A 72,089-nucleotide genomic window follows, 5' to 3' on the forward strand; every position below is an offset into this window, starting at 1 on the left:
CCAGATGTGCCTGACTTTAGAGTCTATCTTATTAACTATTATATTCCACTGCTCATAGAGAGCCCTGACCATCTGGAAGGCCCACTTGATGTCTAGCTAAAATTCTTCATGCTGCAATTCTAACAACTTCCCTCTTGCTCAGTTATAAGTTATCAGTGGAAGAGGATAGCTACTTCCAGGAAGCCCAGGAATAACCATTCTCTCCAAACCCAGCTCTCACTGGGAGATCCAGCTCCACCTCAGTATCCACTAGCCACCTCCATGTCGCCCCTTTTGAGGACATTTGAGGACAACTGAACAGTTCCTGCCCCCCATAATGGAGAGCCCTATTGGCTCTTCAGGCTTGTAGCTTAGGTTTAGTGGCTCTCTCTAAAGCCAGCTCCTTGGAAGGGGTCTCTTGGGCAAAGAACTGAATGGACCTTCTGTGGATGGGCAGCAGCAGTAGAGCCAGGGTGGAGAGGACATCCCAGTGAGGGTTTGCTTTTCTTTGGAAGGTTTCTGCTGTGAGGAAGGAGAAGAGGCTACAGGGAGCTGCTGCCACTGTACCCTTTGAAACCCTTCCAAGAACTGCTGGATTCAGCCTGTGGAAATAATTGCAGTGCTTTAGAAATTTTGAAGGATTTTCAAGGATAACCCAAGGAGCATGTAAAACCCTCTTTGGAGGGTCCTTAGGGGGAATCGCTTCTTAGACTTTATGGTTTTGGACTAATTGTGCTTAAAAAAAGAAACCATTTTTCTCTTGAGTGCCAGGGTGTGCACAGCCTAGGGAAGGGCAGGCCAGGATGCAGGATGCATTAACCCCTCCCTACTGTGGGGGCTGGAGGTAGGCGACAGCTCAGCAGAGCCTGCAGACAGCCTCAGCTCCAAGTCCCAGTGCCTGTCATGAACTCCTGGCTATCACTGAGAAAATCCCATAGCAACAGAGTTCCTCAGGAAGGAATATTTGAAGGGTGGGGGCTCCCCAAGGTCCAAAGAGCCTGCTCCTTCCTACTTAAAGGCAGGAGGAGGCAGCAACTCTCTTCCCTCCGTGTGCCAGGATATAGGCTGTCACTTGGGCGCATGACGGTGGGGAGAGCAGCTGCCCAGGCCTCCTCCTGGGCTTGACCAGGACTGGGGAGGAGGCGGCGAGGATGGCAAGCCTCAGCTAAGAGGCAGGGATGGGGCAGGTCTCTGTGTGGGGTATTTGCTCTAAGCTCCAGCAACATAATCTGTGCTTACCTGGGAATGTGCAGCTCTCATCAGGGAGCACCGAGGTTCCCCTTCTTCTCCATCTTGACTGCTGGCACAGTTTCCCAAGGAAGGTACTCCAGCCTCAGTGTTAGACAATCTGCTCCATAGGAGCCCAGCTTTGGGTTGAAGTGTCACCCGCAGCCCAGAATGACACCTTTCAACCACTCAAGCAACCAGAGATGAAGGGCTTGGCCTGGTTTCCCTGAAAGGGACAGCATATGATGGTGATGATGATCATGATGATGATGATGTTGGAGGGGGTGGAATCACATCTCTAAAAGGCTGCTCTGGGCAGTGGCTTTGAAAGAAGGAGGCCTGGACAGCTGCCAGAGCCTGGACCTTCAGAGACAGCTATAGTTCTCAGTCTTTGTGGGGTCAGTAGATGGGCAAGGAGGGGGCTTGTTCCCCTGGAAGGCTGCCTCTTGAGCGGAGGACCTTTCTGGCTTTCGAGGGCTCATGTGTTGCCCTCCCACAGGGAGCAAAGCAAGAGCAGCAACTCCTCTTCCCCATCCAGCTGTGCCTCCAGAGAGGTTCCTAGGAGTCTTCTCCTCAGGCTAGGGGCAACCTATATTTCACAATAGATCAGTGTTTCAGAGAGACACAGGCAGAAGGGGGTAGGCAGAGTGGATGTTTGCGTGAGGACAGCGGAGGCTAGCTAACCTGCCATGGCGACGGCGTCACTCTCATGATCCACCTGAGGTCAGTGGATTATGAGAGTAGACCCTGAGGGGCCTGCGGACTTCTGTCACTCAACCCAGCCTGAAGGACTTTTCAAATGAGATTTTCAATAGAATAAGTCAGAAATGCATAAAATGACAAATTCCAACCATACTAAAGGGCATGGAGTGAAAAGTCTCCCTCCCACTCCACACCCCCAATTCCCTTCCCCAGAGGCAATCGCTCTTACCAGGCTATAGGCATCCTTATAGAAACATCAGAGATTTCTCTTGGAAATATATATATTTTTGCTTCCCTCCCTACCTCCCTCCCTCCCACCATGTCTCTCTCTTTCTTTTTTTTTTTTCTTTTCAGAGCCTCCCTCTGTAGCCCAGGCTGAAATGCAGTGGCACGATCATGGCTCACTGCAACCTCAGCCTTCTGAGCTCAAGCCATCCACCCATTTCAGCTTCCCAAGTAGCTGGGGACACAGGCATGTGCCACCATGCTCAGCTCTAATTTTTAATTTTTTTTTTGTAGAGACAGGGTCTGACTATATTTCCCAGTCTGGTCTCAAACTCCTGGACTCAAGCAATCCACCAGCCTTGGCCTCCCAAAGTGCTGGGATTATAGGTGTGAGCCACTGTGCCCACCCTTTTTTTTCCTTCTGGATCAGCCTGAAGCATAATTCTGATGGCTTCTCTTTTCTGTTCAATTATGCACAAAGTAGAGAAAATAGTATTAATAAACCTCCATGTGCCCATCTCCTAATAATTAGCAGTATTTGACCAATGTTATTTCATCTAACCTTGTTACACTAAAATTTTCTGGACTGAGAAAACCCTGGGTATCATAACATTTTACCTATAAATATTTCTCTATTCATATCTAGTGGATAATGACCCTTTTAAAAACACAATCACCACGCTATTATCACACCTAAGAAATAGAACAAAAAGTCCTTAATATCCTCTAATCTTCACCGACTTTTGCTGACTAATTTGGAACCCCACTGATCCTACAAACTGCAGGAAGTTTGCCTCTGCCCTGGGTTTCAAACAGGGGCCTCCTACTTAACCTGAGAAGTGTAGAAGGTTGAAAACTTGGGCTACAGCAGCCCGAAGCCTGTCCATCCTCCCCCCAGCCCCCGGCTGTTGTTGCTCAGGGCAAAGGCTCTCTAGTCACACATTCTTTCACAGCAGAACAACCTCCCAAGCAACTTCCAAGCAATAAGAGTCTGGAGACAGGCATTCTCTAGAGATGGCTCTGGTCTTGGCTTGCTAGGTGCCATTGGGAAAGTTGTCTCAGTATCCCATCAGTCAAATTGAACAAATAACATTGGTTCCCCAGAAATAATACTAGTTTTATTTCTACTTTGCTCAGAAATCACATCAAACAAGCCTCCTCTCTGCAGGGGCAACCCTGCAAAAGTTGGCCAAGTTTTTATGGTGGTGGAGGTGGGTTCTGTGGACAGCTTGTTTCTTCACATTGCTAGTAGCTATGTGGTGCTCCTCAGGCATTCTTTAGCTGAGATTTTTCATGTGATTATTTTGGCTTCCAGGCTACTCTTTACTCCATCCCAAGCCACGGGCATCTCCCCCTCACAAATACACCCCATGGCCTGCCCCTATCCATCCTTGCACTGTTCCTTGAACCTTCAGGAAAGGCAGAAGATCACCCTCCACTCTCTACCCCTGTCTGCCAGCTCAAAGTATGTGACATCTCTGGCCCTCAGCCCTCGGTTCTCTTGGCCAGAAAGGCATAGTCTAGCCAATCGGCATGAAGTTGGGTGTGGAAAGTTCTAGCCACAAGTACATAGGACATAATATACTGCCTGCCTGCCAGCCAGCCAGTCTTCTATGCCAGGGCTAGGAAAGCTGTAAGACGCAGCCACTTGCCTTCCAAAATTTGGTCTGGGAAGACATTATCGTGGGAATGAGAAGCAAAGCCTCAGCTCTAGAAGCCCAAATAATAGCAGATGACCCCAGGCTGTCACTGGTACTGTGCCTTCTCTCTTCCCCTTTATGTTCTTCTCTGTGCTCAGGGAGAAGTGGGACACTAGATTGGGCACTTGATCCCTTATCTAGTTTTTCCTGGGAGAAATTCACCGGACTTCTCTGAGTTTCAGAGTTCAGTCTACACAATGGAGCAAGGAGCACCCACTTGATCTGTGGCCTTCAATAATCTGATACTATGGGATCATAGAGCAGAGAGTGGAGGTAATATCCAAGTGTTTTCGAGTTATTTGCAAGAAAGCTGCATAGTCAAACCAAGCTATGATCAAGGGGGCCCAGATTCTCTGAGGTACCATCAGAATTGCAAGAAGCAAACTGTTTACGAGTTTTATACAATCCTGCATTGTTCCCACAGGCACCCAGTACAGGCAGCAGGCTGCCACCAAGAAGGCTGGCAGTGCCCTCTTGAGGAATCCCCTGGCAGTGCCAGGAGCTCAGCTGGACTCTGAAGAATATTTTGCCAAGGGCACCCAGCAGAACCAATGGAAGCAGAATCACAAAAATAGGTGGGGGTATGTAGGTAAAACTGGGCTCTGGAGGACCTGGGAAGATACCCTGTGAGGTCTGTAGGGAGCCCTCAGGAAAGGTCTGCTGAGGAGGTACTGAGGCAGAGTGTCGGGGTGTACAGAGCAATGAGAACATACTAGATTCTAGGGAGTTGGGAACCTTAAGGCACTGGGATGAGTGAGACACGGTCACCTGGCTGGGTCCCTTTTCTGGCCCTGGGCATAAGAACAAGCATAAGAACAAGGCGAAGACAGGGGATGTGGAGAGAGAAAAAGAAGGAAACAGAGACAGACACACAGACAGAAACAGAGACAGAGACAGGTAACAGAGACAGAAAGAGATTGAGACTTGGGGAGAGGATAGAATGAATATTAAGGCAATAGAGATGGAGGAAAGCAGAAGAGAAACGTGTGTTAGGGGAATGTGGTTGATAAATTGGTATCTGTGGGTTTATTGGGAACACATATTTTCTTTCCAGTAGCATTGTTGTCCCCAGAGCTGCTGCTGAGAACTCAGGGGAAGCTTTGTGAGAGGGCTCAGTCTGAGTGATGTCCCCTGTGTGCAGAGCTGTCTCATCTATTCGAGCCATGAAGGATCATTTGTTTCATCCTCTAAATCTGAACTCCCAAAGTTTGGGCTCACTCCTGCCATCCGATGAGCTGAGGAGACACATTTGGTGATTTCTTGCTCTTGGTCCTCCCCCTTCTCCAGGGCAATTCCGACAGTGACCATCCAGAAGTTTATTGCTGGCAAAATCCTACAGTTGAGCTTCCAAAGCAGGCATAGTCTATGGCTGGCGAGCAGGGCTGGGGAGGGCAAGGGGCCCTAGGACCCTTTTCCATCAGTCACATGGCCTTAGTCTCGTCTGCCCTGGAAAGCTACTACTATACCGTTTTGCAAGGGGCAGCATTTCCAGAGATCCTTTTTTTCTTGGGGCTGATAGAAGAGCAAAGTATCTAGAGTTCTAGTACTCTAAGCAAGCCTCAAACGGTGCGGGATTTGGCCCCAGTGGGCCCACAGGGGCATCTGCCACAGACTCGTCCATTTCCTAACAGCAGAGCCCAAGCCAGTAACATGTCCAAGGTCACAGCCCAAAGAGAAAACTGTAAGACACAATCTTGCCTCTTTCCCACCCCAGGAAGGCATGAGTCTCTGCTCAGTATCTCCCTCCTCTTCTCTCCTCTCCCAAGGAAAAACCACAGGAAAAGTTCCAGGAGACCATACCTTCCTTCTCCGGAGTCTTCCAACAGGTGCCCCTCTTATTATATGCCAGCCAGTTGTTTTAAAGGCCATCCATGGGAGGACACCAGCCTCTAGGTCAAGGGAGCTGTGAAGGGAGACAGGACTGACAAGGAGCCCAGACAGACAGTGTTTAAGATTCACCTGTTCCAGAAAACCTTCCCAGGCTGATTCCATCTAGCAGTGGGCATTTAAATACCTTCACAGTCTTTAGAAATAACTTATTGCTAAGGCAGGTTTTATATAGTATTTCCCTGTTTTTGCTGCTCAGCCGTTTTTGTCTTACCGCTTCTTTCTCTGTGGCAAGGACTATATTTCGTTTCTTCTCTCCACCCTCACTGCCACCTGCTGCTTCACTCTAACCCACTCCCTGCCTCTCGTCTGCCTGGCTTAAGCTCTCTGATGAAGATATTACACTTGGAAATCACCCACATCTTCAACGCTGGCCTTTTCTTTAACCTAGTCTGTGAACTTGCATAGGTCTTGCCCACTTCTGGGTCTTTATTATCGTAGCCATAAAATTATTACAATTCTAGCCTCCCCCAGCCTAATCACAATCTGTTCATCGAATTGCAGCCTGCATTTTGTCTTCATGCAGTTGAAACTGAGAAGGATTTGGAGGAAATTATCTTAAAAGACAATTTTTTCTTCTCTATTGTGTTCGTAGAGCTGGGGGGTGGGGGAGGAATGCTTATTTTCCAAGGAGTCGGGAGGGGAAAGGTGTAGAGGGCCAAGGGCAGCTAGGAGTGATGTGGGGAGCTGGAGCAGATTTGGAAGGACTTTGGGAGCTAACATCTAGGTTTTTGACTCTGAGCCCCTGTCGGGGCTCTCACTTCATGGCTTCTCACGCTTGTGCTATATATCCCACACCGATTAGACCCAAGGATCAGTTGGAAGTTTCCAGGACATCTTCATTTTATTTCCACCCTCAATCCACATTTCCAGATGTCTCTGCAGCAAAGCGAAATTCCAGGCAAGCCTTAGGGAAAAAAGGAAAAACGAAGAAAATGAAACAATTGGCAGTGAAAGGCAGAAAGAGAAGATGGAGCCCTTAGAGAAGGGAGTATCCCTGAGGAGGTGGGGAAAAGGGGAGGAGAAGGGGAGGAGGAGAGGAGGAGGAAAGCAGGCCTGTCCCTTTAAGGGGGTTGGCTGTCAATCAGAAAGCCCTTTTCATTGCAGGAGAAGAGGACAAAGATACTCAGAGAGAAAAAGTAAAAGACCGAAGAAGGAGGCTGGAGAGACCAGGATCCTTCCAGCTGAACAAAGTCAGCCACAAAGCAGACTAGCCAGCCGGCTACAATTGGAGTCAGAGTCCCAAAGACATGGGTAAGTTTCAAAAACTTTAGCATTGAAGATTCAAGCGGACACAGGAATTCACAAGAGAATTTCCAACTTTGGGGTTCGGGGGTTCCATGGTTTAAATGAGTCGTGGTTTGGCACTTGTTTTCTTTTTAAATTCCTTAACATTCAGTTAGATTAACTCCTTCTCCGCTGTACTGAGCATGATGCTTTATTACCAAAGAATTCCAGCAGCACGTGGAGAGTCCCACAGATCTCTGGAGAGAGTGCCCAGCTGGATGGATGTGGTCATGTGTCCTCCTACCCCCTCACTTCCCTCTATCTTCTCTTTTCCCTTGGTTCCAAGGGCCTGGTAACGGTCGGGTCAGCTTGCCCTCCTGGTTCTGCTGGAGGCCACTGAGCACTGTCTAGCCCTCAGATGTACAAAATAACTGCTTGCTTGATGCAAACTTTGAACCATGTTTGGCATCAATAGGAAGCTGGGGATCGGGCAAGCTGGACTCAGGCTTGGCTACGGCTGAGGAGGCCATTCTCAGGTTCAGGAAATGAAAGTAAAGTCCTCAATGGCTTGACCATGGGAAACAGATACGGGTAGGAGTGTGTGTGTGTGTGTGTGTGTGTGTGTGTGTATGTGCATATGTGTGTGTGTGTGCACATATAGGGGTGATCATTTCTAGCAAATATCACAGACATAGCTTTCCTGAAGGCTCTCTGCTGTGACAAGGAGGCTGCTGGGACATTAGGGCTCTTGCTAAGTTGGCTGAGTATTGAGGGCTTTTCTAGGTTCCATGAACAAAGACAGAAGCTATGAGGTTCTGGTGATAGTTTCTACTCAGAGTAATGTGTGCAGAGCACAAGGGTCTTTGTCCCTATTGGACTCCACAGAGTCCTGTAGACATTGCTCACATTTGGCAAAACAAAGACAGCAGCTTAAACACATCCTAAATGAAATGAGACTCAGTTGCCCCATGTATTCCCTATCAAATGTAGCATCCAGTAGACAACATCCACAGAGATCAATTTGCAATTATACTGAGCTGGTTCAGCCTTTTGGTTGTTTCATCAAGAAACACGGAGAGAACACTTTGAAGCATGTGTTCAGGTAAAACAGGAGGGAGAGCATGGACAGGAAGACAGAAAAATCAGACAAATCCCAGATCTGCTACTTATGAACTATGTGACCTTGGGCAGGTCACTGAATCACCACTTCCTCATCTGGAAAATGGGGATAGCAATAACTACTTTGTCTACTTTCAGGGTTGTGAGAATCAAGTAACAATAATGTCGAAGTCCTTTGAAAATGGGCAAGATCTATAACAACTGTAAATCATGATAATACCTACTACAGACAATAATGTGTACACAGGCTGACTCTTCCTCTTTCCAGGGTGGTTAGGTTTCTTTGCGTGCTTGGGTCAGAATCATTTGACCAATTATGTGTGGCCAGATGAGAGGTGAATGTTGGAGGAACTCAATTCCTGCCCTGGGTAACATCAGGAATCCTATCTAATGTCAGCCCAGCTGATTGGATAGGTTGTGCATGGAAAACAGAGAGGGAGTAAAGAAGGATGTTGAATATTACTTCCTCAGGGGATGAAATCCCTGAGGAAAGGCAGGAACAAATAAAGTGACCACAGGGACAATTGCCTGTTACGGAGGCTCGGTGGTTTCCTCCAGAGGAAGATTGCCACAGATAAGGGCACCACTGAGGATGCACATTGGGTCCCAGGTCCTAAGGGTGGACGACACTTGGGCCAGGTACATATGATGGAGCAGCCATTGAGTTTTCATTTATTCAATAACAGAGTATCTAAAGTACTTTGAATTATAGATCATCTCTAACAAGGTACTGGACTGCCACTACTTCTGATGTGGAGTGCACTGCTGTTCAACAATTGCAGTAAACACATCATATCATGGAATCTGGGATTGGAAGGAACTTTAGAAGTTGTCTGAGCCAACCTTCAATGCGGGATTCATTTTTACAACAACCAATTAAACGTTCATACAGCCTCTGCTTAATCACCTCCAGGAACAGGGAACTTACTACTTCAACCATATAGAATCCCTTAGGATTGGAAGCAAGGAGGAACACTGATTCAGTAGTGTCTGCATAAAAGGTTTATGGGGAAAATGATAGCTCATTAATTTTTGCCTTGATTTGGAAGGGGAATGTTCCAAGTGAGTCTTTGGGATAATGATGGAACCAGAAAGGAGCCAAAGAGTGGTAGCTGATTATTCTGTGCTCTGAAACACAATGCCATTATTGAACAGCAAAACATTGTCTGCAAGCCTGTTGTCGTCTGAGAACAGTGGCTGTTACCCTGGTAACCAGACTGTGATGCCTCCATCCAAAAGTGGCTGTTTGCCAAGCAGTGTAGTTTTGGCTGGCTTGCAGTAAGTGGGTGTAGCCCAGGAAAAAAGTGTGGCGGCAAAGTGGGGGTCCAGTTTTATAAAATGCCTGAAGACTAACTGAATCCCATCAAAATGGCAAGAATGCCCCAAGAATACCAGGAGCCAAAAATAAACCAGATCCCAGCCAGCATGTTCACCTAGTCTTCCTGGAGACACTGACTAAAATAATCAAGTGCAGCCTTCCCTACCTCACTTCTCCCTTTGGCCATGCAGAGCCAGAAGAGTTCTTGGAAAGCCAGGCAGATTGAAAGGTCTGCCCTGCTTTAAGGGGCCTTAGGCTTGGCTCTGAGCTAGGAAAGCCAGAAGTTTTCTTAACAGGCTGACAACTCGAACTGCTCTCTCAGAGCGATCTGAGTAATAACAACCTCAACCCTGGGAGGTGGGTGGGAGGGGAAATATAGTCTCCAAACCCATTAAGGTAGAACTCCAGCCAGTAACATCACTTTCCCCCATTGCTTTTGTCTATCATCCTGAAGCCTTGAAAGCCATCCCCTGGATACAGGTCTTTGTCTTGAAAGAAAGCAACAGTAGAAATGCCTTCCCTGCCCACAGCACTTCAGGTCTAAAGAAGACCAAGTGAGGACAGTGACATGATCAGGAAGGGTCACAGCAGCCATAGTAGGTGAATGGAGCAGCTTTTCCTTCCTTTCCTGCTTTCGGAGCCTACTCCATGCCAAACTTACATCAAAAGCACAGCAAGTACTGGTATTGATTAATCCCTCTTGTCTACTGCAAAATGGCCCTGAGGGCTGTCTCTCAGCTCTGCACTGGCCTCTGAGCTGTCTGCCAAGCAGGACTCTAGAAAAGAGTCCCAAGAAAGAGAATAAGGTTCCCCAAATCAGCTTCACACTGCAACCAAGGAGAGAGGAGGAAATGGTGGGAGACTGACCTGAGGAACAAGGTATGGCTGCTATTGTCTTTAGTACCAGTTACTTCCCTTTCATCTTCCCATTCGTGGGCAAGGTGGAGACAATGTGCCAAGGATAAGTTTTAACAATCAAAGTCCTACCTCAGCTTCCCAATGCTTGCACATAAATTGGAATGTGTACATCATTCATTCTCTCTCTCTCTCTCTGTGTGTGTCTGAAGAGGAGTGGGGAGTATAGGCAACAAGACAGTCCAGATGCTGTTGCCGTGGTAATACTAAAACGTGTCCAAAGAGGAGGCTGAGATTCCTTTTTAGTTAACCTTGTCCACATGATTTGACTATCCAGCAGGCTTGGATTCCCAGGCCCCAGAGGCTTTGGGACTGTTTTCCAGCACTTGAATGTGGTATATAAGTGCTGATATCACAAGGGATATGTAGGAAAGACAAGATTATAGGCAGGGCATTGTCTGACCAGGACGAGGCCAGAAGCAAAAGTCTTTGTTTGTCTCTGGCACCTCTTGATAATTGTTGTTTTACTCCTAGAACCCACCCACTGATCCCCATCCATCCCTAGTACCAGTCACGGCTGCTCTAGCATTTCGGCCTTGTCAACTACTGTAGGCCCTGATCAAGGAGGCCTCTGTTCATGGGGTGAGGTTAAGGGGTGGGTTCTGGGAGGAGGGTAAGACTGTAGTGCAGATTCGAGACCTAGGGAGATGGGGCCAGTTTCTCACTCAATGAGCCTGCCTGTTGTTTAACTCTATTGTATAGGGTTCTTCTATCTCTCCCTTTGTCAGCTGGATTCAAGGGACAGGCTGGGAATTGTGCAGGGTACAATTGGTCTCTTTCTACCATTCCTTTCGATGAAAGCCCTTCCTCTCCTGCCTTTGATGAGTTCCCAGATTCACATTGAATTTCCATCATGGAGCTGGTCCTTGAGGCGGGCCCAGGGCATGGGAAAGGAGGGAGGGAGGGTTGGGAGCTCTTGGCGCCTGCTTAAAGAGACAGCATCAGGATCAACACAGTCCCTTGATGAACCTGGATCTGTGTAAGTCACATTGGTTCTGTTGATCTCTGTCAGACGGCTGTGAAGAGCACTGGTGAGAAGGGCTTAAAGTTGGAGTATCAACTATCACAGATTGATTAGACTTGTTTTGGGAGTTTGTATACAAATGTAGCCAACCATGACATGTCATCATGATCTTTTCCCTTTGCTTACATTTTGCCCACACGACTTTGTCATATCCATTTTAACACTTGGTTATAGGTAGCTTTAGATTTTGATTCACAGACATACGTTTGTTCGCCCCAACAGGATTTCAAGTTTTCTAAAGAAAGGGACTGGCCTTTTAATTCCCTTCTGTTTCTCCTAATGTCTATGTCACTGCTAGTGTGCTTAATTCTTGTACTGAATTCACAAAAACAGAAATGAAAGGAAAACACTGGAGGGGGTCATTATTTTTCTCTATGACCTTTCATCAAAGTCAGGCGGTTTAATCCGATTGAGTTGCATTGAGAAATGTTATTACTATATGGTTCTTTTATGCCAACTCTCTCATCTCGCAGTCTGTACTTAGACTGGAAATGTGAGAATGTCTCTTGAGAGAGCCAAGGAACTTCTCCTCTAGAATCCCTTCCAGCCTTCTTGAATCAAACTCACACCCTTTCAACCAGGAGGGGTTCTGAAATGGAGAGCTTTCGGCTTCAGGCTATTGTTCACACATACCCAAGGACATTTCTTGGACTGTGAAACATCAAAGGGAGCCCAATGGATCTTTTCTCAGAATGCTTTGATTGTCAACTACTTTGATGAAAAAATAATTTCTTGCAGGCTCTGAGTTTTTCTCAGTTAGAATCTAAAATCTGATTCTTGCTTGGACAGACTGACTGAGATTCTTCACTTCTGCTGAACTTAAATGCCCCCAAAGCAAACATTTAATCTAGGTTGTGAAGAGATGAACATCTGATGCTTATGCTGATATTACTGAATTGTTTATAGCTTAATAGTGATAGATTTATCTAAAGTCATTTATTTCAGACTTTACATTAGAAACTCATTAAAGCCTACTTCTTTCTTGTCCCTTGCTTTGAGCTGTAGTGGAGCAGAAAAGGGGATGCTAAGTTATTCAAGCTCTAAGAAAATAGAGGAAAAATGGATGTAAAAAGAAAGGCTATGATCTGGTGACTCAGAATTGCTCCTGAGGCTTAGCCATCTATCACCCAGTAAGAACACAATCCATGACACTCTCAGGTTATTTGGATGACGATTGAGGGATCAGATACACTCAAGAGGATGTTTCCCTCTCATGTTTGCAACCCTAGAGGTGGCATCAGCTAAAGCTTAAAGTGGAGTTCTCTTTTGGCTAGCAAGAGTTCAAGTTCCTCCATCCCTGACCATACCTGCACAAGCACTTAGCCCTTCCCAGATGAAAATGCTGGGGTGAGTGAGTAGGCCCAAGATGGTCACTTGCTAGGGTGGATGGCTCTTCTTACCCTCGGCTAAACAAACAGTCCTGCCATTGTTCCCTGAGTCTGACCCCCTCCCCACCCCCCGGCCTGCAGGCCCCTGTGGAATACCAATCAGGCTCCTGAGATCTCAGGAAAGAACAAGGCTTCTTTGTCCGGGGGAGCTATGGAGGGCTCTGTCCAAGCCCTGACCCTGTGCTGGGGAGAAAGGGAACAGTGGGGTCACTGACCTTCCTCTCCCCCCATCCCCAGGCTTCAGAGACTTTCTTTACTAGAAGAGTAAGAGTTTGGGGGTGGGGAGGAGTTGGATAGGCAGAGAAGGAAAATGGCAGTACTGTTTACTTCCAAGCTCCTTTTCTTGACTTATAGGCTGAATCTAGATCTTAACCTGTTGAGAAAGAGGAAGATCAATTTCTGGAATGTTTTCTGAGAACAACAATCGATTTCAGTTGTTGTGTTTTTCTCTGTGGTACACATGTGTGTATGTGCACCTTTGTACACATGCATGCACGTGCGTGTGCACACACACAGACACACCCATGGGCCAGCTCTGAAAAGACACTCTTCCCAAGCACGTTTGCAAAGTTCATGCTGAGTAAACTCAGCCTCCACTCACAGCAGCACAGCTACAGATTGCTTCTCATAGAGGCCAAGTTTCCTGGCAGCAATGCTTTAGTTCCTGGAAAAGGAAGTTCTGCTTCAAATGTTAGCTGCTTACTTTGTTTGGCTTGGGCTTCTGAGCCTCATCTTTGGTGTGACATTCTTTGAAGGCCAAGAAAGGGCTGTCATTTCAGGTGATGGTGGGTAATAGGACTCACTCCTTTTGTGTCTCTGAGAACAGAGGCAAATGCCTCTACCTCGATTTTCCCATGACAGAGATAGTTTGGTCTTTCCAAATCTGTTCACATTGATGCAGTTCAGTCATGCAAATCACCAGGTGTTCAGGCTCTCTGGGCTAAAAACAAACTGTAACTAATGTTAACAGAATCGGGCAAAGGAGTCCCCTTTCCCTGGTACCCTACAGAAAAGTGAGTGTGGCTTGGAGAAATGCTTGAATACAAAAATCCAAGCCTAAGAAATTAATACAATTTATTTTTATTGTACAAGCTGTCACAACCTGCTTATTCAAAAATAGCAGCTTCCCAGTACATTTGCTGAGTATTTGTGTGTGTGCATGTGTATACTGTGTTTATAGATGTATAAAATCAGTGGGTATATATATATATATATATATATACACACATATATTTATAGATATACATACATATGAATTAAGACATTTTTTCTGAAGAGCTTAACATTCTCATTTCTTCTACATTTTAGGGATCTGGCCTAGAGGCCAGAGGAAGCCATTCTTTTCCTCATCTAGTCAGTCATCTACTTGGCATTTGCTAAGGTTCACTCCATATGACTTCTTAGAGCATGGGACTAGTACTTGGAACACAGCTGCTTTCAGAGCCTGTGACTTCTTGTGTGCCTTTCCTGTTTCTCAGCAACACTGGTGTAGGGCCTGGGATACCAGGTCTGGGGATCTCAGGGACTCTTAGCACTTTAAGACACATGTGTTCCCAGTCCCTGGTGTGTTCTTCTAGTGTCAGAAAGATGTTTCATGCTTTGCTGACTTTGTATAAAGTCTGTAGCTGTTTTGACAGAATCTCAGTGTATAACTGAGGGTGGGGACATTAGCCAAGCTGCATTATAGGAGGACAGAACCACCATGCAAAGTGTCCAAAACTGTTAAGCCTGCATTTTTATTATTGCGAGTAATATCAATCCTGCTATTTCCATTTCTTGTCCTGTGCTAGCTCCATCCTGTTTAGACTGCTCCTCCCATGTGTAAACTAAGAATAATCAAGCATTCCTTGCAACAAATACACACGATGCTCAAAAATATCCAGGACCATGCAATTTCCAAAGTTTCCTCCACCTGGAATGCTCTTCATGCTAAAATCCTGTCTGACAATACCAGCATCTCTGGCCTGCACTCATCCCTTCCTGGAACTCCAAGTGCATTTACCCTCTGTTATCACTTACTTGGCTGCCTGAATTGTTAGTTGAAAATATTAGGTCTACTTAGCTAATTCTTCCTCAGGAAATTAAAGACTCCCATATGGCAGAGTCTGTGTCTTTTCTCTCCTCATATCCCATATAACACCCAGCATAATGCTGGGCATATAGTGAGTGTTCCATAAATAGTTGATGAATGACTAAAATAAGCAAGCAAACAAACAGACCAGAACAATAAGAAAGAAGGGACTGATTTCATAATCTCTCTGGCTTGCTATTTGAATTGCTGAATTATTATTATTTATTAAATATTTTTTAAATTCTGGCAAAAAAAGGTAAGGATTTATTTTCTTTCTTTCTTTCTTTTTTCTTTTTTTTTTTTTTCTTGAGACAGAGTCTTGCTCTTGTTGCCCAGGCTGGAGTGCAATGGCGCAATCTTGGCTCACGGCAACCTCCACCTCCTGGGTTTAACAGATTCTCCTGTCTCAGCCTCCTGAGTAGCTGGGATTACAGGCATGTGCCCATGCCCGGCTAATTTTTGTATTTTTAGTAGAGACGAGGTTTTGCCATGTTGGCCAGGCTGGTCTCGAACTCCTGACCTCATGTAATCCACCTGCCTCAGCCTCCCATGTAATCCATGCCTGGGATTACAGGCATGAGCCACCGTGCCCGGCCAAAGATTTATTTTCAAGAATGAAACAAAGTAAAGATTCTGGGTCAATCTCACATGCTGAAAGCCAAAACCTCTAGCCGCTCCTGCTTTTTGACTCCGGGGTGCCCACTATCTCCGAGCCTGTGAGCACAGGGCCTGGCTGGCCTGGCAGAGAGGTTTGAGTGGCATGAGCTACCTACTGGATGTGCCTGACTGTTTTCCCTTCTTCTTCCCCAGGCTTGTTAGAGTGCTGTGCAAGATGTCTGGTAGGGGCCCCCTTTGCTTCCCTGGTGGCCACTGGATTGTGTTTCTTTGGGGTGGCACTGTTCTGTGGCTGTGGACATGAAGCCCTCACTGGCACAGAAAAGCTAATTGAGACCTATTTCTCCAAAAACTACCAGGACTATGAGTATCTCATCAATGTGTAAGTACCTGCTATCCCACACAGACCCATCTTTTTTTTCCCTCTCTCCATCCTGGAGATAGAGAACTCTTCAGTACCTTAGTAACTAGCAGGGGACTGGGGTGGAGCCAGACCGGATTCCCGAGTCTTCCCTCTGTGCAGATCTCTCCTGCTCCACATTCGAAGCCCATTCAGAAAGGAGAGGTCTGCCTGCCTGCCTGTCAGCCCCTCCCACCCCCGCCCCCTTGTTTTCTTACACATGTTCTGACCTCTGCTAGGTGTGGTTCATATTGCCCAAGTTGGAGCCTCCAGCGTAGTAGGTATGGAGAAGCCAAGGGAGGCACTAAGCCTCTCCTGTTCCTAGAACAAGTTAGGCTCCTGTTCCTTCACCCACGTTTCTTCTTGTCTAGCTCCCCACTCCTGTGAGTTAGCATGTCTGAAGGGTCGGGCAGGGAGAGTAGGTCCCTGGTTCTCCAGGTCCCAGGGTAAGCAAGGTGTGGAGGGAGGGGCATATGTTTCTGGTCACACACACCCTGTCTTCACTTATTTCAACAAAGATAAGGTGAAAGCATGCAGGAGGAACCTGGTGATTCCTCTAGAGAATCCCTAGCCTTGTTAAAGTGCTCGCTCTGGTGTATACCTCACTTATGTCGGGAAAGAAGCCAGGTCTTCAATTAATGAGATTCCCTGGTCTCGTTTGTTTACCTGTTAATGCAGGATCCATGCCTTCCAGTATGTCATCTATGGAACTGCCTCTTTCTTCTTCCTTTATGGGGCCCTCCTGCTGGCTGAGGGCTTCTACACCACCGGCGCAGTCAGGCAGATCTTTGGCGACTACAAGACCACCATCTGCGGCAAGGGCCTGAGCGCAACGGTAACAGGGGGCCAGAAGGGGAGGGGTTCCAGAGGCCAACATCAAGCTCATTCTTTGGAGCGGGTGTGTCATTGTTTGGGAAAATGGCTAGGACATCCCGACAAGGTGATCATCCTCAGGATTTTGTGGCAATAACAAGGGGTGGGGGAAAATTGGGCGTGAGTCTGTGGCCTCGTCCCCACCCAAGGCTGGGTCCTCTCTAGGGGCCTGGCATTTGAGTGAGGAAGTGATGGCTGCAGCCGAACGAGAAGGTCAGGAAGAACGTGGTGCCCAGCCGGCTTAGCCTCACCTTTCAAAGGTTCCCTAAGCAAATTTCTTCTCAAAACAGAAAGCATGAGTTTTGTGGGATGCTTTGTACAATCAGACCATTTCTAAGCCATCTGTTGGGATCCCTTTGCTCCCTTCCTAGCAGGGACCACAAGAGTGGATCTAACTGGACAATAGCCTAAAAATGCCGCTCATGTGATTGAGACTTGGGCACCTGATCTGAGAGGGAGGATCGACAATAAAAATTAAATAATTGACTCCAAGATGAAATTTACAATATTCTGGGATCCTGCACTGTTGGAGGTCCCAGAGGGAACTGGAGTAGATCTGCATGTTGAATGTTTTATTGTCTGAGGGTTATCCATGCTTTGAGTGAGGTGCACATTTGTTTTCAGTCTCTGGAGTTAAAGATCCTTTGGCGGCTGAACATGTGTGGGTTCCAGCAATGTCTTTTTGTGGCCAGCAGTTAGCTTAGAAAGGTTTTGTATCTGAAATTTTAATCTCCTATTGGCTTTGTTCAATGACTAGGGAACAAAAATGTTCCTGTGGCAAGGAATATTTTCTAAGCTCAGCCTAAGGCACAAAATGGCACGACTTTCTTTCAAGATCTGTTTTGATTTCTTTACACCTTATCTGCCCAAAAACATCCTCTGAAGCCTTTCTAACCCAGGGATCCTCCTCACTCCTCCCCTACCCATTCCCCCCACCCTCCGTCATACTGGGGCCAGTTCTCTAGTAGATACTGCCAATTACCCTTGGCAGAGGTGCCCTGCTCACTAATTTCATTTGAGGGAGAGCCCTGGAACCTGGTTTTAATGTCTGGCACATGCCACTCCAGGATCTCCCAGTTTGTGTTTCTACATCTGCAGGCTGATGCTGATTTCTAACCACCCATGTCAATCATTTTAGTTTGTGGGCATCACCTATGCCCTGACCGTTGTGTGGCTCCTGGTGTTTGCCTGCTCTGCTGTGCCTGTGTACATTTACTTCAACACCTGGACCACCTGCCAGTCTATTGCCTTCCCCAGCAAGACCTCTGCCAGTATAGGCAGTCTCTGTGCTGATGCCAGAATGTATGGTGAGTTAGGGCATGGGTGCTTTGGCTCTCCTACCCACTATGGAAGCACTATATATTTGGTTATTTTCTTAGTGTAAGGAGGGTGGTGATTATGAGAAAAATATAAGATGACGAATGATTGGGTCTTAGTTTATTAATCCTTCCCTACTGAAACCAGAGAGGTTTCTTCCCCGGGAAGGGAACTTGGAAGTGGTGGGAGTTTTCTTGGCCGTTCACATTGGCCTACTCTAGTTGACTGCTGTTCACAACCCCAAAGCAGCACATTTCAATAACAAACACAAGGTTTCACCGCTGTTCAATACCACCTTCTCTTTTTTGTAAACCTGTAGAAAAAAGGATCCTGATTGTTGGTAGAATCCAACTTTACAGCCAGGATAATTAGAGATGGAAGAAGGGCTCTGGGGGAAAGTCTCCATGTGGCCCCGTAACTCCATAAAGCTTACCCTGCTTGACTTTTGTGTCTTACTTAGGTGTTCTCCCATGGAATGCTTTCCCTGGCAAGGTTTGTGGCTCCAACCTTCTGTCCATCTGCAAAACAGCTGAGGTGAGTGGGTTATTTGGGTTATTTTACAAGGGAGTAGCTAATACCATACAAATTACACCCATGACCTTCAATTTTAAGGACTGAAAGTTTCTCTTTGCTGGATTTTGAATTAGCCAATTGCCTTCTACAACATGTTGGCTAAGTATGCCTGAGCCAATGAGCATAGAAGGTAAAACACCTGTTTTCTCTAGAGTTGCATAGAAAGACTTCCTTTCCAACCCTTCCCCTCTTAAAAGAGAAGTTTGTAGCTTTAGGTAAAGATAGAGCCTAATGGCAAAATCCCCCACATGAAAATTTTCATTCCTTTGGTTAAAAACCATATCAAGAAAATGGGCTGTGCACAGAGGCATTTATAGGTTTTATAAAAACATTTTCAGTTTGGAACTTCTTTATCTCAAATGAGAGGTAAAATAAGTACATTTGAAAGGGAAAGCACTGTATTGAGAATAGATATTATATACAAATGAGGCGGGGGAATAAAAGTAAATCCTGGGGAGAAAGGCAGTAAATTATTTCTTTGACAGCAAAATGTTGACTTTAAATTTTGGGCCCCTGGGCACAACTATAGGGAACCAGTTAATTATTTTGGAGTACTGTACTATTTCATGACTATTCTGTGTTCTGCGTGTTATGGGCCAGGTGCTGTGGTGTACACTGAAGACTGGGAGGCCCACATTTAGGGAAGTGAAAACTTAGTTAGAGATGTGGAATTAGCACACAAGAAAGATATCAACACATTCAGAAAGCTGTATTCATGATTTACAGTGGAGCGTATTATTGCTGTTGCAAGAAACAGTTCTTCCTCTTTCATTTTCCTGCAGTTCCAAATGACCTTTCACCTGTTTATTGCTGCATTTGTGGGGGCTGCAGCTACACTGGTTTCCCTGGTGAGTTGACTTTGAATGATCTTGGCAAGTAAATAGGCCTGAGATAGTGTGGGTACAGCTATTCTGAAAGGCAAGAAGGTAGACTGCTTCCATCCTTGAAATGCTGGTGGGAAGCTTCTGGGAAGATAGCAAAGGTTAGAGGCTCCATACTTCTACTTGCATTTGCAAGGCAGAAAAACATCACAAATTAGATAGGAACAAGAAAAGTGGTATGAGGAAAGAGGTAAGAGATTCAGAGACACGAATGATAGTATTTAGTATTTATAGAACATGTAATGTTGCCAAGTACTTTGCAGTCATAAATTACAGTTAATTCTCAATACATTTTGATCAGATCAGTGACAAAACACTGAAACATCATGAAACATGACTTGCTATAGCCCGGAATTCTATATACTATCAATATGAATCCACCTTGGATACTCTCCAGTGGATTTAGTTACTCATATGGAAATACTGGGAGGACCTCCTAACATTATTAGAATTGTTATGATTATAATACAATGCTATGTCCCAGGTCTTGCTGATAGTGCTACAGTGCCCTGTGAATGTAGTGTGCTCGTTGTGCAGATTGAAAACCTAAGGCACTGAAGGGTGAAGTGATTTATCTGAAGTTATTTTATAAGCAGTGATCAGACAAGATGAGCTCACAGAACTCTTGGCCCCTTCTGCTGAGGTTTCCATACAGAGTCAAGTAATTTCTCACCTTGTAAAATGAATTGATTCATTAACCAGGGGAGGGCTCTACTGCATGATGTGGCTGTGTGTCTACAGCAAGCACCCTATGACTCTAAGTCACTCGGACATATGGATGTGGCAAAGCCCAAATATTGTTCACTTCTCTGAGGAAAACTCAGTGCTAGATCAAACAGAGGTGTGGAATAAATCTTTGTGATTTGATTCTCTGGGCCTAGGCCATGAGACTCATGATGCCTCAGAGACATCGGACTTCCAGTCAAGTGTATATGGAGAAAGCCAAACCTGGGATGTACTGCTTTCTGCAGAGCAGGGGTTTTTCGCTTATTTAGTTATGATTTTATTTCTACCCTTCCTCATTCCCAAAGGGATTTGAGGAGGGAGTGCTTTCTTTTCTACTCTCATTCACATTCTCTCTTCTGTTCCCTACAGCTCACCTTCATGATTGCTGCCACTTACAACTTTGCCGTCCTTAAACTCATGGGCCGAGGCACCAAGTTCTGATCCCCCGTAGAAATCCCCCTTTCTCTAATAGCGAGGCTCTAACCACACAGCCTACAATGCTGCGTCTCCCATCTTAACTCTTTGCCTTTGCCACCAACTGGCCCTCTTCTTACTTGACGAGTGTAACAAGAAAGGAGAGTCTTGCAGTGATTAAGGTCTCTCTTTGGACTCTCCCCTCTTATGTACCTCTTTTAGTCATTTTGCTTCACAGCTGGTTCCTGCTAGAAATGGGAAATGCCTAAGAAGATGACTCCCCAACTGCAAGTCACAAAGGAATGGAGGCTCTAATTGAATTTTCAAGCATCTCCTGAGGATCAGAAAGTAATTTCTTCTCAAAGGGTACTTCCACTGATGGAAACAAAGTGGAAGGAAAGATGCTCAGGTACAGAGAAGGAATGTCTTTGGTCCTCTTGCCATCTATAGGGGCCAAATATATTCTCTTTGGTGTACAAAACAGAATTCATTCTGGTCTCCCTATTACCACTGAAGATAGAAGAAAAAAGAATGTCAGAAAAACAATAAGAGTGTTTGCCCAAATCTGCCTATTGCAGCTGGGAGAAGGGGGTCAAAGCAAGGATCTTTCACCCACAGAAAGAGAGCACTGACCCCGATGGCGATGGACTACTGAAGCCCTAACTCAGCCAACCTTACTTACAGCATAAGGGAGCGTAGAATCTGTGTAGACGAAGGGGGCATCTGGCCTTACACCTCGTTAGGGAAGAGAAACAGGGTGTTGTCAGCATCTTCTCACTCCCTTCTCCTTGATAACAGCTACCATGACAACCCTGTGGTTTCCAAGGAGCTGAGAATAGAAGGAAACTAGCTTACATGAAAACAGACTGGCCTAAGGAGCAGCAGTTGCTGGTAGCTAATGGTGTAACCTGAGATGGCCCTCTGGTAGACACAGGATAGATAACTCTTTGGATAGCATGTCTTTTTTTCTGTTAATTAGTTGTGTACTCTGGCCTCTGTCATATCTTCACAATGGTGCTCATTTCATGGGGTATTATCCATTCAGTCATCGTAGGTGATTTGAAGGTCTTGATTTGTTTTAGAACGATGCACATTTTGTGTATTCCGGTTTATTACTTATTTGGGGTTGCATCAGAAATGTCTGGAGAATAATTCTTTGATTATGACTCTTTTTTAAACTAGGAAAATTGGACATTAAGCATCACAAATGATATTAAAAATTGGCTAGTTAGATGAATCTATTGGGATTTTCTATAAGTATTCTGCCTTTGCAGAAACAGATTTGGTGAATTTGAATCTCAATTTGAGTAATCTGATCGTTCTTTCTAGCTAATGGAAAATGATTTTACTTAGCAATGTTATCTTGGTGTGTTAAGAGTTAGGTTTAACATAAAGGCTATTTTCTCCTGATATAGATCACTTAACAGAATGCACCAGTCATCAGCTATTCAGTTGGTAAGCTTCCAGGAAAAAGGACAGGCAGAAAGAGTTTGAGACCTGAATAGCTCCCAGATTTCAGTCTTTTCCTGTTTTTGTTAACTTTGGGTTAAAAAAAAAGTCTGATTGGTTTTAATTGAAGGAAAGATTTCTACTACAGCTCTTTTGTTGTAAAGAGTTGTGTTGTTCTTTTCCCCCAAAGTGGTTTCAGCAATATTTAAGGAGATGTAAGGGCTTTACAAAAAGACACTTGATACTTGTTTTCAAACCAGTATACAAGATAAGCTTCCAGGCTGCATAGAGGGAGGAGAGGGAAAATGTTTTGTAAGAAACCAATCAAGATAAAGGACAGTGAAGTAATCCGTACCTTGTGTTTTGTTTTGATTTAATAACATAACAAATAACCAACCCTTCCCTGAAAACCTCACATGCATACATACACATATATACACACACAAAGAGAGTTAATCAACTGAAAGTGTTTCCTTCATTTCTGATATAGAATTGCAATTTTAACACACATAAAGGATAAACTTTTAGAAACTTATCTTACAAAGTGTATTTTATAAAATTAAAGAAAATAAAATTAAGAATGTTCTCAATCAAACATCGTGTCCTTTGAGTGAATTGTTCTATTTGACTTCACAATAGAAACTTAATAATCGTACCTTGTTCAAGGAGCTCATTCATTTTTCAGGTCATCCAAGTCATTCTCATAACATTTCTCTGAAATAAATAGTATATGAATAGATTACTCCTATTACTATAAGTGTCTTATAGTTGAAGACACTAAGAAATAGAAGCAAAGTAATTTGCCCAAAGAAATCCAATAAGTACGTGTCTGAGCTTGTGTTAAAACGCAGATATTGAAACCAATTTATTGCCTACTTAAAGGTTTCTTTTCTCTTCGAAGTTGGGTTTCAGAATGTTCAGAGTCAACTGTGGTTACTTTGTCAATACCATAGTGGTGCCCCAGTCCCCGGTGCGTTTAGATTTAAGTTATTGTTACCTTCTCTTTAAATTGTTTGGATATTCCAGTAATGATCCCTTAGTAATTCATACGTAACTAATATTTAGTTTTATTTGGATAGTACTGGATGGAAGGTTTAGTACTTAAAGGACAGAGCAGGTATGGAGAGGGCAAAGTAAATGTAAACAGGCTGTGGCAGGGCAGTACTAAAATAAATTAGTGACACCTACCACCCTGCGTGGCCAGCCTACTAGCCCACCGAGGACATAGCATTAAAGCCCTTTCACAACCCTAGGTTAGAATTTGGCACCCTTGGACAGCACTCTGATGACCAGCTTAAAGAAAGCTGTCTTAAAATCATTTCATTGCCCCATAGTTGCAGCTGGCAAATGATTGGAGAGAAAGGAATCTTTAGCTGGAGGGATGACAAGTCAGTCATCAGTTAAGGAGCTCCATTCAAAAGCAGTTTCAATTTAATTTCCTGATTTCTGCTTAACCACAATTAATATTCTGCAAGGGAGTCTGGTTGAATGACTTTAAGACATAAAGAATAAAAATATGACAGGGACTTATTTTAAGACACTGGCAAACAAGGACACAGCACCATATTTTGGAGAATTGATTCAGGGTTCTACAGAGTAATTGTATTTTTGCCTCAGAGGAACCGAAAGCCAGTTCCCAAGAAAGCTATGTTTTCCATCTGCCCTTATTTGGCTCTGCCCTCTGGGATGAATCTATAGATGGAGTTTCTAGGCTCTCAGAAGTTGAGAGCATCTCCAGTCTGTCAATTGAGCCCATTGTTCTTAGCTCTCCCACACACCATAAACCTCCTTTTTTCTAACTGAAAGAGCTCTCTTTGTGCTTAGATCAGCCAAAGATCAAGATGCAGCAGTATAAACAAGAAACATTTTCTTACAGCACCAGTTATATTGCTTTTCCCATCTTCAGGGTCAGTACTGAGTGCAGTTATGCAGGACGTGGAAGCTGCAGCTTTGTCCAGAGCAACATTCGTTCATTCCTTAATTTGTTCTGTGAACATTCATTGAGAAACTACTAAGTATTGTGTTAAACCCCAGGAAGTTCAAGTTTGGGGGCAGTGAGGGTAGAAAGGTGATCAAGACCAGATCTTACACTCAAGGATCTCTCTCAGATTCAGCCATAGCAGACAGGTCTTCCAGGGTAAACTGGAGTGGAGACAAGGAGTGTGCAAAAGGCAGTCTGACCGGCTGACTCCAGTGGGCATCTGAATTTTCCCCTCAGTATGTGGGAGGGGTGGGTGTTAAGGGCCTTGACTTCACGTGGCTCTGGATTTTTAGGGCACGGATACAAACAAAACTTCAATTTAGAGTCCTGACAACTTGTGACTTGCTCTTTCTATGTCACCCTGCTTCTTGCCTTACATGTGACAGCATTTATGCACACACTGGCACAATGCATGTACATGCTTCCACCCACTCAATCATTTGGCTGAGTCTGAGAAGCCAAGGAAGGGTAATGTAAGATATAACATATCAAAACTGCACTTGTATCCCCTAAATTTATACAACAACAACAAAAAAGATACCAAGTCTTTCTCTGTTTGGATTTCCTTAACTGTGAACACAGGGAGTGTGTCTATTTTGACATTAACAGTTCACTTCATGAATATTAAGTACCAAATAAAAGAAATACTCATTATTATATTTACAAGATCAATACTTGGCCATTCCTACATCAATAAGCAGGTAAGGACTTCAAGTCAATATTTATACATTGGGAAAGATTTTCCTTGTTCACTCACTTGTTTGAAAGAAGCAAACATACTCTTCATTATATTTGTTGTCCCACAAAGTTTGGTGCCTATGTGCTCCTGTTCTGAGACTCCTCGAATTGATTGACTTTATTCTAAAGGAAAATATCAGATAAGGTAATGAGTGTTTTACTGATTATGGATCAGTCCAAAGAAATCCAGTCTTAATGTTTTACTCAAACTCTCAAAAAATATTTATTTGATAAATTATCTGTGCCAAGTGTTATGCTAAGTGTTTGTGGTATAGCAGTTAATAAAAGAGATACAGTCTCAGCCCTCACGGAGCTCAACTAAAGACAGAAAGGGGCAGGCAGGGAGACAGGGAGCATGGTGAAGAATGAGGCTAACATCCTTCCACAGAACCAGTGGAAAAGATAGAATCAGGGAGAAACTTGCACAGTCCCATGAGAAACAGAGTCATGAAAAAAAAAAAGATATAGACACGCAGGTCTGTATTTAGATAAATGCAATGGTATTTAAGATTGAAAACCATTAAATAGGCTTGGACTGTTTTGCTCCCCAATGTGGAAAGTCACCCAGCTCTAGGTTCCAAAGGAACTAGCTTCACGGATCTTCTATATATTACGTGAAACCCTATCTTTCAGGCATCAAAGGGGCAAAATACAAAGCTGATTCTGAGGGTTACAGTATTAAAACCAAACAAGCCAACTGAAATTTGAAAGTGTATAGATGGTTTTAATTCTAGTTGATGATGAATTCACATGTAGACCAACTTTAAAAAACAACAGGGAAATGTGGCTCTTGCAATCAAAGCTTCCTTCCATGTCCCCAACATGTACCAGATAGAAATTTGGCGAAATCTCATTTGACTTAAAATATGAAATCAGCCCACATTATCCAAAAAAAAGTGAACAGAAACATAAAAATTATCCTATATGCAGATGATATTATCACAAGCTCAGAGTGGTCTTAGCAAACAAATGGATCAGCTAATTACTGCTAGGAAGAAAGTATACATATTAGCTTTCCTAAAAAATAAATTTGTCATTTTCAGTAGATGTTCCTACCTTCTTGTTGGTGAACAGTGTGAATAATTCCATAGAGCAGGTACCTCAAGATATATTCTGCAGCTGGCTTATCTGAAAGGACAAAAGTAAATTACATTTCTCAAAGCCAGGTAATATATGGGTGCTTATGGAATTTCTGCACATGTGTTGTTGTTTGTTTGTCTTTAATAGCTTAGCGGGTTACAACTACTTTAAAATATTTCCAGGTTAAAGAATTTTAAGTCATGCTTTATGCCCTATTTGTCTTGGTGTTAAAGAAGATTCAAAATAATTGTCTGGGCAGGGCGTGGTGGCTCATGTCTGTAATCCCAGCACTTTGGGAGGCCAAAGAGGGCATATCACTTGAGCTTGAGGTCAGGAGTTCAACACCAGTCTGGCCAACATCGCAGAACTAAAAATACAAAAATTAGCAGGGTGTGGTGGTTCAAGCCTATAATTCCAGCTACTCAGGAGACTGAGGAACAAGAATGCTTGAGCCTGGGAGGCAGAGGTTGCAGTGTGCCGAGATTGTGCCACTGCACTCCAGTCTGGGCAACAGAGGGAGACCCTGTCTCAATAATAATAATAATAGTAATAATAATAATTGCCTGAAGAGAATCTTGGCCCGGACTGTAGGCAGCCTTGCCTCCAACAATAATAGCTGCACTTTATCAAGCACTGTATCTGCAAAGTACTTTACACATCTTATCTCATTTCATCCTCACATCAGTCTTATGAGGCAGAAGCAACTATTATCCTTCAGTTCCATGCTGGAGCATGTGGCCTTGTTGGTCACATCAGTTTACACATGAGCATGTTAATCCTATCCTAGCTCAGCTGACTGGCAAAGCTGCAGAGATTAGCCGAATTCTGGTATTTGTCAGGGAGCAGAGCCACTATCATTGTAGCTCAGTATTGCGAACAAAAGTTCTCTGAAAAGGGGCCACAAAGCGAGACACCGCCTCTACAAAAAAAAAAAAAAAAGTACTCCAGCATGGTACCTAGTGCCTGTAGTCCCAACTACTCTGGAGGCTGAGGTGGGAGTATAGCTACAACCCCAGAGGCTGCGGGTGCAGTGAGCTGTGATCGCACCATTACACTCCGTCCTGGGCAACAGAGCGAGACCCTGTCTTGAATAAAAAATAAAACAAGCAAAATTATTAAAAATAAAAAGGAATTTGGAGGAAAGAGACCTTTTTTTTTGAAACAGGGTCTCACTCTGTTGCCCAGGCTATATTGCAGTGGCACCGTCTCGGTTCACTACAGCCTTGACCTCCTGGGCTCAAGTGATCCTCCCACCTCAGCCTCCAGAGTAGCTGGGACTACAGGTGACTGCCACCAAGCTCAGTGCTAATTTAAAAAAAAAATTTTGTAGAGACGTGCTTTTGCCATGTCTCCCAGGCTGGTCTCGAATTCCTGGCCCACCTCCGCCTCCCAAAGAGCTGGGATTACAGGCATGAGCCACTGCTCCCAGCCCCAAGGAAAGAGACTTTATTCCAGAGAACAGTTTGGACACCAGAGACACACAGCCTTAAGTGTAAAATGAAGGTGTGCTCTAGAGAGCAAAGCTAGGGTTATACTTTTATAGCAAAAGTTTATGCAAATGAAGTATTCAAACTCACCTGGTTCTGATTGGTTGATAGAACTGAGCCCTGATTGGTCAAGGCAACTGAGCCCTGATTGGTTGAGGCAGCTAAGCCATGATTGGTCAAGGCAGATGATCTCAGATTGGTTGGTTCAGGTGAGCTCTGAAAGTCCCAAAGTTGAACAGAGGTGTGGGTTTTGGAGGAACTTGAGACCTCTGACCTTTAGTTGGCAGATGGCCACTTGGCTCTATTTAAAATTTAGGCCCAGTTAGCCACTCAGGATCCATTTTGGAGCATTGCCTATTTCAGGTTCACATTTGTTCATAGTACCTGCCAAAAACTCCATTCAGAGAAGCAGTTGTTAAGGGGGGATAACCTGAAGGAAGTGTACTCCATTCATTCCCCAGTCATCTCCAAATATTTTTTATTGTGCAATACTATCAGTAAAACATGTTGGAGCCCCCACCCCCCCCGCCATGACCTTGCTGCTCTAAGTGTGGTCTTAGAACAAGGAGCATCAGGATCACCAAGGAGCTAGTTAGAAATGCAGAATCTCAGCTTGATCTGCACCCACTGAATCAGAAACTGCACTTTAACAAGATCCCAGGACGATTTGTATATATATTAAAATTTGAGGAGATTTGCTGTGTGTAATTATATAAAATGTATTAAAATATATATTAAACATATGCTTTAAGTATTGACATTATATTCATGTACTGCTGTTCTAATATACACATTATAAAGCATGGAAAACAACATTTAAAAGTATAAGATAAATATGAAGTAATATTTTAAAATATGTTTTATTTGATAATATATACATACACAATTTATATCTTATTTGAAACATATTATTAATATTTTAGTGAGAACAATGTGACTGAATATGCCTCATTAATTTTGAAATCATGGTTTAACATTTTAGAATACTGAGTTCAGTTTAAACTGACCCTTGGCTCGAATGGATGTTATAGCTGAAAATAATAACTTACAAAGATTCATAGATGTGAATGGATGTAGTATGACATTGGCAGTGTTCAATAAATTATGTTAAATTTTCAGCCTCACTTTGCAGTTATGCAAAGATTTTTGTTGAAATTTGACTGTCAAATTTTCACTCTCCCTGCCATCATTCAATGGCCCTTGCAAACTACATTTTTTTTTTTTTTTTTGAGATGGAGTCTCGCTCTGTCACCCAGGCTGGAGTGTAGGGGTGCGATCTCTGCTCACTGCAACCTCCGCCTCCCGGGTTCAAGCAATTCTCCTGCCTCAGTCACCTGAGTAGCTAGGATTACAGGCATGCACCACCACACCCGGCTAATTTTTGTATTTTTAGTAGAGACGGGGTTTCACCATGTTGGCCAGGCTAGTCTCAAACTCCCGATCTCGTGATTTGCCCGTCTCAGCCTCCCAAAGTGCTGGGATTACAAGCGTGAGCCACCGAGCCCGGCCCAAACTAAAATACTTTTACAAATGAGTTCAAGCTATTAGAGTAGGTTGTTTCAGGCAAGTTAAACATGTCCTGTTATTTTAAATATATATATATAAAATCTTATACTTTTAAATGTTTTGTTTTTCATGCCTTATATGTGTATATTAGAACAGCAGTACATGAATATAATGTCAATATTTAAAGCATGTTTAATATATATATTTTAATACATTTTATATAATTACACACAGCAAATCTGCTCAAATTTATATATATATAGGGAACAGAAGTGACACATAGTTTTCAGCAACAAAGTCACAGGCTGATGAAGGTATCTCCACATATCTGTTTTCAAATTCTCTCTGTATGGCATATTTCCTTTGAAAGGCACTTACTTTCTCAATGATTGTTAAAAAGGCATATTTCCTTGACAAATCAGCAGAGTAAGAACACCAGAGTCAATCTTTTAAATATTTATTGATATTAGATATTAACAAAACTTTTTTCTTATTTTAAGATTAAAAATTAATACAAATGTTAGTTCAAATGGATCATGTTGCAATCACCACAGAGTGCACACACATCTCACATTAGAGGTCATACTGTGTAGAAGTTTCTCCAAAACATTTTGAGGATGGAAATCTCTTTCTAAGGTGATAAGTTTTTCAGGCTTCTACCATAACAGGTGGAAGGAATTACCCATTGGTTGATAAAACATTTAAAATATACAACCAATTCAATAACACTGTTTTAAAACTTTTTCTTACAGAAAATTTCAAACATACACAAAAGTAAAGAGCGTCCTTAAATGCAAGGAGCCTCATGTAACCATTACTCAGCTTCAGTAATGATCAATATTGAGTAACATTTTAAAGTGAGTTTGTATTCTATTGATGTCCACACAGATGAAGACGTATCATTCGTTCATTTTACTGACAATCCTTGGTGTTCAGATGGATGCGGGGCGGGAGACTCCTTGCAGCAACACCTGCATTTTCTACTCTACCCCCAAGAGGACAGAGGACAAAGCTTGGGGATTGCTCTACTTTAGAGTCTAAAACATCTTCCTGATTTATGCCAGACCAATAGGTAGCAACACATTACTTGAATTGCTTCACAGTGGCCACCTTGGAATTATTTTTACTAAACTGCTCTGTTTTGTGATGTCATGACCTATATTAAGGACCATTTTTTAAAAGCCGTCCTATGCAACAGTGGCTATGTTTACTATGGTCATGTTTTTGTGGGTGTCATTCATTATACTATATTTATACAGAAGGCTACAGGGGACATATTTCTCTTCAGTCTAGTATCAAAACTAGTTGTGCTTTATTTGAGTGTTGAAGTAAGAGCAGACTGTTATTATGATTCCTGATGTTTTGTTTTGGATTTCTTTTGGTGGGTGGGCAGAACACATTCATTGCTTTAGTAATTTAATCTTGCTGAGTTTTTGAAACCAAGTAAAGTTTCCGAAACCAAGTAAAGTTTCCAAAACCACCTCTGACTTTGTTGGGTTCTTTTTCTTTCTCTTTCCCCTCTCATTTCTGTGGAAGTGTGAAAGGTGGTCAGAATTGAAAGAAGAAGAAAGAAAACAGTTCTAGGTCTCTTCTTCCCTCACCCTCATTTCAAACTCTAGCATTCAGAAAACTTTAACACACTGGACTTAGACGTGGTTTTGTCAGTAAGTTAATAGATGGAGTCAAGTATGGTGAATTAACATCTTCTCTCAATCAGATCTGTATACTCCAGCCCTAATAAGAACTCTAAGCTCTTTACTCATTTTAATATATCTGCGTGAGAGAGCTTGTCTGGCAAAAACTTGGAGAAATAGGTATAAATTTGACTTTAAATGGCTCCATGTTGAAAGCTTTTACCTTCACAGGTAAGAAAGGCTTTTGATATCGTTCACTATCTTTTTTCCCCACAGTAAAAGCCTAGGGTAGCTCATTTCCAGGGCTGTTTTCAACATGCTGGGACAACTCCAATTGTTTCAAAGAGTATTAGGAAAATGATACAAATAAGATTTTAATGCAGTTCAATTTTAAATACATATACCATACACCTTTAGGAAAAGAGAATGAGATAAACTAAAATAAAAGAAGTGATAGTTTTCAATTCTAAAGTATTTGGGGATTATTGCTTTAAAACAGGGTTACCAACAAGCATAGATCCATTGTAAGCTCTGCCTCATTCTCTCCCCTTCTGTCTTCCTGGGCTTACAGTGGCGTACGATGATGTCTCCAGGACTGGGTTTTCTGTTACTGTGGACACTCGTGACCCCTCCTCCACAGTGTTCCAGTGTTCCAGCACCCCATTCTCCTAGTCTGAGTAACTACCTTGTTTACCATTTATAGTAGGGTTGTCCCCACTTCAGATCACTTTACACTTATTGCTCCAGTCCCCTCCTAGGAGTGTGGCTGCTAGGCTCCTATCATTTGGTCCCACCACCTTCCCAGGTATACTGTTCCTGCCAAGTGGTGACAGGCCTCCTAAAGACCACTGCCTGATGTTCTCTAGGTTTGTTTGTCATTGGGCCTAGCATCTGCACTCTGTCCACCTTACTGAGTGTGAATAAATTATTGTTTCACCAGAAGATCCTGAGATCCTGGAACTGACAACCTGGGAATCTAACAATGGCAAACAAGATGACTTTGATTATGTACCAGCATTGTTGTTTGTACTTTGCAGATATTAACTCATAAAAGCCTCATAACAATCCAGAGTTGAGCACTATTATTATCATCATTCTAATGTTAAAGATGAAGCAACTGAGGCACAGATAGGTTAAGTGCGTTACCCAAAGTTACAGGCTGGTAAGTGGTAGAACTATGTTTTAAACTTAGGTAGTCACATTGCAGAGTCTCTTTACTTAACCACTGCTCTATGGTTCTCCCAGCACAGAGAAACATCCTATCACAGGGGAGGAAGTCTTTAAAATGAAAGAAAACGTTTTATATAACAAACTGTCCTGTTTGTTGTCCTGGGAGAGGGGCATGTCAAGGACAAAATGAGATTAATGAGAACAGAACACTGAGGGCCAGAACAGGCTAATCAGAACTTGGAACACCTAGTCTCTACCATGAGGAGAGTCAATGCCACTGTGCAAATTATGTAACCACTAAATACAGAACAAATTTTATCAAGAAATTAACAGTTAAAAAGTACATAATACATAAACACCAGTGGATAACTTACGAAGATACCAGCATGTTTAAGGACAATATTAAATAGATCAAAGTGGGTGCCTGAGGTGAGAGAATAAAATAGGGGTAGGGATGATAGAAGAAGAAAGAGAGACAGAGAGAGAGAGAGAGACAGACAGAGAGAGAGAGAGAGAGGTGGGAGTGAAGATAGAGAGAGAGGGACCTTGCCTGAAATGATAATGAAAATATACTAAGAAAACTTAGAAATATGATCAACTCAATTCTCAGCCACCTGAGGTCCAAATTAAACAAACGAATGATTGCCCTGGAATGGCATCCTTTGCTCTTGAGGGCACTGATAATTTTTCTATTTGGATACATACAGTTTCTGATACATCTTAAGGGTAAGCAGGACTACAGTTTAGGAAGTGGCTACATAGGAATGAACCTTGATGTAGCCTTTGCTTTACTGGGAAATGACTAGGTTATTCTTTGCCTCTGCTTTTCTTTGCAGTTACATGTGAAAATAAACTCATATCACCGGCTATCAGTGTATGATAGGTTACTTTTTTACAACTTTATGGTTATATAATTCATACACAATTGACCCATTTAAAGTGTGCAATCCAATGAGTTTTATTAATAGTATGCTCACAGAGTTGTGGGACTACGACCACAACCAACCTTAGAACATTTTCATCACCCCCAAATGAAGATCCATACCCACTAGCAATGATTCCCTATTCTTTCACCCCCACACCCCCAACACTAGGCAATCACCTTCTGTCTCTGTGGATTTGTCTGTTCTGGGCAGTTCATATAAACAGCATTCATATACTATGTGGTCTTTTGTGACTGGCTTCCTTCCCTTAACATAATATTTTTGAGGTTCATTCGTGTTGTAGCATGTATCAATACTTTGTTCTATTTTATTGTCAAATAATATATATTTCAATTGCTGAATAATATATATTCGATTGTATGGGTATGACACATTTTATCTATTCTTAATTAATGAGCATTTGGGGTTTACCTATTTCTTTGCTATTATAATAGTGCTGCAACAAACATTCCTGTACAAGTTTTTGTGTGAACATATGTTTTCAATTCTAAAGTATTTATGCCTAGGAGTAGAATTGCTGAGACATATGATAATTTTATGTTTAACTTTTTGAGGAACTGTCAGACTGTTTTCCACAGTGACTGCAACATTCTACATTTCCAGCAACAATGTATGAAGGTTGTAATTTCTCCACATCCTTGTCAACACTTGTTATTATCTGGCTTTTTAATTATAGCCATCCTACTGGATATGAAGTGAAATCTCATTATGGTTTTGTTTTGCATTTCCCTGATGACTAATGATGTTAAACATCTTTTCATGTACTTATGGTCCATTTGTATATCTTTAGAGAAATGTCTATGAGATATTTTGCCAATTTTAACATTGTCTATTATTGTGTTATGAGTACTTTACATATTTTTATTTACTTATTTATTTTTGAGACTGAGTCTCGCTCTGTCGCCCAGGCTGGAGTGCAGTGGCATGATCTCAGCTCACTGCAACTTCCGACTCCCTGGTTCAGGTAGTTCTCCTGCCTCAGCTTCCTGAGTAGGTGGGATTACAGGCACGTGCCACCATGCCCAGCTAATTTTTGTATTTTTAGTAGAGGTGGAGTTTTACCATGTTGGCCAGGATGGCCTTGATCTCCTCATGTCGTGATCCACCCGCCTCAGACTCCCAAAGTGCTGGTATTACAGGCGTGAGCCACCGCGTTTGGCCTACTTTACATATTTTAGCTACCAGTTCCTTGTCAGATACATGATTTTCAAATATTTTCTCCCATTCTGTGTGTTGTCTTAACTTTCTTGATGGTGGCTTTGAAGCAAAAAAGCATTTAACTTAGATGAAGTCAAATTTATCTATTTTTTCTTTTGTTGCTCTTGTTTTTGCTATCATATCTAAGAAATCATTGCCTAATCTAAGGTCACACAGATTTTCATCTATGTTTTCTTCTAAGACTTTTATAGTTTTAACACTTACCTTCACATCTATAATTCATTTTGAGTTAATTTTTGTTTATACTGTGAGGCAGGAGTCCAATTTCATTGTTTTCCATGTGGATATTTAGGCATCCCAGCACATTTGTTGAAAAGATTATTCTTTCCCCCATTAAATTATCCTGGCAGTCTTTTTGAAAATAGATTGATCATAAATTTAAGGGTTTATATATATATATATTTTTATTATACTTTAGGTTTTAGGGTACATGTGCACAATGTGCAGGTTTGTTACATATGTATCCATGTGCCGTGTTGGTTTGCTGCACCCATTAACTCGTCATTTAGCATTAGGTATATCTCCTAATGCTGTCCCTCCCCCCTCCCAAATTTAAGGGTTTATTTCTGGGTTCCCAATTCTATCCCATTGACCTATGTGTCTATTATTATGTCATTACTACACTGTCTTGATTACTGTAGTTTTGTAGTAAGTTTTGAAATCAACAAATGTGAGTCCTCCAACTTTATTCTTTTCCAAGTTTGTATTAGCTATTCTGAGCTCTTTGCACTTCCATATCAATTTCAACATCAATTTCAGCATCAGCTTGTCAGTTTTTGCAAACAAAACAAAACAAAACAGCTTGGATTTTGCCAGGGATTATATTGATTCTGTAGATCAATTTGGGGAATATTGCCACCTTAACAATATTGAGCCTTTCAATTCAAGAAAACAGGACACCTTTCTGTTTATTTAGGTCTTATTTAACTTATTTCAATGAAGTTTTGTCATTTTCTGTGCACAACTCTTGCACTTTTTTGTTAATTTTTTTATAAATATTTTTGATGCTATTATAAATGAAATTATATTTTTAATTTTCTTTTTGGATTGCTTATTGCTAATTTATAGAAATATGACTGATTTTTGTGTGTTGATCTTGTGTCCCCCTGAACTCATTTATTAGCTCTAATAGATTTTTGGGGCTTCTTTACAATTTTTTAATACATAAAATCATATCATCTGTGAATAGAGATTATCTTACATCTTCCTTTCCACTTTGGAGGCCTCTTGTTTATTGCCTCTGCCTAATTGACCTGGTTAGAACTTCCATTGCAATGTTAAATAAAAGTGGAGAGAGTGGACATCTTGTCTTTTTCTTGATCATAGAAGGAAAGCTTGCAGTCTTTCCCCATTAAGTAGAATGTTAACTGCAGATTTTTCATAAGTGCCCTTTATGAGGTTAAGGAAATTCCCTGTATTCCTAGTCTGTTGAGTGTTTTCTTTTATCAAGAAAGGGTGTTCAATTTTGTCATCTATTAAGATGATTATACATTTTTTCCCCTTATTCTAATAATATGGTGTATTCTATTGACTGACTTTCATATGTGAACCAGGTTTGCATTTCTGGGATAAGTCCTAGTTGGTCATGGTGTATGATCCTTTTTATATGTTGCCTGACTCAGTTTTCTACTACTTTATTGAGGATGTTTGCATCTATATTTGTAAAGGTTATTGGTCTGTATTTTTCTTTTCTCGTTTTCTTTTTTGCCTGGCTTTGGTATCAGGAGAGTAATGGTCTCATAGAATGAGTTGGGAAACGTTCTCTCTATTTTTGGAAGAATTTGTGAAGAACTGGTGTTAATCCTTTTTTTAAAAGCCTGGTGGAATTCACCAGTTAAGCTGTCTGGTCCTGGACTTTGTGGGAGGTTTTTCTCATTGTTAATTTAATCTCTAAAATTTTCTGTTTCTTCTTCAGTCAGGCTTGACAGTGTGTGCCTTTCTAGAAATGTGTTTATTTCATCTAAATTATTTAATTTGTTTACTAGGTTTTTTAAAAAATAGTTTTCTTTATAATTAAAAAAATTCTTTAAGGTGATACTTTATTTCTGATTTTTGTAAGTCAACTCTTGTCTCTTTTCTTGGTAGGTCTAGCTAAATTTTGTTGATCTTTTCAAAGAACCAACTTTTGATTTTGTTGATTTTCTCTATTGTTTTTCTATTCTCTATTTCATTTGTTTACCTCTAATCTTTTTGTTTGATTGCTTTTGAGAAACAGAGTCTCACTCTGTCACCCAGGCTAGAGTACAGTGGTGCAATCAGAGCTCACTGAAACCTTGAACTCCTGGACTCAAGTAATTTTCTCACCTTAGCCTCCCAAGTAGCTGGGATTACAAGTGTGACTCACCGCACCCAGCTCCAGTCTTTGTTATTTACTTCTTTCTGTTTGCTTTGGATTTAGTTTACTCTTCTTTTCCTAGTTTTAAGATGGAAAGTTGGTTATTGATTTGAGATCTTTCTTCCTTTTAAATATAGGTGTTTACAGATACAGTATAAATTTCCTCTAAGCACTGCTTTTCCTGTATCCGGTAAGTTTAGTCAAGTTATAATTTCATTTTTATTCATCTCAAGGTATTTTCTAATTTTTCATGTGATTTATCCTTTTATCTGTTGGTTATTTATGTGGGTGTTAATTTCCACATATTTGTGAATTTCCCAAATTTCCTTCAGTTGTTGATTTCTAATTTCGTTGTACCATGATCAGAGAATATTCTTTAGATAATGTAAGTCTTTTAAAGTTTATCGAGACTTTTGCTATGGCTTAACATATAATCTATCCTGGATAATGTTCATTCTGCACTGGAGAAGAATATGTATACTGCTGTTTGGGGGTGGAGTTTTCTGTAGATGCCTGTTAGGTCTGGTTGGTATATAGGTTATTCAAGTCTTTTCTTGGTTGTTCAGTTGCCTAGTTTTTCTACTCATTATTTCAAGTAAGATATTGAAGTCTTTAACTATTATTATTATTGAATTGTCTATTTCTCCCTTCCATTCTATCAGCTTTTTGCATTATGTATTTTGGGGCTCTATTGTTAGGTGCATATATGGGATAGATTTTTGAAGGTTGTTCAACTTGTTTATCCAAGGTGATAAAAGAATGTACTCAGACCTCAGGAAGAGATTTAACCAGATCTCTTCACATTGGTCTGAAGGCTAAGATGGAAAAACATTGACTATTTGATAATATAGCTATGTGGGCCTTAGCAAATAAGTTCTTGAGGAAGGAAAATTAAAAGATGGGGCAGGGAGGGGGCGGTCCTCGTGGCCCAAATCCTGCCTTATCTTCCACATGCCAGGACATAGGCTGTCACTAGATTCCATGCTGGTGGGAAGAGCAGCTCATGGTTGCATTTTACTGTTTGATGTTCCAAACACTCCTAAAATGACATATTTTAAGAGAGAAATGAACAAATGAGAGTTTGCTTAGAAGTGCTCAGAAACCAAAGAATCATTCTAGACTCTTCCTTCATGATACATACCTAGTTCTGTCAGTCCTACCTTTTTCCTGTTATTATAAGTGAAACCTGAATGATTGAAACAGCCTCATCTCTGCTCCTCCTGCCCCTCTTCTAGCCCCAAGTCTGATCTATCTCCTCACTGCGGTCAGACTACTCTTTAAAAAGGCAATTCTGATCTCCAATCACTTTTCTGTTCAAAACTTTTTACTGAAAGCAAGCACAGTGATTCCTGTGGGGCTTTCCTCCTCTTCACCTCTCTCTACTGCTGTCTCCCCAGCCCCCACTCCTCCCATAATAAGAAGCAGACCTTCCCTGCCTCTCCCACTGTCAAGGGACTCTTCTCTGAAAGAATAACATTCCCTGGGCTTCTTCACTGAATTATTCATCTTTGCTGCCTTGGTATGGCAAAACTTCTCATTAGAAGCCCTGGTTGGGAGTGACCTACTCAGCCCAGCCCTCACAACTAGACAGAGAGAAGCCAAGAGGAGGAAGAGATGCAGTGGCAGGGGTGGGAGGCTCCCCCAAAGGGGCTGTGACAGGGAGTCCCCAAAACCCAGGGACTTGGGAAGCTGAACGGCACCTCTAGAGACTCATGGCCCTGGGGTGACCATGGTGCTCATCTGGGCTGTCATCTTTCTCCACAGCTGTGGTCAAACCCAGAGTCCTGTTTCCACCATTGATTCCCAGTCCTGGAATCTTCTGAGCACGAGCAGTCATAGAAAATCCAGTCACGGGATGGAAGAGACCTCAGCTTTCTGTCTAGGCCATTGGGACTCTGCGTGGCTGTGTAAAATGGGACGAATTATCCCTATTGTACCTTAAGTGACTGAGGCCGTGTCAGGAAGAGAGCCAGAGTGGGGGAGAGAAGACCGCATTTCTAGTTCTAGCTCCAGTATTAACTAGCTGTGTGACCCCAGGGATATTGCTTGCCTTTTCTTTGAGTCTTTGTTTGCTGGTACACAGAAGGCAACACACATGCTGCTGCCATGAAGACCATGGGCTCTGCTGCCAGGCTGCCGGCCTCTGCTTCTTCCAAGATATGTAACCCTGAAAAACCATTTATCTTGACAAAGCCTTAGTCTCCTCATCTGTAAAATGGGGGCAACAACAGTACCTACTTCAAAAGATTGTTGAAAATGCACGTAAAACACTCAGCACATGGCCTTAATAAACACCCAATAAATGTCAGTTACTGGTCTCTCATCAGAGACCCTCGTTCTCCAGAGCTTGGTTTGTTGAGCTGTAAACTGTCAGGTCTGTCTTTCTGGAAGGAACGTGACATTCTGGCCATATCATCTCCCAGAAGAGGCTGTTTGCAGGTAGCCTGAGCCATCCCTTCAGAATATGTTTAGATCGATACACATCTCACGTGATGCCATGCAAAGGCACGTGACCCACCCCTCGTTTTCTCTGCACCCTTGAAAACACTGCCTTGGAGCCCAATGCTCATGAGCTTTAGAAGGCACCTTCTCATGATTCTGTACGCAGCAGCTGTAAGAGAAACTCTGAGGGCCCACTCTCAGGGAGACAGGAAGGCTAGGGAGCCAGAGGCCAGGTGAGCTGGGGCCAGGGCAAGAGTGTCAGTAAGAAATGGGGCCCCCTTCCCCCTGGGCTTCAGGGATCCAGCTAACTGTTGCTTTTGTTTATTCAGTAAGTCAGAGACTATTGTGGAGGCACAACTTCTCAGTAGTTCCTAGGGTTACTTCCTTCTGGGGGGAGCAACAAGGATATGACAGACTCTGGGAAAATTTCTTCCAGGCCGGAGCTGCTTGCTACTGTTTGCTTCTGCCCCTTCCACTGTCTGATGCCTAAACCCTGCTTTGCTTAAAACCAAACCTTTCCTCTTTTTTGCATCTCAGGTTTCATTACTTCCCCATCCTTAACTCTCTGCGTCCTCCAAACTACAGTGTTAAAACTGTGGCCCCAGATTGCCTTTAGCAATTTGCTTAGCTTCTCAGTTCCTCAGGTTTTTTTTAAATTTTTAAATTTTTTTAAATTTTTTTGAGACAGAATATTGCTCTGTCACCCAGGCTGAAGTGCAGTGGTGTGATACACCTCCCGGGTTCAAGTGTTTATCTTGCTTCAGCCTCCTGAGTAGCTGGGATTACAGGCATATGCCACCAAGCCTGGCTAATTTTTGTATTTTTAGTAGAGACGGGGTTTCACAGTGATGGCCAGGATGGTCTCGATCTCCTCATCTCGTGATCCAGCTGCCTTGGCCTCCCAAAGTGCTGGGATTACAGACTTGAGCCAGCACGTCCAGCGTCAGTTTTATTATCTATAAAAGAAGGGATTGGATCAAAGCACCTTAGAGTCTGTTCCAACATTTGACCTAAAATGGCACATATATCACCATATTTTCTGCACCTCACCCCTAAACTGGACTCAACCTTCCTTTTTTAGAATTTTTCTAAAAAAACTGTTTGTTTTAAGGAGACCTTTTTGCATCTATTAAATACTGCAATCTGTCGCCAATGATATCACAGGAACTGTTTTTTTGTTTTAGTTTTTGTTTGTTTGTTTTTGAGACAGAGTCTTGCTCTGTCACCAGGCTGGAGGGCAGTGGTGTGATCTTGGCGCACTGCAACCTCTGTCTTATTCATGCCTAATAATATTAACCTTAAATGTAAATGGGCAAAATGCCCCAATTAAAAGACAAAGACTGGCAAATTGGATAAAGAGTCAAGATCCATCAGTGTGCTGTATTCAGGAGACCCATCTCATATGCAAAGGCACACATAAGCTCAAAATAAAGGGATGGAGGAAGATCTACCATGCAAATGGAAAGCAAAAAAAAATCAGGGGCTGCAATCCTGGTCTCTGATAAAACAGACTTTAAACCAACAAGGATCAAAAGAGACAAAGAAGGCCATTACATATGGTAAAGGGATCAATTCAACAAGAAGAGCTAACTATCCTAAATACATATGCATCCAATACAGGAGCACCCACATTCATAAAGCAAGTTCTAAGAGACCTACAAAGAGACTTAGACTCCCACACAATAATAATGGGAGCCTTTAACACCCCATTGTCAATATTAGACAGATCAATGAGACAGAAAATTAACAAGGATATTCAGGACTTGAACTCAGCTCTGGACCAAGCAGACCTAATAGACATCTGCAGAACTCTCCACCCCAAATCAACAGAATATACATTCTTCTCAGCACCACATCACACTTATTCTAAAATTGACCACATAATTGGAAGTAAAAGACTCCTCAGCAAATGTAAAAGAACAGAAATTACAACAAACTGTCTCTCAGACCACAGTGCAATCAAATTAGAACTCAGGATTAAGAATCTCACTCAAAACCGCACAACTACATGGAAACTGAACAACCTGCTCCTGAATGACTACTGGGTAAATAATGAAATGAAAGCAGAGATAAAGATGTTCTTTGAAACCAATGAGCACAAAGGCACAACATACCAGAATCTCTGGGACACATTTAAAGCAGTGTTTAGAGGGAAATTTATAGCACTAAATGCCCACAAGAGAAAGCAGGAGAGATCTAAAATTGACAACCTAACATCACAATTAAAAGAACTAGAAAAGCAAGAGCAAACACATTCAAAAGCTAGCAGAAGGCAAGAAATAACTAAAATCACAGCAGAACTGAAGGAAATAGAGACACAAAAAACCCTTAAAAAAAATCAATGAATCCAGGAGGTGTTTTTTTATGAAAAGACCAACAAAATAGATAGACTGCTAGCAAGATTAATCAAGAAGAAAAGAGAGAAGAATTAAATAGATGCAATAAAAAATGATAAATGGGATACCACCACTGATCCCACAGAAATACAAACTACCATCAGAGAATACTATGACACCTCTATGCAAATTAACTAGAATATCTAGAAGAAATGGATAAATTCCTGGACACATACACCCTCCCAAGACAAACCACAAAGAAGTTGAATCTCTGAGTAGACCAATAACAGGTTCTGAAATTGAGACAATAATTAATAGCCTACCAACCAAAAAAAAGTCCAGGACCAGATGGATTCACAGCCGAATTCTACCAGAGGTACAAAGGGGAGCTGGCACCATTCCTTCTGAAACTATTACAAACAATAGAAAAAGAGGGAATCCTCCCTAACTCATTTTATGAGGCCAGCATCATCGTGATACCAAATCCTGGCAGAGACACAACAAAAAAAGAGAATTTTAGGCCAGTATCCCTGATAAACATTTGATGCGAAAATCCTCAATAAAATACTGGCAAACCGTATCCAGCAGCATATCAAAAAGCTTATCCTCCACAATCAAGTTGGCTTCATCCCTGGGATGCAAGGCTGGTTCAACATACGCAAATCAATAAATGTAATCCATCACATAAACAGAACCAACAATAAAAACCACATGATTATCTCCACAGATGCAGAAAGGGCCTTTGACAAAATTCAACAGCATTTCATGCTAAAAACTCTCAATATCAATGGAACGTATCCCAAAATAATAAGAGCTATTTATGACAAACCCACAGCCAATATCATACTGAATGGGCAAAAACAGGAAGCATTCCCTTGGAAAACCGGCACAAGACAAGGATGCCCTCTCTCACCACTCCTATTCAACACAGTATTAGACGTTCTGGCCAGGGCAATCAGGCAATAGAAAGCAATACAGGGTATTCAAATAGGAAGAGAGGAAGTCAAATTGTCTCTGTTTGCAGATGACATGATTGTATATTTAGAAAACCCCATTGTCTCAGCCAAAAATCTCCTCAAGCTGATAAGCAACTTCAGCAAAGTCTCAGGATACAAAATCAATGTGCAAAAATCACAAGCATTCCTATACACCGATAACAGACAAACAGAGAGCCAAATCATGAGTGAACTCCCATTCACTATTGCTACAAAGAGAATAAAATGCCTAGGAATACAACTGACACAGGATGTGAAGGACCCCTTCAAGGAGAACTACAAACCGCTGCTCAAGGAAATAAGAGAGGACACAAACCAATGGAAAAACATTCCACGCACACGGATAGGAAGAATCAATATCGTGAAAATGACCTTACTGCCCAAAGTAATTTATAGATTCGATGCTATCCCCATCAAGCTACCATTGACTTTCTTCACAGAGTTGGAAAAAACTACTTTATACTTCATATGGAACCAAAAAAGAGCTCGCATAGCCAAGACAATCCTGGGCAAGATGAACAAAGCTGGAGGCATCAAGCTACCTGACTTCAAAGTTTACTACAAGGCTACAGTAACTAAAACAGCATGGTACTGGTACCAAAACAGATATATAGACCAATGGAACAGAAGAGAGGCCTCAGAAATAACACCACACATCTACCACCATCTGATCTTTGACAAACCTGACAAAAACAAGAAATGGGGAAAGGATTCCCTATTTAATAAATGGTGCTGGGAAAACTGGCTAGCCATATGTGGAAAGCTGAAACTAGACCCCCTTCCTTAACACCTTATACAAAAATTAATTCAAGATGGATTAAAGTCTTAAACGTAAGACCTAGGACCATAAACATCCTAGAAAAAAACCTGGGCAATACCATTCAGGACATAGGCATGGGCAAAGACTTCAAGTCTAAAACACCAAAAGCAATGGCAACAAAAACCAAAATTGACAAATGGGACCTAATTAAACTGAAGAGCTTCTGCACAGCAAAATAAACTATCATCAGAGTGAACAGGCAACCTACAGAACGGGAGCAAATTTTTGCAATCTATCCATCTGACAAAGGGCTAATATCCAGAATCTATAAAGAACTTAAACAAATTTACAAGAAAAAAGCCAACAACCCCATCAAAAGATGGGCAAAGGATATGAACAGACACTTCTCAAAAGAAGACATTTATTCAGCCAACATACATATAAAAAATGCTCATCATCACTGGTCATTAGAGAAATGCAAATCAAAACCACAATGAGATACCTTCTCAAGGCAGTTAGAATGGCGATCATTAAAAAGTTAGGAAACAACAGATGCTGGAAAGGTTGTGGAAAAATAGAAACGCTTTTACACTGTTGGTGGGAGTGTAAATTAGTTTAACCGTTGTGGAAGACAGTGTGGCGATTCCTCAAGGATCTAGAACTAGAAATACCTTTTGGGCCAGCAATTCTATTACAGGAAATATACCCAAAGGATTATAAATCATGCTACTATAATGACACATGAACATGTATGTTTATTGTGGCACTATTTGCAATAGCAAAGACTTGGAACCAACACAAATGTCCATCAATGATAGACTGGATTAAGAAGATGTGGCACATATACACCATGGAATACTATGCAGCCATAAAAAAGGATGAGTTCGTGTCCTCTGGTGGGACATGGATGAAGCTGGAAACTATCATTCTCAGCAAACTATCACAAGATCAGAAAACCAAACACTGCATGTTCTCTCTCATAAGTGGGAGTTGAACAATAAGAACACATGGACACAGGGAGGGGAACATCACACGTCGGGGCCTGTCAAGGGTGGGGGGCTAGGGGAGGGATAACATTAGGAGAAATATCTAATGTAGGTGATGGGATGAAGGGTGCAGCAAACCACCATGGCACGTGTATACCTATGTTACAAATCTGAACGTTCTGCACATGTAACCCAGAAATTAAAGTATATATATATAATATATATATTCTCTCTCTATATATAGTGTATATATATACACTATATACACTATATATATATTCTCTCTCTATATATAGTGTATATATATACACTATATACACTATATATATATAAACACTATATATATATATAAACACTATATATATATATATATATATATATATATATATATATATATATATATATATATGTTTCGTCTATGGCGGAACACTAACCGGTCTTTATTGCCCCCTTGTGGTTGAAAGTGGAACTGTTTCTATCTCTGCATTTGTATTTAACACAAGGCTTCAGAATAATCTGATTATTACAGCAGTAGACGCAATTCAAACCAGTCATTTGACATCATGCAATTAAAGCATCTGGATGAATGAATATTTTTTATTTCTAACAATTCTCTTATCATGGTGACCAAAGCTTATATTCATAACCTTTCTAAACAAAAGTAGTCTCGAGTATAATCAGAAACAAAGGACAAATCAAATAAGCACCTCTCTTTCCCCAACCCACCACAGTTTTCTAATTTATCAGAACATAACCTTTTCTATAATATGGCAGTATATTTTTAAAATACCATAAACAAAATTAAAAGGCAAGAGCTATGGGAGGGGATTGCAGAAAACCAGCAATGTGGATAAGATCAAAGGTTAATACCCACAATATAAAAAAAGATTTCCTTGGAATCAATAAGAAACAAAAATGAATGTTCCCCAACCCCCATAAGGGTCCATTCACTCAAGGAAAAATAAAAATGGCCAATAAATATATAAACAATTACTCTCAAAAAATTAAATAAATGTTAATGACAACATGAGATCATTTTTTCACCCATCGGACTGCACATATGGGGTTAAAAAGGAAGATAATAGTCCATACGTTTGGGTGTTGGAAAGATAGTCCTCCTCTTATTCTACTGGTGTTGATGTCATTTGGGATAAGTTTCTAGAGGCCAATTTGCCAGTATATATTAAAATTAATAAAAAATTCATACTCTTTGACTTTGAAATTTTACTAGTAGGAAATAAACAGAGGTGAGAGTTAAGATTGATATTAAGGAACTTCACTGCTGCTTTATTTTATGAAAAGAAGGCAGCTGTAAAACAACCTAAATGTCTAGCAATAAGTGTTTTATTAAAATTTTAGCAATATGGGTAATTGTGGTAAACCCTTCAATACAATATTATGCAAACAGCAAATATAATCTTAGAAGAATATATGTCTTAGAGAAAACTTAAGTACTATATGTATATTAAGTAAAAAAGATTACAATCAGTGTGTGCAGTATCAAATCAATTTTAAAAATACATAAATATATTAAAATCTACACTAAAATGTTAAAATCTGCTTATCTCAGGGTAATAGGATTACAGATGACTTTAATTTTTTAAATCTTGCTTTTCTATTTCTTTCATTACTTCATTTTTCTACAGTGGATGTGTATGGCTTTTGTAATCAGAAAAAAAGAACATTTTAAAGCATTTATCGGTGACTGTAAGTTTTCTAGCAGGGAACAAATGGAAAAAGAGAGAACTCAGAGGCTACTGGCACTTGTTCATCTATTAACAGACTCTATGTTGAGCAATATATTACAGGACACACCCTTGGATATGTAGTTTCTAAGGCAGCCAGGAACAACGTAAGAGAAAAGAGATGATATGAGCCTGTTTCTCGCTTCCTCATGAATGCACCACAGGAAGGCGTGATTTGTATTTTTACTCTAATCAATATAGCTAATGTTGAATTAAGAGCTATTTCTTTCATTAAGGCAGCATTTCCCAATTCTTTTTATCAATCAATTAACTAGATGTGGCACAGCTTGGCAGGTCTGATTAAAATTCAGGAGTGCTATAGTGAGACCATTATACATTTACCCATAGTTCATAGAGCATGAAAGGAACTGACAGATTACTTAAAAATACACATGCTTGCACACACAAAACCCACTGTTTAAAAAGGCATTTATATATAACTGAATCATCATTCTCTGTGTTTCCTTGGAGAAGGCAAAGACATTTATGAAGACACAAAGATCACTGCAGCAGTTCCTATATGACTACAGGTGACGACGCCACATCTTGAGCTGTGAAGATGCTTATTTTCACTGGGAAAATATTAAGTAACTTCTTGCCCCCTTAAAAAAAAAAACCCTTTCACACATTATTACCACTGCCATCACTAGCAGAATAAGAGATCCTTGCTCACCAGTTTTGGCAAGCGTATCAGTAAGAAGGCATTTAATAATTTTTCCTTTATTCCATAAACATGCCTCCCTTTTGTCATTATCCCTTCCTTCTCTTAAAGAGAAAGTAGTAAAGAATGAGAGCTCTTTTGGTGATGGAAACTTGAGGAAATTAAAATGACCAGTTTGGAAAAAGAAAACATTAGTGAATATCCCAAATCATGCATATTAACATTTTATCAAAAGGTGTATGCTATGCTCTGAATCTTTGTGTCCTCCTCCAAAATTCATAGGTTGAAATCCTAAACCCCAAGGTTATGGCATTATAAGGAGATGGGGCATTTGGAAGGTGATTAGGTCACGGCCCTCATAAATGGGATTAGTACCCTTATAAAAGAAGCCCAAGAGAAACCCCTTCCCCCTTCCACACAGCTAGAAGGTGTCATCTATGAACCAGAAATCGGGGCCTCACCAGACCCTGAATCTGCAAATGCCTGGATTTTGGACTTCCTAGCCTCCAGAGCTGAGAAATGAAATTCTGTAGTTTATAGCCTACCAAGCTTATGGTAAAATGGGCTAAGAGAGTATACTACAGTTTATCTGCCTTAAAATCAAGTGTAAGAAAAACACTGCACTGTAGTAAATTTTACATTTCCACAGCAAGGAGAGAAAAAAAGTGAAATGATTACCTAGATCACTGAGGAAAAAAATTGCTGCAAGATCCACTTTGGGTAATTCAAATGAAAGTAGAGATGTCCATCCCACCTCCCAGCTTGAAATTACTCAAACTGATACCTCAATTTTCCAGTGTGTTTTAAAAATACAGTTACAAGATGGAAGACAAATTATGTATTCCACACCTTCCTGTTTCTGGAAGGACTATCGCCAAACCATTTCCAAAAAGTGAGACTGTACTGTTTCTTAAGACATCATGAGGAGATTTCCCATTGGGTTATGAATGAGGCAGAAAAACATTAAAGACAGGAAGTTGGCATTCTGTTTTTAAAATATCAGTTATGGGCCCTGGAGCATTGGCTCACACCTGTAATCCCAGCACTTTGGGAGGCCAGGTGGGTGGATCGCTTGAGGCCAGGAGTTCAAGACCAGCCTGGCCAACATGGTGAAGCCCTGTCTCTATAACAAATACAAAAATTAGCCAGGTGTGGTGGCGGGCACCTGTAATCCCAGCTATTAGGGAGGCTGAGGCATGAGAATCGCTTGAGTCCGGGAGGCCGAGGTTGCAGTGAGCCGAGATCAGGCCACTGCACTCCAGCCTGGGTGACAAAGCAAGACCCTGTCTCAAATACACACACACACACACACACACACAAAGTTAGCTGGGCATGCTGGTGCATGCCTGTAATCCCAGCTACTCAGGAGGCTGAGGTGGAAGGACTGCTTAAGTTCGGGAAGTAGAGGTTGCAGTGAGCGGCGATCAGGCCACTGCACTCTAGCCCGGGTGACAGAGCGAGACCCCGTCTCAAAAAAAAAAAAAAAATCAGTTACGAATGAGCAAATCCTTATTAAGTGGATTATAAATCTATGACTTTCTATATTCTAAAAGTTGCATCATTATAGACTAGTCAAAATGATTTGGGGTGCTGCATTTGAAGCATGGTCTGAAAATGTGTTAAATTATAATCATCAGAGACGGAAATGGTACATGTGGCAAAAAAAAATAATAATAATCTGTTTCCCAACAAATTCCCTACCCCCAATTTCAACTGCCCAAAGTTGCAACAGGCAAAAGTAGACAGAGAGAAGAGAGTGAAATCTGTGGCAGATGGAATCAATGTAATGAAACTATATATGCTGTGGAAAGATTTGTGTCCATAATTTAAAAACCGCCATTATGTATATTCAAGCCATTGGGTGCTAATGTATCTTTAAAATCCAATATGTGAGAGGCAAGAGAACAGAGTATTTAACAAAATTATTCTTTGCTTTTCTTATTTGTTTCACCTATATTTTCATGTTTTCCTAAGATCTGGACAATTCACCAGTCAGGAAAATAAAGGGAATATGTCTACTCTGTTTATATTTTGTGATGGTTTAACATTTATTTTTTATGCAACATTGTTTATTATAATATTTTTTCTTTTATTTGTATAAATTTAGGGGGCACAAGTGCAGTTTTGTTATATAGATATATTGCAGATTGAAATCTGGGCTTTTAGTGTACCCATCACCAGAATAATGTACATTGTATCCATTAAGTAATGGTTTTAAATTATAATAAAGAAATAAAGTGGAAAGTTAAGATTCAATTTCCAGTCCCAATACACGTCATGCATTAGAAAGTGGTTGAGCCCATGAGTTTGAGGCTGCTATGAGCCATGATTGCGCCACTGCACTCCAGCCTGAGCAATGGAGGGACCCTGTCTCTAATAACTAAATAAATAGAAAGTGTTATAAAATAAAAAGGACCTCCCTGCCCCAATCTTTAGAGTTTGCTTCACAATCAGTATAGCAGTATCTGATCACTACGTAGTGGCTGCTTGGAGTACGACATGAAACATGATCCAGAGGCCACATCCAGTGCAGCCTGAAAGAGTGACTTGATTAATAAGTACTGTCCATCACACCCACCAATTGCTCAAAAAGAGAAAGGGAGGGAAGAAACACAAACATTGTGTGCTGGTTATTCAAAATGCACTTTTTATTCACTTTAACACAGATGATTTTTTACAGTTGAAAGAAAATATTTGATACACAATGTTGAGATTTTTTTTAGCAGCACCTGCAACAAGAGGATTGTGGAATACCTCAGAATAAAGTAGAGATGGCTGGGGCAGGCACAAATTAACCTGATATTCATCAATCCACTGAAGACATATGGAATCTGAGGCCCCTGAAAGTTAGCCAATACATGACAATAAACTAAATAAATATTCTGTATGATGTTTTAACAGACCATTGAAAAACAATATAGTCCTAATTAGAAATATATTATTCCAAAAATCTAGTGTTCTTTAAAAAAACACCTATTGAAAATATTACACTGCACATTCTAGGGTACACAGTCAATTTCTAAACCTATATGCACAGTTCTTGGTACTCACAGATTTCAGCCTTTGGTGTTTTTTAATCTTACCCAAACTATATGTCAGCACCCCACTGAGTGTTGCTTACCCAAATGCCACTGTTTATGTCACTTAATGTTGAGTGCTTTTATTAAGATATTGAGTGGTAATTTGGTAGAAAACAATGGTATGGCTAAGAGGAAAGGGGCTCCAGTTGATGGGCCAATAATATTAACACTTGTCTTAGATGGACAGGATGCCTATGAATCCGATACCCATGTAATTTTTTTTTTTTTTACTCAAATGACCACATGCCACTCTAATAGAGACAAGTACTTTTGTGAGTTGATGGAGGTCTTTATGATGAAGGCCTGAGATCTACAAATAGAAACTAGTATAAGCAGAGTGCAAGTAGAAAGAGAAGGCCCCAGGTCTCATGCACTTAAAAATAATTAGCATTTAACAGTTCTGATGTACAGATTTTCACCCTAACATGATTGTAGCAAAATGATCATAGAACTTGGAAACCAGTGTGGCTGGCTATAGGCATAGGCAGGCTAGGGACCAGTACTTAAGAGCTGTGGGGTCCCAGTTCTGGCTTTGACTTCTGGCATCAAAGTTAATTGAACAATGGTGTCAGGATTATATCTTAATTGGAAATATTGAGTATAACTGAGTTGAAATACTGTCCTCTTCTTTTCTATTTGGCCAATATGTCCCAGAGCTCTTAAAGCACAAAGGTCCTACATGTAAGTAAGGCGGATTCCATACGTGGCTACAATGGAGAGTTCTAGGCTGTATTCCTATGAAAGCTCCCACCCCCTTCCTGGCCTAGGTCTCTTTTTGGGGTAGTTTCTGTCTGTCACTATTTTTATCATAGATGTTTTAAAATACAGATTAAAATCTATGCAGGATAAACAGATCAACCAACAAGAACCACACTGCATATTCATAATATAGTATATAACTGACAGTCATGGTAATCAAAAATTGTCAAACCATTTTTATATTTTAACATGGGAGCTTTAAGATGTTTTTTATGAGTCACATAAAGATTACTCAGAGCTCAAGAATTTTTCCTGCCACAGTGCAAAAGCAAAAGGAAGAGCTATGTAGTTGCTGTTAAAGATTGACCACAGAATGGTTTGAGAATTTTAAAAGTCCCTCTCCATAGTCTTAGCTGTTATCATCAGATAAATCTAACCACAGCATGGCACTGATGTAGTTTATAGATTCATAGAACTTAGAGCCAGAAAGGACTTTATATTGAACATGTAGCCAGTACAGAAAATCTTTTTATGGTATTCTAACAGATGGTCATCCAGTGAGTATTTTCAGAGGCAGGGAGCTCACTATTAAGGCAGTCCATTCCACTGTTGGACAACTCTGATTATGGGAAATTCATTCTAACACTGGGTTAAAATCTGCTCTTCTGTCACTTTCAATGTCGGACCACTCTGATTATGGGAAATTCATTCTAATACTGGGTTAAGATCTGCTCTTCTGTCACTTTCAGTGTCCTAATTAGGCTAGTTGAACATACAGTGCAACACACAAGAAACCAGTTCCTTCTTCTACAATAAATATTTGAGTTAAGGAGCCTTGTGAGAAAAGTTCATTATCCCCCAATCTTTTCTGAAGCCTTCTCCATGAGCCCAGCATGTTGGATCGAAGGACCATCTAAATTATGAGCAGAGAGCACTGCATCCAAATTCATATACTAAGCAGCATTGCTAAATTGGTAAGAGGTTGTCAGAGAAGCAACATCTCTATGCAGCAGAAGTAGACTTAGGAAGTAAAAGCAGACCAACCATTTATTTGCAAAGGTGGTTGGCATATTTAAGCATAATCCATTCACTAGTATCCTATGACTTCAAACACAAGAAGTATAATCAATTGCCAGTGTCATTAGAGTATCTCTTATTGAGATGGGATTTTTTGAAAAGCTCAGATGGGAGCAAACCATACATAAGAATTTAAACAAGCCAGTGTATATCATTATACTTTTGCACTCCTAATCATTACAATTTCTTTATAATTCAAGCCTAGGAATCCTTATTTGCATTATTATTTTTATTGTAATACAGCTCAAAGTCTGATTTTTTCCCCTTCGGCAGAAATGTCAGAAACTGCTCGGCAAGAGTCTCATAGTGACATTTGTTAGTTGATTAATGGAACACTTTAAGAAATAGTTGTAGCTCTTTAACTCCTTCATGCAGCTGGGTTCTAGGTTTAAACTGTGATTTAAAAAATATTTAACTGTCTCAGGACTAAAACTTTCTGATATGTCCTGAGACACACAAGAAGGGGAAATAGCAGAAATCACGCAAAATACACTTGGCTTGATAGAGCTTTATTTTTTTAATTTTTAATTTTTTTAATCGATCTACACTTCAATTTGAAAGGCTCTGTTTCACAGTCAGAACCTTGTCTCTTACCCTCTTTGTGTGTGCACTCTTAGAGGGGCACAGTTATTCTTACACTACTGACTGACCTATTTGGGGCACATTTTTAAAAGGCTCCCTATCTTTAACAGCACGAAGACCCTGCTTTGGAGCCACTGTTCAAGTCAATGGTGTGACCCAACATGCAATGCTCCAGCTGTTCCTCTACAGCCAACACCTGCCTGACAGCTTCTTCAAAGGCCACTGTCACATTAGTATCATCTTTGGCACTAGTTTCTAAATAAGGGTAATCCCCATTCTCCATGCACCAGGCTTGTGCCTCCTCAGTAGTCACTTGCCTATCCTCTTTGTCTACCTTGTTACCCAGAACTACAAAGGGGAAATGCTCAGGGTCCTTCACATCCGCATAGTAAATAAATTCTTTCTGCCAGTTACCAAGATTCTCGAAGCTCTGCCGATCATCCACGCTGAAGGTCAAGAGGCAGCAGTCTGCTCCCCTGTAGAAGGGTGTCCTAAGGCTCTTGAAACGTTCCTGCCCTGCAGTGTCCCAAATCTGGAGGGTTACAAAGCGTCCATCTACCTCCAGATCTCGATTTAAGAACTCTACCCCTATGGTGTGAAAAGCCTGGGAGTCAAATTTGTTGGTTACATAACGGTTCATAAGCGAACTTTTCCCAACTCCACCATCACCCAAGAGAATGACCTTTAAGAGCAGGGATTTCCCACTCATTTTTGCAGCACCAGAAGGGAAGGAGTTTGTAACCAAGAGAACCTGAAAATAAAAGGAAAAGTAGGAGGGAAAACAGTTAAACCTGAAACTGAAATCAACTTCATAGCAAATTTCTCTGAATTATGAGGCCTTCTCATTCAACTTCTCTGATTTATGCTCATTAATTGATGTAGTACAGTGGAAGAAATAGAACTAATTTTGCATAAGGGGAAAAATAGGTCTTGTTTTTCTGAGGTCTTTTGTTGTGCCAGGAAAATGGCTGAGTGCCACGGGTAAATGGACTAGCAGATGGTCCTGTAATTTGGTTCAGTTCTGACCCAATTCTAGGAGAGGAAGCCTAGAACAGGAATGCCACTCAAATGTGTGACAACTTTAGCTTCCGGTTTGGACAGTTCCAAACAATAGACAAATAGTATGAAATTGACTTGGGGTTTGAAGTCTGCTCTTGATGGATGCAAAAATTATTGAGAAGAGAAAGCTACATAAACTGGATTCTTGATTCTGTCGGTAGAGGTCTGGGCCAGAATTAGACTGCACCCCAGAATTTGAAAGAGAGAACAAGGTTACATTTCTTCAGGCATTTACCCCATTATACTTGCATTGATAGGAACACCCTCTCAAGTAAGGATCTTCTATATTTTTTTCTTCATGGAACAATGGCATTTATGTTGATGACAATTGACTGATATCAATATAACAGCTGTCATGAAGGAAGGAAATCTTGAATAGCTTATTAGTTTTTGGATTTAGGTTTCAATTCCATAATAGCAACATTTGAAAACATACTGTAAAATTTAAAGTGCTAATATTTATACAGTACCCTACTTGTTACCTCCACAACATGTCTACACATGGAATACCTAGAACGTGTCTTAAAATAAAAAGATCAAATGCTTACTGAACAAATACTACCTTTTCCTATATTCTGTTAGGTACTTTCCCACTAGGTCTATTGTGGGGACTCAACAGTGATGAGGTTAATTGGATGATATTTATACAATAGACCCAAAGAGATGAAAACGAATCACTAATTGAAGGAGTGCATGCAAAACAGTTTCTGGAAGCACACACATTTGAATATAATTTTACAAAATTTAGTAGCCCTTAAAATGATTTTGGAATGCCTGTGTACTAGCTATATATTTTTCTAAATATTCATTTTTAAGAGATCAAATATTAAAATATCCCAAATCCACAGTGTGCCCCCTTGAAATACCTACCCAGTGGGTTTTTGTCACAATTTAAATATTTTCCTTTTTTCCTGTTGTTGTTTTATTCTTTCTTTTTAGGGTGCTATAAAACAGAATAGAAAACATTATTTTAAAAAATCTATAATAAAATAACGTTAAGGCTCTCTATAAAAATATATTCAAGTCAGAAAAAAAAAGAACCCACAGCAACCTCAGGTAACCTACAGAGGGTGCTTTTCAAAAATAAAAGTTCAAAATGCTACCTATGCCTAACATAAGCAAAATAATTTTATTCCAAGAACTTTCACTTATCCTAATTTGTAATTTATATAATTTTTACATTTTATATTGTCTCTCAATTGAATTCACCATTCAAAGTAAAAGCAAATTAAAGAAAGTAGATGATATTCACAATAGATGACATTCAGGAAAAGGAAAGTACAGAGCAATCTAAGATATGTTGAAATCCTAAGTCAGAGATGAAACTTCTTCCTTTTATACCTACCAACGTTCCCATCTCCAAGAAAATTGTTAGTGCACTCACCAGTCTGTCTCAAGGTTGTCTCTGCAATTGATTCCACATAATTAGCAGAAAAAAATTGTGTTTGTGGGCTTCCTGTTTACAATAAAGTATATTATCTTGGCTAATTATTTTATTAATTAGTTTAGGTCATTTCTCTTTTCTTTATTTATTTTTTAAATTTGAGACAGGGTCTCATTCTGTCACCCAGGCTGGAGTGCAGTGGTGCAATCATGGCTCACTGCAGCCTCGACCTCCTGGGCTCAAGTAATCTTCCCACCTCAGCCTTCCGAGTAGCTGGGACTACGGGCACGCACCACCATGCCCGGCTAAGTTTTGTAGTTTTTGTAGAGATGGGGTTTCACCATGTTGCCCAGGTTGGTCTCAAACTCCAGGGCTCAAAAGATCTGCCCACCTCATGTTCCCAAAGTGCTTGATTCACTGGCGTGAGCCGCTGCACCTGGCAGGTCATCAGTCTTAAACACCAGTTTTAATATTTAGCTGGTGCTATTAAATTTAAATATACATTCATCTAATATTATAATTAATTATGGCAAGAATCTTATTTAAGCAGCATCAAGAGTACTGGTCCAAGAAGAAAAACAGTGCCTAGATCTGTGTAGTGTTCTTACTGAGGAAGAACGAAGCTTTAAAAAAAAATCTGCTGCTTAATAATCTCATGTTATTTTCTAAATATAGATAAAACTTACAATAAGGATTCATTAGATATCTAAACCACTAATTATGAATTTAAATAATATCTCCTAAATGGATAGGCTTTATCCTCCTTCTTGGTTTATATACACTCTACAGAATTCTCAAGTTTCCTACAATTCCTGATTTGTGTCCTCTTATTCCTGCTCCCAAATTTCTGTCTTTGGAATTAGCTCAAATAACAAACATTTCTTTAAATGGAGATGAAACAAGTGTTAGCACACTTTTTTATTTTTTTATACCGGTCTGTAGGATAATTTTACAGAGCAGAACTCTTGAACTCTCATTTTAAAAAGTACCAGAAGTACAAACTTGGGCATGATTCTGATGGCTAGTATTAAGCGTCCATGCCACACAAGCTTCCTTGAGTTCCTAGCAACAGGTGTTCACATCATTAAAAGACTCACTGACCCTATTCTCCCAGTTGCAGATAAACTCAATAGACAGGTCAAGGACTGAGTGAATATGGAAACCAAATGCTCAGCTCCAGGAATAATGATGATGTATTAATAACTGTCTGAGATAATGCTGCAGTTGCTTGTGCATTCCCTATTTGGTTATGTGCACACATAACTTCTGGGCCTATAGGCTCTATGCCAAGGGAAAAAGAGGAAAAGCAATGTGGTTCAGTGTCAAGAGCACTGAGCTAGCTGGCAGTAATCAGGACATCAGGGTCTTCATCACTGTTACACCATTCATTTATTTTATGAACTTGGGCAGGTCATTTAATCTTTCTGTTTCAGTATCTTCTTACATAAAAATAGAGCAGATAATACCTGCCCTACTTAACAGGATTTTGGGGGAGAATGAAAAGCTTATGAAGTTTGCAAAGATTTGTAAGCATTTTTTGAAAAATTTGGTTTGAGGTTTTTATTCCTCTGGCTCCTCCACCTCCTTTCATGCACTGGTGAGGGCCTTGCGGCTCAGTATTAACCCTTCTCAGAAAGGGCCTGCTAGTGAAAGGATAAGAATTCTTTTCTCTTTCTTCCATATTTGAGAATGCCTTGTTCCTCAACAAGCTTGAACATCTGCATATGGCACAGAATCTCAGCGTTGAAGGGACCTTCAGGGTCTTCTGGTCCAATCTTGCTACTGATATTTGAGAAAACACTACAGTGCCTATTGTGTGTTGTGTCCTTACTAAGGAAACCCTCCACTCTCCTCTGCTGTCTCCAACTCCCATTTATTTTCTAGAAGTAAAAATGAATACAGTTCAGATTTGTCTCCTTGCCTTCATTCAATCCTGCTGATTTTCTCTTGAAGTATCATTTTCTAGTCCTGTGCTACCATCCTCATTTTGGCCCACACTTTCTCACATCTAAACTTTTGTGAAAGTTCTTCTCTCCCTGTTTCTGGTTTCTCCCCATCCAATGTACTTTGCAAAGCTTCATCACTCAAACATCCACTGGGTGTAGATACTGTTGGGAATTAATAAATGTTTAAGGCAAGGTCTTGCCCTCAGGGAGTTTACAAATTAACATGCAAGCTCAAGATCTCATTGTTTACAGTTGAAATAATGTCATTATACTGCCTTATTTTGTTAACAAACTTTTCCTGTCTTTCTTACATGATCGATTTTAAATTCCTAGATAGTAAGCTCACTGTTTGTGTACATTTTCGAAGCCCCTTCAGTGTGCAGCACCAGGATCCTCCATGGAGATAATAAATACTGGTTTACAAATTAACCGATTAGGTAGGTGCCCAGAATTAATGCCTCTGAATTGATGCCAAGGTACAATAGTTCCATAGTTCTGTAAGATGTCAAAATACTATTATTTATAAGGTAACTGAAGAGCAGAAGTTATGAACTTGACTCGATCATTTTCTGGATGGGGCGTAATGGGAATTCTACCTGTTGAAAGTCAGGGGAAATGCTCGAGTTTTCCTCCCCCTACTCTCACATTTTAAAAATAAGTATATACATTGCCCCATTCCTACCAAAAACAAGAGCAGAATAATGACATCCAGTTGATGTTGTCGGTGGGTGCTGGCCTCTCCACAATCATTCACCATTGTTTGAAAATGAATGTGATGTCCTTTAGTACATACTTAAAAAGAACTAGCACAGTATAAAAGCAAATGAAATCATTTTTTCCTCCCCCAGAATATGCTGGATTTAATCCAAGCCTTTAAACAAGGTAACATTAAGCAGGCAAATGAATTCTTTGATAACACTAAATACATAAATAGGAAAGTCAAATGCCGTATGCATCCCTTATGGGTCCTCTATCGGGCGAGCATTTGGACCAAAACGCTTATTCTGATTTTGATCCCATTCGGAGAAAGATCTGACTCTAACTGAGTCAAATATTCGAGAGACGCAATTCCCCTTTCCTACCCTCACAAACTCATTAATGAGCATGCTCTAAGGATAGTTTACTAACTTTTTTTTTTCCCCATCAGGGTCTCAGTCTTGGACAATCAGGTGAATTAGGAATTTCCATAACCAATACTCCCCAGCTCTTTGTTCTTTAACACACTTGAAACCTTCTGAATCTGCCTGCGCCCACAAAGCCTTATTCAAATTATTGTATTTAGTTGGGAATGCTTAGAGGTGGGGGTGGAGGTGGGGGAGGAGGCAGCACAATGAAGAAAAAGAAGTTGAACCTTTGAAAATAGTACATTTTAGTATGATGATGGAGAGAAGAGAGGCAGAAAAGCAAATTGGCATCAGTTCAGTTGCCATGGAGTGGAATGATGCTCAAAATCAGTAGTGCAGATTGCTCGGAGGCAAGTCTTGAAAGGGATGTGTACTGCAAGGCTCGATAAGGGAAGAGCAACTGGGGAGGGCTAGGCACTGGATGAGAGTGGCACTGTTGGAAGTCTGTACAGGGGAAGAGACATGGTTGGACCTGTGGGGAAAGCCCATCTTGTGGCGACACACTGGTAAGGGCTACTCAACTCACTGTTGAATGCTGGCACAATAATTGGAAATACTGCACTGAAGAATTGGGCGCGGCTATCTTTATGTAAAATTCAACACGGATGAGAAATGATTGAATGTTTGAGTGTGTTTCCAATACAACCCAATACTTGGCGTTGGTGGTGGTGGTGGGTGCATCGTAGCGGGGAAGCCCTCTGACGCACTGGATTTATTTTGCAGAGCTAACAAGTTATCAGCTACATTCATGCCGACTCCAAATGCCACAGCTGTCATGCCACTGAAACGCTATTCCTACATTCATGCCCACATTTATATCCTATATGCAACTCATATAGGATTGAGGGTCCAATGTGGAGTCTCACATCTAACCTTTCACTCCTCACAACGACAGCTCTAGGGCTATAAGCTCAAAGGCACACTAGATAGCAATTTGGCATCGTCCCCAGGCCACTTCTTCCCCAGTAGACTGCCCAGGGACAAATAGGTAGGTAAGGTTTGGATGACATCAAGCGAGCTGAACACAAGGAAAAGAAGCTTTCTTAGGAGACTAGAATGCTGGCATCTCTACGACAGGGGCACTGTTAGCATTACGGACCTAGAAAGTGAGATGTCACACACAGTTCCAACTACCTCCGACCCAGGTCCTCTCACCTCACCCCCAGCTCTTAGAGCGAGTCGGCTGTGGCGCATGCGCACTGAGCCACACCCGCTCCCCACGGAGCCCTGCGCCTCTCTGCCCGGCTCTGGCAGCAGCTCGGGATTACTCAGCAACGCCCCCCTGCACTGTCACCTGCCCCCAACTCCGACCCCGGGAGCGGCTCAGTCCCTTTTCCCAAGCTACGAGTGGTCCTGGGGATCAACTAGACTTTCCTTTCTCCCTCTTCTCACAGGCCCCCCACCTCCCGGCCTTCCGGGTCCTCCAGCCCCTAGCCCCTGTTCCTGCCCACGCACAGGCACCTTACCCAACACAATGGGAAGGAAACAGGAGAGGGCCGCGGGTGCCAGGCAGGTCAGCTCTGCGTGCCGGGAGTCCGGCTCCTTAGCGTCACCGTCACTGCTCCTGCTGCCTCCTCGTCCTCAATGGGGCAGCAAGTGCGGCTTGGACCTCGGTGGCCTGACAGCTGCCGCTCGCGCCCGCCGCTGCCGCCGCGCAGCGTCTCGCGCCCGCGCCCGCGCCCGCCAGGGGAGGGGGCGGGGCCCGCGCCGCCTCTTCGTGCCCCTTTCTTGGCGGTGGGGACCCAGTGTAGCCGCCTCCCGCCCTCCATGTGGCAAGCGCTCCCTGGCTCGCCCACTCTTCTTTCATGCTCATCGTCCAACCCTGGTCTCCCTTGTCCTCCTTCTCCTCCCCTAGCTGGTTAGTAGGCACAGCGGCAATAGACCGTCAAATATTGCTCTCCCACTTAGCTCCTCTGCAGCCTGGGGCCTAAGCCCTCAAGCAGGGCTAGCCACTGCCTCACTTCCTGCAATTACCCTCTGATCTACCTCATTTATCCTAGCTCAAAATCCTTTAATTTTGCCAAGAGGGTAGTACGTACACCCTCTTGTTTCAAATAACTCAGGAAAACACATGATCACAACACATTGCTAGGCCCTCTAGCTGGCTACAGCTTATGAAATTCTCAGGCAATTAAAAAAAAAAGCCCACATCTGTAGCTCAGGCATAGAGGACACACTGCCCTTTACTCTTACCAGGTACAGTTCTAGAGGGCCACACAGGGGGCATTACTTGAATTTCCAGGAATAGCTGCTGGGGCAGAATTCGATGTTTTAATTGTGCCTAGCCTACCAGCTAGTCTCTTCTTGTTTTCTGTAGCCCTCTGGTACCTCCAACTAGTTTGTGATTTTCCCCCTGGAATTGAAGAAGGACAAAGCTCCTAAGGTCATTTAGCCTGCAGTCCACCTCTCTGTCAGGCAGCTCCATCTCTGAAGCTTCCCCATTGTCTGAAACCCTATGCCCTTGTGGCACAGGCCCTGACTCCTCTCATGACCCCATCCAGGCCCTCACACATACCCGCTACTTCCATCTAGGCCACTCTTCCTCTGTCTCTTGACAAGGCAAAAGTGCAATCAGTCTCCGCAGGCCCCAGCTTAAATGTCACTTCTCAAGATAACCTTTCTCGATAATCCCAGAATAGAGATGGTGCCCCAGTTTATACTGTTGTAGCCTCCTGCAACTTGCTGTATTTTTCCTTCATAACACTTACCCATTTTTGGTGGTACATTTAAGTGTATGATTATTTGGTTGACAGCTGTCTTCCCTACTAAACTATAGTGGGGAAGGACTATGAGGTCAAGGACAACGTTTGTGTTCACCACCATATGCACAGAGCCTAGGGCAATGCTTGCTGCATAGGACATGCTCAGAAAATATTTGTTGAATATGAATGAATGCTGTATCAGTAATAATTGTTATATTTAAATAAAATAAATGGATGTAACTGAATCTCTTGTGCTCCTATTTAAACCAACACCATTCCCCACACACACACTCTAAAACACTCTTCTGATGAAGAAGAGATTCACACAATCCTCTAAATCAATTTTTCCGCATACATTTTAGTCTATTAAAAAACTATTGAGCATGGGCCCCAACATATGTATAAGGATTTATAGATTATATACATGTACTACTGTACATATATACATTACTCATTACTTTAAACATACGTTTTAATGAGTAAACATTAAAATACTCCAGCACAGAAATTTTAAAAGAATGAGAAAAATAAATATATTGATGTTTCAATGTTTTCTTTTTGCACCTCAATAAATAATTTTGTGAAATGCTTTAAATAACAGTCCTTCATATTAGAGTAACTCGTCTTTAGGTGTAACAATCTAGACTACTTTTTCATTTTCTCATAGATGCCATTTTCCAACAGTTTAATCATCTCTGAGAAACCCCCAAACCAACTGGCAAGTTTTAAGGATCTTTGTTTCTATACCTCGTTCCGTAGTCAGGATCTCACAACTGCTGAAAGCACCACACGTTTAGTGAATGTTGGAACACCTAAGGGTAAGAAAAATCCTTTGTTAGACCAAAGATTCCTACATGTAAATCCTATATTAAAAGAGTCTCTAGAGGCCACTTAAGAAGCAACTACTATTGTCTTTCTAGAATGGAAGCAACATGACTAACACTAGTTGTGAGGGATCAGCAAAAATGGACAGCACAAAGATTCAAAGTAACAGCTGTGGATGGTTTTGTGGCTCTCAGATGGGACTATTCCCAATGGTCAATCATTGAGATCTGTCAAATAGTGTCCTTCACACACAATAAAAATTCTATTTTTATAACACAGTTACACACACACACACACACCACACACACAATAGAATCATAGTGTAGTCAGTAGATAGAAGGTGAAACCAAGATTGCGTTCGGATACCAGAGATAGGGTTACCTTCAGAGTCACACACACACACACACACACACACACGCTCTTCAACATTCAATGAACAAGATCTCCCGAAGTCTCATCCTGATCAGTTTGAAATACATTGACCTGAGCTTCAGGAAGACATAATTGTAATGTGATTAATTTAAAAGAACAGCCTGGTCCAGCATTCACAAGTTGCTATGTACAAAAGGGTTCTGTGAAGCATTCAAATAAATGTATAAACACTGCATACTATTTCCCTTCCAGAAGAGTCACGTCGCATATTAAAACATTAACGTCTCTTGGAGTCCTGAAGTAAAGAAATCTGTTGTGTTGTTTTTCAATCCTACATTTCCAAAACTTTTGTGAACATGAATTTCTTTTGTTTATGGAACATCTATTAGCAGGACTAGAACAGCTCAGGACCCAATTTAGCAACTGCTGTCCTAATTATTAATATTGAACATATTCATAGGGCAACGTATTTGTCATCTTTGGCCTAGAATATTTATGTGGCAGCTATACACGTGATATTTTCCAGATAGTCCTGATTTCAAATACTTTGTCCTATTGTCCTAATTTTTACAACAATACTCATGAGATCATCTAATGTTTTATTCAGAAATTATGGCAACCATAGCTATGTAAAAAGGAAATTAGACAGTAAGAATTTGTCAACTATTTACCTATTATTGTCCTAGAGCAAGTCACAGTTTCTGGTGATACAGTATTTTTTTTTAAAAATCATTTGACACAGGGATAATCTTACGGAATAGGAATACTTTGCCAGATTTTTCATAGCCTGAAGGAGAGGTCTCTTAAGATTATCCAGTTATGGGAGGCATCAGTATGAACTCAGTTTAGTCATTTAAAAAACATTTTTAAGCTCAGTCCACTAAAAATACTTAGAAACAATGAAAATCTTAGTGCCCAAATTCACCTATAGTGCCCATAGGATGGTTCTAAATGCTATTTCCCAATAAAAGGACCCAGGATTACTTAAATAAATGGCTGACTTCAGATATGTGGCAAGAAATATCCAAGATGTACATAAAATATCTTGTCACACCAGATAGCAAGGAAGCTAAAAACATTATTAGAGTTGAGTCAAAAGGACTTGAGGAGGCTGTCATCAGTCAAACATGGGGCAATTTGAGCATCAGTAAAGATAATAACTACAATGAATTGAAATATATCAAATATGTTTAAATATACAAATTCATAAAAACACTTAAAAACATAATTGTTCAATTTGGCCAAACCTAGAAAGCTAGCTCATTATTTTAAAACTGGTAAATAAAGAGAGTGACTCAAACATTTAACCTGCTTTTTTTAAATACAAATTATTCCTTAGTGTAATGAAGGAGTTGGGGAGGAAAGTGTTTTAAAAAGATTCCCAGCTAATAAATTATGAAGGAATGATAACATTACAACCTTTAATGAATTAGTGGATCTAGGTAATAATAGTTAATGTCTTCTAACATTACAAAAAGAGTATTAACCATATATCATATGCCTCTTGATGGAAAAACACAGCAGCACGTAGGAAGTATTTTTTGTCAAAAAATGCAATTTGAACCCTATCAAGCTCCTAGATATAACTATGAACTTTTAGAAAAATACAAGGAAAAATATGTTAACATTATACGGATGTAAGCAACAACATCTGGAGTTAGGTTTAGAGTGCACGTGTGTGTGTGTGTGTGTGTGTGTGTGTGGTTTAGAGTGCAGGTGTATGTGTGTGTCTGTGTGTTGAGGGGGAGAAACTCTGCAGAAAAACAACGTGGTTTCTTCAACAAATAAATTTTAAGAGAGAATACAAAAATGAAAGTTAAAAAGAATGCAGTTACAATGACATCAAAGAGAATGAAATATTTACAAGTAAATTTTAAAAAAGAAGTGCAAAAAAAAAGAAGTGCAAAAGTAACACTCTTAAAAACACAAAGCTTTGTTGAAAGAAATTAAAAAAGATCTAAATAAATTGAAAGATATCATATGTTTGTGGATTGAAAGACAATATTTATAAGGTGGAAATACTCTTCAAATTAATCTACAGATTCAACGCAATTCCTATCAGAACCCCAGCTGGCTTCTTTGTAGAAATTTACAAGCTGATCCTAATATTCTTATGGAAACTCAAGGAACCCAGAATAGCCAACACAATCCCACAAGAGAACAAAGTTTTAGGACTCAGCCTTTTCAATTTCAAAACTTACTATAAAGCTACAGTTACCAAAATAGTGTGGTACTGGCATAAGGCTAAAATGTAGATCAGTAGAATAGAATTGAGAATCCAGAAAGAAACACACGTGTCTATGGTCAATTGATTTTCAACAAAGCTGCCAAGGCCATTTAATGGGGAAAGAATAGATTTTTTCAACAAAGTGTGCTGGAATAACAGGATAGCCACATGCAGAAGAATGAAGTTGGACCCTCACCTCACAGCACATACAAAATGAACTAAAAATGGATTATACTATAGAATTGTTAGAAGAAAGCAGTAGTAAGTCTGGTCTTGAGTTAGGCAATGGATTCTTAGATATGACACCAAAAGCAAGGGCAACAAAAGAAAAAATAAATAAATTGGACTTCATGATAATGAAAAACGTTTGTGCTTCAAAGGACACTATCAGAAATGTAAAAACACAACACACAGAATAAGGGAAAATATTTGCAAATAACATACTTGATAAATAAGTTATCTAGAACATATTTTAAAAAATCTTACAACTCAAAGATAAAAAGATAACCCGATTTAAAAATGAGCAAAGCATCTGAATAGACTTTTCTCCACAGATGTACAAATGATTAATAAGCACATAAAAAGATGCTCAGCATCATTAATTATAAGGGAAATGCAAATCAAAACCACAATGAGATACCACCTCACACTTATTAGGATGGCTATAAAAAGTTAGATAATACCAAGTGTTGGTGAGGATGCGGAAGAAATGAAGAGCATAACATTCATACACTGCTGATGGGGTTGTAAAAATGCTGCAGCCACTTTGGAAAAGTCTGGCAGTGTCTTAAAAAGATAAGCATAGAGTTACCTTAAGATCCAGTAATTCCATTTCCAGTTATATACCCAAGAGAAGTAAAAACATATATCTACACAAAAACTTCTACATGATTGTTTATTGCAGCATCATTCATAATGGCCAAAAGGTGGAAAAATCCCAAATGTACATCAACTGATGAATGTCGAAATAATGTGTAATATATTTGTACAATGAAATATTATTCAGCCTTAAAAAGAGATGAAGTACTGATACATGCTATAACATGTGTGTATCTTCAAAACATTATGCTAAGTGAAAGAAGCCAGTCATAAAAGACTACATCTTATATGATTCCATGTATATGAAATGTACAAAATTGGCAAATCTATAGAAAGAGAAATCGATTAGTGATTACTCAGGACTAGGGGACAGGTAGACGGGGATGTTGGGGGACTGATAGCTAAAGAGTAAGGAGTTTCATACACTTGCTGAAAAAAATAAGGTTTTACTTCCCTATCAAAGAAAATATATTCAATCTTCTGTCAGTACAATAACCCACTCAAGCATTCAGTTCCTAGAGCAGGAAATACTATGTATAAATTCTATACTGTAGATAAACAGCAAATGTATAGTACATTAAGCCACAGACTGGAAGGGATGCTGAGGGATTCATAGCTACTGTTAGTTAAATTTATTAAGGGGGCTAGGATAGAATATGGGTGAAATTTGTTTCTATTACTATTTGGAGGAGGCAGTTGACCTCATGGAAAATGCATGGAACCAGTTGTCAGCATGCCTGGGTATTGATGCTGGCTAACTCTGTCATATAGGATATATGAGAACTCTGCTAAATCACTTGACTTCTTGGCCACAATTTCTTCATTTATAAAAAGAGACTAATATTACCTACCCTGACATCATTATTATGTTACTGAGACCAACTAACTGAGACAAAGTCCACTAAGCACCTTGGAAAATGAAAAGCAGTACAAATATAAATTTCTTACATTAATTAGTCATTGTGTTTTAATTCTAGACAGGGTAGAAAGATGCCATCCCCGTTCAAGAGTTCTGTAATTCTTCCATAAGGGAATTTTACAATTTGTGTAATGCTTTAAAGTTTCAAAAGCTATTTTTGAAAAAAATCATGACCCTCTCTCCCCAAAATCATGCCAACACATGACCAAATGAAGAGCAAGTAGAAATAGTTATTTTTCTGATGAATTTCAGTCAAAGGTAAAATAAAGTAATAAAATACTTCATCTTTTGAAATAGCTCTTACTGCGTAATTATTCCAGTTTGTAGGAAAAGTGTATGTCATGATCTTTTTTGTTAGTATTTTATGTTGTCTATACACTTCTGATGCATTTGTTTGAAGCTTTTCTAGGGCCAACGTGAACAGAAATATCACGTAAGTATTTTTGAAATAAAAACAAAATTTAACATAATATCACTGATTAGGGGAGGACACCTGTTGACCTGTTGGCACTGAAATTACTGAGGATGAGTAAGCTCATGGAAAAACTCAGTCTTCAAAAATAATGAAAAGCTTCAAGGTTTAGAAGATATAACCAGTGGCCTTCAAATACATTCCTCTTTCGAGATTATCTGTCTTTAGCATTCTGAGTTATGAGCTCAATGCCCTCTTGGTCATTTACAAGGTATCAGACAGCAAATACCAGGAAATACGACATTGCTTTCAACTTGTGCATTATATGGTATTAGTACTGGTGATGATGCCAACACTTAAAAATACACTTCAGGTGCACCCACTGTCCCCTTCTCTCTTTCACCCCCAACTGCTACCACAAGGTAGAATAACTAGCGCACTAGAACAAGCAATGCAGACTTTAAAAATGATAGCTATAATCTGAACCAGTGGTCAATATCAGCCTCGCTTAGAAATTGATCAAGGACTTGCATCAATTCACAAAGCATTTATTAAAAAAAATCATCTGAATCTCAGTAAGACCAGGGAGCTTTCTGGCATTTTAACTCATCCTATTCCCATCCTTTCTCCTCACTTCTATGGTAACCTTGAAAACCAACAACTCACAATCACACTGAAAACCAGCAGTCTTGCAGTCACTGGAGGGGTCAGAATGGGATTGGAGCACTTCCAAAGCCTCATCCCCAGAGAATTGTCATTATTTGACTGGTCTGGCAGTTTCTGGAAACCCCCACTCACAGAGTTTCTCTTTAATTCACCTGACTCAGAGATTGCTCATAGCAGAATACTCTTTTCCTCAGAGCATTTGTCTAAAACAACCAGCAGCAATTGTTTAACATTGCAGTTGCCTGTGGTAATGATAACAATGGGAGAAAACAAGAAATTGAAGTAAAAACATAGAAAGAAAATCTGAGAAGTGATATGTCTATAGGTGGCATTAATCATTTCAGTAGACACAGAAAAAGTAGTTGACAAAATCCAACACCCTTTCTTTGATAAAAAAAATCAACAAACTAGAAGCATAAAAGAAATTCCTAAGTCTTATAAAGGGCATGTATGAAAAACCCACAGTTAGCATCCCACTTAAAGATAAAAGACTAGATGCTTTTCTTTTTTCTTTTTTTTTTTTTTCTGAGATGGAGTCTCGCTCTGTCACCCAGGCTGGAGTGCAGTGGCGCGATCTTGGCTCAGTGCAAGCTCCGCCTCCCGGGTTCACACCATTCTCCTGCCTCAGCCTCTCCGAGTAGCTGAGACTACAGGCGCCCGCCACCACGCCCGGCTAATTTTTTTTTTGTATTTTTAGTAGAGGCAGGGTTTCACCGTGGTCTCGATCTCCTGACCTCGTGATCCGCCCGCCTCAGCCTCCCAAAGTGCTGGGATTACAAGTGTGAGCCACCACGCCCGGCAAAGACTAGATGCTTTTCATCTGAGATCAGGAACAAGACAAGGATGCCCACTCTCGTCTCCAATTTAACATTGTATTGGAGGTTGTAGTCAGGGCCATTAGGCAAGAAAATGAAGTAAAAGGTATCCAGATTGGAAAGGAAGAAGTAAAAATGTTTTTATTTAAAGATTACATGTTCATAAATATAGAAAATCCTAAGGAATCTATTAAAAAACTACTAAAGCTTGCAAAGAACCTCAACAGACATTTCTCCAAAGAAGAATAGACATTTCTCATAAGAAAACATAAAAATGGTCATCCAATATGAAAAATTGCTCAACCTCACTAATCATCAGGGAACTGCAAATCCAAACCACTATGAGATATCACCTCATACTCACTAGGATTGCTATAATAAAAAAGACAAGAGGTAACAAATCTTGGTGAGAGTGTGAAGAAAGGAGAACCCGTGTATACTGTTGGTGAGAATATAGGTTGGTGCAATCATTATGAGAATCAGTATGGAGAGTCCTACAAAAATTTAAAACAGAACTACCATATGACCTAGCAAACCTACTCTGAGGTATAAACTCAAGGGAGATGAAATCACCACATTAGAAAGATATCTGCACTCCCTTGTTCATTGTAGCATCATTTGTAATAGCCAAGATATGGAATCAACCTAACCGTCCATCAATAGACAAATGAATAAAGAAAATGTGGTACATATACACAATGGAGTACTATTTAGCCATAAAAAGGAGACTCCGCCATTTGCCGCAATATGGATGGTACTGGAGTACATTATGCTAAGTGAAAGAAGCCAGACATAGAAAGAAAAATATTGCATAATCTCACTTACGTGTGAAATCTTTTTTAAAAAAGGTCAAATATATAGAGATAGAGAATAAAACAGTGGTTACCAGGGGTGGGGAGATATAATTCAAAAGATACAAAGTAGCAGACACGTAGGATGAACAACTCTATAGAGTGAATATACACCGTAAAGACTATAGTTAATAAAATTGTATAGTATTAGAGATTTTTATTAAATAGATTTTAGCTGCTCTTGTCACACACGCATAAGAGTAACTACGTGAGATAATAGGTACGTTAATTTGCTTCACTATAGTAACTGATTTTCTACCTATACGTATCCCATAACATCATGTTTTATACCTTAAATATAAGCAATAAAATTTATTTTAAAAACGATTAAATATAATAAGTGAGTTCAGAAAGGTTTCAGAATAAAAGCCAATATATAAAAATAAATTGTGTTTCCATAGATTAGCAATGAACAATCCAAAAGGAAAATTAAGAAAACAATTCCATTTATAATAGCATCAAAAGGAATGAAACACTTAAAAATAAATTTAACAGAAGTTCAAGATGTGTACACAGAAAGCAAAACCACATCATTGAAAGAAATTAAAGAAGACCTAAATAAATGGAAAGACACCCCATGTTTATGGATTGGGAGATTTAAAATTGCTAAGATGGTAATATTCCCCTAACTAATCTGTGGATTGTACACATTCCCTATGAAAATCACATCTGCCTTTTTTTTTTTACAGAAATTGACAAGCTGATGCTAAAATTTATATGGAAATACAAGGGACCAAATTAGTTAAAACACTCTTAAGAAAGAAAAACAAAATTGTAGGACTCATACTTCGTGATTTCAAGGCTTACTACAAAGCTACAGTAATCAAGATAGCATGGTACTGACATAACAATATACATATAGACCAAATGAAGTAGAATTGAGAGTTCATACATAAATCATAAGCTTTATGGTCAATTAATAATATTTGTGATACAGAAAACTTAAAAATACCAGGCATGAGGGTTTCCTTTAATATATTTTGGCAGTCCAGATTAACAGAATCTATCAAGAGAGAGAACATGGAAGACATAGGAACTTCTGATGGTAAGCTCAGTCATCTAAGCAAAGAGTCTTCCTTCCTTGACCCTCCCCACTCCTAAGGAGATTCAGCATTGCTCTATTTAGCCAAGGTCTTTCAAGGCCTGTGGCAGAGGTTTTTGGCCTAGGGTCTATGAATAGGATCAAGTGGTTCATAAAACCTCTAAAATTCTAAATAATAATTTATGAATGTGTGGATCTCTGCATTTTTCTAGGGAAAAATTCTACAGCTTTCATCAGATTCTCAAAGGGGTTCATGACCAGAAAAGGTTAAGAATCACTCACTGAAGGGTCCTTCTCTGGGATTTAGGCCAGCCAGCAGTCCTGAACTGCCCTAATTGAAATGTAACTGGATAACTTAGTTGAAGCAACTATTTCTTTAGAACTTTTCTTGGTGCTATGAACAGACTTGCTTGAGACTGGCTTTGGGGCACCTTTTTAGTATTATATAATGTACCTAAATCCTACCTAGTCTTGCTCTGCTGCCATGACTTACACGGACCTAATATTGCCCATTACTATGATGGTCGTTTCCTGCCTCATCCTGGATCCTGACTAGATCTGTGGTAGTATCACTATCATGTTGATGTCACTAGCACAGCCTTTTTCTGACTATTCTGTCAGGACACTTCAGTCGTCCTAGATTGATGAATTAGGAGAATTATTATGTCATTGACAAAAAAATTTATAAAACAGGAGTGGAGGGAGAACTGCTTCAAAAGAAGTTGCTGAGTTTCTTTGTAGACATATTAAATGATTGTGGGACATATGAGTAGAAACCACCAGCAGATGCTGCATCATTTATGTCTACTGCCTGGCCCCTGTGAAAACCTGCGTTTGTGAGCACTGGCTATAACTGAATCCTTGGGAAAACCCCAGTTAGGAGACTGGAGGAGAAAGAGGATTGTTTGACAAGATCAAGAAGAAACAGTTATACAGGTGAGATCCTAAAGAAGGAGACACTGCAATGAATCTTGGATAAGGCTTCTAGAAGTAATGGGATAAGAGCATGAGTGAAACAATTAGCTTTGGATAAGAGGAAGAAAGTTTCCAGTATCTCATTAGAGACAGAGACTCTTGGAGTTCCAAAGACACCTAGCCCATCACTGTCATTTTCCAGGCTCATGGTATATTAAAAGAAAATAATAAAGACATGTCAAGACAGGGTCTAAACATTGTGAGATGTTTAAAATGTTTATACTTAACATACTGACACTTCTATCACCACCAAAATTTCCACATAATGTAATATAATATATTTACAAAATAAAAGATTTAAAATGTAACCAGTAATATTCTTTATTGTCTATGGTTTAGTAATAAGACACAAGTTTAAAGTTATCTAATAAATTTCATTTTCTTTAATCTTGTCAGTTTATGTCGGGAATTAGGACTAGACTTTCTGAATGTACAATCTTTCTGAAAAAACATTGAAAGTCTAAATAGAGGCCTTCAAGAATATGAGACTGGTCAAAATGGTTTTTCTTTTTTTAGAGATGTGAGACTTCTGAAACAGTAGGAATAAAAGGGATGAGGGAATGAGTATGCTAGTCTTTTTTCAGATATATGATTTATGAACACAGTATATAGTTTTTTTTTTGTTTTGTTTTGTTTTTGAGATGGAGTCTTGCTCTATCACCAGGCTGGAGTGCAGTGGCATGATCTCGGCTCACTGCAACCTCTGCCTCCCAGGTTCAAGCGATTGGCCTGCCTCCTACTCCAGAGTGGCTGTGACCACAGGTGTGCGCCACCACACCCGGCTAATTTTTGTATTTTTAGTAGAGACGGGGTTTCACAATGTTGGCCAGGATGGTCTCAATCGCCTGACCTTGTGATCCGCCCGCCTCGGCCTCCCAAAGTGCTGGGATTACAGGCATGAGCCGCCACACCTGGCCAGTATATCGATTTCTAGATCTTAAAGGAACCTTAAAACCTGATGATCAAAGCTAAATCTGGTAATTCAGATTCTCATTTTATCACAGGCAGAGAACTTCTACAAATTTATGTTACTAGCCTAGACTCAAGATGAGAAATCAAGTCCTCTTCAGAGTTCTCCAAATGTGCCTGATCATATGAATCACCTGGGGGCCTTGTGAAATACGGATAAAACAAATTATATCCACTCTGACCTACTAAATCATAATCTTGAGGCGTGGTGCCTGGGAATTTGTATTTTAACAAGGCTCCAAAGCAACATGAGTGTATTATGATCAGGTAGTTTTGGGGGACATTGCATCTGGTTTGCAACTCACTCATCTTTCCATCTTGACACTTGCCCTTAACAATTTCCACAATTTATGGCATTTTAAAGACTAAAATGTTCACATTTTATAAAATTAATTAGGCAGAAGATTTTGAATAGTGAATGAAGGCAAAGTTATGGACTTAGCCTTAATCATCCAATTTACCCTAATTTATGTTCAAGTTGAAGCACTTCAACTTTCAGTCTGTGTCAAATTATTCTGAGGCTGATTTTCATAAGGGTTCTTTTTAGCATGGCATTTGGTTTCCTGAAATCTGAGGACCTCTCAGCTGCAGTTAACCCAGTGCATGCTCAAGAATCTCTTCTTGGAGAATGTAAACATTCCATTATCCAGTCACCTTTGATAAAAGACCACTTTCACCAAAAAATAGCCTCATAACTCACATTTTATAGATGATGAAATGGGCACTCAGAGAAGCTAACTGATTCACCCAAGGTCATATAGCTGTACTGTGGCAGGGCCAAAGCACAAACCTGTTCATCTATCTTGTGTTGATTGAGCATCTGCTCCCCCTGGGAAATACACTCACTGATGGGGATACAAAGGTGAAGACTTGGTCCCTACCCCAAAGGAAGCCCAGGTCTTCAGATTGCAAAATAAGTCAGAGAGTCTGAAGATACTGGGCCACCACTAATGTCACTTCAACTTCATCAGAGCAAGTAGCTTCTAATTTTGACTCCCATATTTATTTATTTATTTATTTATTTATTTATTTATTTTTTATTATTACTATAAGTTTTAGGGTACATGTGCACAATGTGCAGGTTTGTTACATATGTATCCATGTGCCATGTTGTTGTGCTGCACCCATTAACTCGTCATTTAGCATTAGGTGTATCTACTTGGTAGTAGTTAGGGTTTGGCTTAGGAGTAGTATACTATCTCTCCATGTAAGATTAAACACTTGTGTTAGATTTTGGAAAGCCTTTATATATCTATCAGGGTTATCAGAGAACTTTTCTAGGTCCCCCTTTATTTGTCTAAGGTCCTGTAATGAGAAGGGAACTTGAACCCTAGTAGTACTATGTCTGCTGGGCATTTCTTGTAGAGGTAACAGTGAATTTAGGGGTTTCTTGGGTGGCAAAACTGGAGGAGCTGACGATATGGCTATTGGGGGCCTTGGATAAGGGGGGCAGGAAGGGCACTTAGAAGTTGTATTGTCTCTGACTTTGGGGAATT

The 72,089-nt window shown here is 40.6% G+C and overlaps 2 protein-coding genes and 1 long non-coding RNA gene across 8 annotated transcripts; 1 reads left to right on the forward strand and 2 right to left on the reverse strand.

Moving 5' to 3' along the window:
- The first annotated feature begins 3,735 nt into the window (after nucleotides 1-3,735).
- Nucleotides 3,736-22,625, forward strand: PLP1 (proteolipid protein 1). Of its 5 annotated transcripts, none has more exons than XM_030807570.1 (9): nucleotides 3,736-3,885; nucleotides 4,258-4,414; nucleotides 6,828-6,974; nucleotides 15,593-15,779; nucleotides 16,476-16,737; nucleotides 17,809-17,977; nucleotides 18,448-18,521; nucleotides 19,343-19,408; nucleotides 20,537-22,625. In XM_030807570.1, exons 3-9 carry the CDS (start codon nucleotides 6,971-6,973, stop codon nucleotides 20,606-20,608), a joined length of 834 nt encoding a protein of 277 aa, XP_030663430.1. In that variant the 5' UTR covers nucleotides 3,736-3,885; nucleotides 4,258-4,414; nucleotides 6,828-6,970; the 3' UTR covers nucleotides 20,609-22,625. The 5 variants fall into 5 exon arrangements, with proteins under 5 accessions (XP_030663430.1, XP_003262180.1, XP_030663431.1 ...); XM_003262132.4 differs by having other exon boundaries at nucleotides 16,476-16,632; XM_030807571.1 differs by having other exon boundaries at nucleotides 4,258-4,408.
- Nucleotides 22,626-22,685: 60 nt separating this feature from the next.
- LOC115833366 lies at nucleotides 22,686-25,865 on the reverse strand. Its single transcript, XR_004028803.1, has 4 exons — nucleotides 25,806-25,865; nucleotides 24,769-24,872; nucleotides 23,905-24,017; nucleotides 22,686-22,744 (listed from the first exon to the last, which is right to left on the reverse strand). It is a non-coding gene; the product is annotated as an uncharacterized LOC115833366 (long non-coding RNA).
- A 22,805-nt stretch (nucleotides 25,866-48,670) lies between these two features.
- On the reverse strand, nucleotides 48,671-58,663 carry RAB9B (RAB9B, member RAS oncogene family). Of its 2 annotated transcripts, XM_003262134.4 has the most exons (3): nucleotides 58,466-58,663; nucleotides 53,416-53,488; nucleotides 48,671-52,237 (listed from the first exon to the last, which is right to left on the reverse strand). In XM_003262134.4, the coding sequence occupies exon 3, from the start codon at nucleotides 52,193-52,195 to the stop codon at nucleotides 51,590-51,592; it is 606 nt and encodes a 201-aa protein (XP_003262182.1). In that variant the 5' UTR covers nucleotides 52,196-52,237; nucleotides 53,416-53,488; nucleotides 58,466-58,663; the 3' UTR covers nucleotides 48,671-51,589. The 2 variants fall into 2 exon arrangements, with proteins under 2 accessions (XP_003262182.1, XP_030663435.1); XM_030807575.1 differs by having other exon boundaries at nucleotides 48,671-53,488; nucleotides 58,466-58,597.
- Between the last annotated feature and the right edge of the window lie 13,426 nt (nucleotides 58,664-72,089).

The sequence above is a fragment of the Nomascus leucogenys genome, chromosome X (genome assembly GCF_006542625.1).
Source record: "Nomascus leucogenys isolate Asia chromosome X, Asia_NLE_v1, whole genome shotgun sequence".
In the NCBI taxonomy this organism is placed as follows: Eukaryota; Metazoa; Chordata; class Mammalia; order Primates; family Hylobatidae; genus Nomascus; species Nomascus leucogenys.

Coding starts and splice junctions, on each gene's coding strand:
- RAB9B (XM_003262134.4), bottom strand. CDS start 52,195: ATGAGTGGGAAATCCCTGCTCTTAAAGGTCATTCTCTTGGGTGATGGT.
- PLP1 (XM_030807570.1), top strand. Junction 15,780..16,475: donor TATGAGTATCTCATCAATGT/GTAAGTACCTGC, acceptor CTGTTAATGCAG/GATCCATGCCTTCCAGTATG. Junction 19,409..20,536: donor CAGCTACACTGGTTTCCCTG/GTGAGTTGACTT, acceptor TGTTCCCTACAG/CTCACCTTCATGATTGCTGC.